This window comes from Rhea pennata, chromosome 1 (genome assembly GCF_028389875.1).
Source record: "Rhea pennata isolate bPtePen1 chromosome 1, bPtePen1.pri, whole genome shotgun sequence".
NCBI classification, from domain to species: domain Eukaryota; kingdom Metazoa; phylum Chordata; class Aves; order Rheiformes; family Rheidae; genus Rhea; species Rhea pennata.
In genome coordinates, this window is record NC_084663.1 from 150,589,549 (window position 1) to 150,661,637 (window position 72,089).

At 39.6% G+C, this 72,089-nt stretch overlaps 1 long non-coding RNA gene across 2 annotated transcripts; it reads right to left on the reverse strand.

Moving 5' to 3' along the window:
* Nucleotides 1-2,032: 2,032 nt before the first annotated feature.
* LOC134154968 (uncharacterized) lies at nt 2,033-21,874 on the reverse strand. 2 transcript variants are annotated; one of them, XR_009961386.1, is made up of 3 exons: nt 21,732-21,874; nt 12,257-12,352; nt 2,033-2,121 (listed from the first exon to the last, which is right to left on the reverse strand). It is a non-coding gene; the product is annotated as an uncharacterized LOC134154968 (long non-coding RNA). The 2 variants fall into 2 exon arrangements; XR_009961387.1 differs by lacking the exon at nt 2,033-2,121 and adding an exon at nt 9,409-9,820.
* Between the last annotated feature and the right edge of the window lie 50,215 nt (nt 21,875-72,089).

Genomic DNA, 72,089 nt, shown 5'->3' on the forward strand with positions numbered 1-72,089 from the left:
CTATTTGGAATTAATCCACAAAATAACAGTAGCTCCTGTATCAGAGTATAAGGGTACTACAACCCTTCAAGAATCAGGGTGATCCAGGGAAATGTTTTGTCATTGCATCAATCATAAAGGGAGAGGGAAGAAAAATCAAATTAAAAATGAAATATTCTTAAATCCACAAAAGCTTTTTTTAGTTAAAGTCAATTGACTGGTAAAATCTCTTTTTCTGTTCCTTTTTTTTTCCCAGTCAAGTTCACAGCAGAATATCAATGAGGTTTGTTGAAATGGAAACTTTTCACTGCGCATAATTAGAGTAAATGAAACGTGCATCCATTCTCAATGTGCTTCTTTTATTTCTGTAAAATTTAATTTCTCAAAGAATGGAGGCTGAAAAAACTGTGGTAAATGTCAACTTACATGAGAAGGGATTGAAAACTTCAAGGCCCACCCAACAGCAAAGATTAGGATTGGAAATCTTCCTCTGTGATGAGGATAAACCCTTCTCCTCAGCCCAATTTGTTTGTCCTAGTTTTGTTTGTGAAAGGGGAGTAACACTAACAAGAATCAAGCACATGGTAATGTAGACCAGCACAGCAGATTTCCCCTCAGTATTCTACTAGAAGAACTTGAGTTGAAAATCTATTGCTAGTCCTGAGCCCTGAGTTTTCTAAGCGTTGAGTACCATTAATACAGTTAGCGCCAAACTGTATGCTGTCATGACCTTTCTGAGAGGAAAGTCTATGAGGGATTAGGCTGAACCTACCCACGTTACTCTGCTTGTGATCCATGTCAGATTTGAAAGAGAATTACACACACTCCAACTCAGTCTGTACCAGAGATGAGGACTTTAAAGTACAGGATTTCAGCAAGTCTGCTGCCGGGAATTGGGAACTGGTCAAGTTAAAGCACTGGGACTATTACTAACAATAACTTATTCTTTCCATTTCACCAGTGATCAGCCAGATCAATGCTTCATTACACTGGGGACTGTGTGTACACAGGGGAGGAGGAAAGTTCCTGCTTTCAAGAGCCTACTAGGCAGAGAAAACAGGAAAGGAATGGAGAAAGAAAATGATGTCATCCTCTTTTACAGATGGGGGAATCAAGCAGATAAATGTTGGCTGAGGACCCTCAGGAAGAATGCACAGAGCTGGGGCCGTGCTCTGAATGTCATCCTGCCGTCTTCGGGCCACTTGCACGAGCAAAAGCAGTCTGTTTACTACTGTTTGGCAGCTGAGCCTTCGTCATCTGCTCTGTGAGCGCTGCTCTCCCACCTCCGCCGCACAGCGAAATGCGTTTGCTTAAACTCCCTTCCGGGTGTTCTCTGTGACCACGTCTCCCTGTGCTCTTGCAACAGGCCGAGCATATGCGTGTGGTTGGTTATCAGAGCACCACTGATACATGGCAACCTCCCTTGGCCACCACCCCTGAGATGGGGTGCCGTGGGGCAGCCGTGTGCCTGGGAGCACAGCCCTTGCCTCAGACCAGCCTTCTTGTGAGTTAAATACCCAGGGGGCTTAGCCATGCAGGAGGGCTCAGCAGAAGCAGCGATTAACTGCAAAGATAAATTCCTGCTGCAAAACTACTCCTGTGGGACTTTTCAGTGCAATTGAGCAGGCTACAGTAGCCCCTTTGATGGGCTCAGACACACTGTGCTATTAGTGTGCTTTCATGGATGCCATCAGGATCAACAGAGAAATAAACAAAACAAAAGTTTGAAAAACTTCACCTTGCCAGATACATCACACCAGGCTTCCAGCCATGAAAGGGTAAATAAAGACACAGAGCACGGCATAATTCACTCAGTGGGGCCAATTTTCCTGGGTTTTATTGTTGGATTTCTAAATTACAGAAGTCAAAACAGAAGACAGTAGAGGATAATCCGTTAGGTTAGCTGTTCACACGCTGTAGTTCTCTGAATGAAGGTGCTTCCTGCTACAAAGCTTGAAGTTTACCAAGCCTGAAGCAACTAGCTGCTGCTGTTATTCACTTATTACTGCAGAACTGCTTAGCAGCCTCACAGAAGATCCAGGGCCCTTTCTGTGTGCTGCTATATAAGCACACTGGAAGAGAGAGAGAGTGCCCCGAGATGAGTCTTTCCCGAAGTGACATACTCAGTATCGTACAGGACACCTGTTGAGGACTGAGCACATCTTTTGAGTGCTTGTTTAACACCTAATCCACAAAAGGACCTTTCTTTTCCAGTTCATGAGGGAAGAATATGTTACAAGTCTTTGCTTTAAAATAGATATGAATGTCCACACCTCACTTTGAGGCGGGGAAGAGAATTGGTACACAGTACCCCTTTTCCTGTTCCCCACATTCCCACTCCCTTATGCAAAACACAACCTTATTTTCTCGAAGCACCATCCTCTTTCAAAGTGTGAGAAATGCTATTCTTGCACCTTTTTTTTGTATTCTATGAATAAAGATACAAATTGATGAAATATATATGGCAGTCAGACCAGGAAATGTGAAACATATTGTTATTAATTTAGGTCCACATTAATCTTTGTTTGTCATGTGAAAAAACAGATCCTCTATTTTTAGAATATGCTCATTCCTTTATTTTGTCTGCCAAGCATTTCTGATTTGAATCGCAGAGAACAAGCAATCTGTTACACTCAGACATTTGTGTGATGAGGGGATCTGTCAGATGCCACCGCAAACAAGTGCATTCTCTAGAGTGTAGTCAAATTCCTCTAGTGCATCTTCTCTTCACTTTCCCTACCCTCAGCATTTACAGGGGTGGTTATGCTGTAAACAAAGAATGAGACAGGAGCTGACTTAGCTGTGCTTGAGGAGAAATTCTGCCCATGTCTTTGTGCATTAATTTTCTTATAATTCCTCTGTCAGCCTTTTTACCCTGCTGACCCTGAGCAAATTTGTCAGAGCAAGATGGTCATCTAGTTTTACAGACTTGGGCAAAATAGGCAACACAAGACCAAAACCAAAAAAGTAGAACATTGGACTATAAATCACAAAGTCCCAGAAGCTAAACTCAAGGACAGGCAGAAGTTCAAACACTAATGCAGTATGAAGAGAGACATGCCATTTAAATCATCATTCTAAAGGGTCATGGGATTTTTTGCCAGCTGCTCTGTTTTTTACCCTGTCATGTCTTACAGGGCTTTATTTCTCTCAAGATGTGGAAATTGCTTTCTTGAGTAATAGGTCCTGAGAAGTTACTCTCCTGAAAGGGTCTTTCAAGTGAAGTTTCTACTACAAAGTAAGCAAATTAAGACACTGAAGTTGTAGTCATGTGGGGTTTATAGGAAGTGTATAGGCAATGTTTTCCTCTATATCCTAATATATTCTTTGTCCAAGGCTCATTTAAAAGCTCACGCTCAGATAGCAACACTGCAAAATTAGCAGCTCTCTAACATCTAACTGAAGTGACAACTATAAACAACAAAAACGTATCCTCAGCTACAGGCTGACACTACTGATAGATCAGTCAGCTCTGAGATGTTGATCACAGAGTCTGCTGATCTGTTGTAATATCCTGTTAGGATCTGATATATTTCTACTAAAACATTCAAATATGTTGCCTTCTCTCTGTTTGTGGTGAATGTCATTAGGCAGCAGCTTCTTTTCTCTAGTCCTCTTCATTCTCAAAAAATATCTGATATGTAGAGTTGCACAAGGCCTGGTTTGGCTGTCACTTTTACTTAACATCTTTGTACTAGGGCCATCATGAGATATTTACTGGGAAGAATAAAAGGTCCTACTCAAACATACTTTGGGCTTTTGCATTATCTAGAATTACTGAGGTAAAAGCACTTTGATAATGCTGTTCCTGAGTTCTCTCCAAGCTCTTTCTGTCTTACTTCAGGTACCACAAGCAGCACTGGTAAGGCATGAAAGGCAGCATCCGTTCCCTTCTCTGAAGAGCTGCAACACTAAACTCATCCCTCCCCATGACAGAAAATGTTAGAGGGAAATCTGATTGTCTAAGGTACGATTCCTCCAGGAGCTCCACTGGAGCTATTGTCACTCTTCAGTACTGTCAATGATAAGAAGTTGCAGAGCAGCTTACCATGTTTAATCTTTAGTGTTTAAGAGTGCTTCCTGCCCTGACAGAGCACATCAGAGAACATGTTTAATACTAATCATAGAAGTATACAGATTTAAAATGAGAGCATTAAAGGACAAAGGGCAGCTTGAGCATCCAAGTCTAGGCAGCACATGTAGCCACATCAATGTCTTTCAGGTTACCTTTGTTAAGTAGTAGTGAAGACATAGCAACAGATAGGAAGCATTGTTTGAAAAGGTCTGTGGGGATTAAGCCATGAACAAGTGAATTCCCTGCATAATTTTTAAATTGTGAATAACATGGAGGAGCAAACTGGGTAGCTTACAAATCCTGCAACTTGTGCAAGCAACACATAAAACTAGAGAAAACATTCTCATTAAAGATAATGTGTTTTCCTATATGTTATACAGAAACCCAACATAACGACTTTGAATTGGATTCAGCATGGCACTGGATAATGAATCCTGATCCTCTGGGTTCATCTTATATTGAAGTTTATTCTTTTCCACACTCCTCCCATTCTGTCCACCTTATCTTTTTTATTTTCATCTCAGTTGTCATCCCTCTTTCATGCTTCAGGGCTTAAAATAATCTCTGTTTGAAAAGGCTTAGGCATAAAATTTCCTGATGGGCTGATTATATCCCTTTTCTTTTTTTAACTAGAGGGTTTTCTTGCACCATCTTCTGAAGCATTTAATACTGGTTTCTATCAGAAATAGGATGGTAGGCATCAAGAGCAGTGGCTCTGATCTGGTTTAACAATTCTCATATCAGTGTTCTTTATGTTGCCCATTCTCTTGAATCCCTGTCTCTTCTGCTCTCATCTGCTCCTCTTTAATTCCTCTTCTCTTTCAATTTCCATCATCTCAGTTCATTTTTCTCCTTTCATTTTCTCTTTCTCTGCCCCCATTTTCACATATGCCCAATACTTATATTTTTGTTGCTATGACCAGTAGCCTAAAGGTCATTAATCTTGCTCCAGAAGAATCTTTGGAGGCAATTCTCTTGTTCACTGGAAACTAATGGACCAATGCACTATGTGTGATCAATACAGTGAAGTGTACTTTGTAAGATATGGACAACTCTTCCTTGTGCTGGATGAGAAAACAAAGGCATTTGATGAGGCAACGAACACTCTACTTACTGAAATATGTAGTAATAAGCTTAGTTTCCCATTTCTGTCTTCATAGCTATTCTCATATTCTTGAAAAAAGTCAATGCACCTAGACTCATAGTCTCTGTATGTGAACATCTGGAGCAGTGCATTTTCCACAGTCAGTGCTTGGCCCAGGAGTATATTTTCTGCACAGAGTCAGTTCCTGACAGAACTCACATTAATCATCTTTCAGAGTATTAGTGTCTCTCCAATCATACAATTGTCTGACATGAGAAATATGGTTTATCTTCCAAGTGTTAACTGCTTATTTTTAGTACATTCAATATTTTTTTATTGCTGATTGCATACCTGTATCCTGAGTTACCTTTACATTCTAGCAGTACTTCAGCGTATCTCCTCAGACTGACGCTGGATGGATTAATCTGACCAAATACAGACACCTACAGTGTAGCTGTTTATGTCTGAGCAAGTTGCTTAAGGTTTCCATTATAAACACTTTCAGTATACAAATCACCTCATCCCAAAGTAGATATCTGAATGGTCAGATATAAAAGTAAATTTCAAGTTAAGATAGAGGTGAGAGGATTTGCACACGCTGAACCAGAGGGGAACAATGAAACTGATGCCCGTCACTTAGTGTAGGCATAAGAAACAGGTACTTTTCACCTCAAATGTAGGCTTTCAATCACTATCAGAAACGAAGGGACAAAGAAGATTCATTGGAGTTGAAGATTACTTTGCTTTTAAAATGAATAAGGGCACACAATTTCTCTTGTATGTCGATCTTTGAAAAGGATCCACAAGTTCTCATGCTTTCTACCACCTTCTGTCCAAACTACGATACAGCTGAACCTGAGGGTCCAGTTTGTTTCAGCATGCCTGGAGGAAAAATGGTACAAAAACAGTGCCAAAAGAAAGCTTTTCAGTGTGTATTTTGCTATTCCCTAGACATTTCCAGTGAACAGTAGTGGTACCGTGGCAGACAGCAAGGGCTCACTCTGGTCGACTGTAAATGATATACTACATAAAAACAGAAAGTAATGTAGAGTATACTTTTATTGGAATTGGTTTGTGGAGCAAGGACATTGAGAAAACCACTTAATACGTATAGGGATTGGACAACCAAGAGAAAGGCATGTCACAGGCCTTGGAGTGATACATATGTCAGGTAGGATATGTATAAATCAGTCAAGGCAGAACACACATGGGAGATTCATGCAAGAGGACATGCCTGAGGAAATGGAGCTGAAAACTATCTATTATTAGACTACAGCTAGCAGTAGTGGGAACATTTTGGGAATGATCTCCACAGCACAGGCAGTGCTGTGTGCAAGCACTGGCACACAAGAGCACAAGCCAAGAAGGATGCTTACCAGGACCCAAATAGTGCTCAAACATCACTGGACCTAGCAGTGGAGAAGTCTTTACATAAGCTCCTACGTGAGGTGACTTCCTAGGCTCTGTATACAATGAATGGGAGAAAACTTCTCCTGCAGAAGGCAATATAGCTTAAAAGGGATACTCTGAACCTTCCCAAGGGCTGTCTAGGAAGAACAGGAGGACTTGCTTCCAAAGGTAGGCATCTGTTTAGTTACAAGTATCTTCAACATACCCTCTTCCTTGCTATTTTCTAGGGGAGCGTATAGGACAACTGCCTGGGCTCTGGATGCCCCACTTTGCTTGCTGCTGCATATTTCAGAAGACATAGTCTTGAAGCTGCACTAGTGCATTCTGCAGGAAGCTAGTTCTGCTCTGCTTTTGTTCCACATTAGACAGGGCTATTTGCTATTTTTTCCCCAGAACTTGGCCCATCTTATGCCATTTCTCTTCGAGTACAAAGAATGATGTTCAGATCCAGACAGTACTTTCTTGTCAGATGGATGTACATAATGGTCTGTCTGCCTTCTACTGGCAAGTTTTACAGGTGTCTTTCAGAAAGTAGAGAGAAAAATATATGTAAGTATAGTACAATAGGATATAACTATGGAAACAGGATGGAAACTTTTCTTCTTACCAAAAAAGAGCAGGTCCCTGTGTTCTTCTAATAAACATGTAAGTGAAAGAAGCTCCAGATGGCTGACGATTAGATTTGGTTGCTAAAAAATGTCTAAGTCTTCAACATCTGAAAACTCACAATTTTCAGGCACAGTTACACTGCCTAAAGACATGTAATAGGTTTATTTGTGGCAACACAGAACAGGAAAGAGATGTATAATAATAGAGAAAAACATTATGAGACTCCACTATCAATTATTTCCTGGTATTCATAGTTTTATGCTTGCTAAATACATAATCATATAACATAAGCATTTTTTGGCTATAGCATTTTTTGGCTATAGCTTTTCAGAAAACTTAACCATATAACATGCCCAGCAGTTAGATTATACAGCATGAGTCTTTCCATTTATCATTAAAATAATCTGTAGTCCTAACATGTAGGAATGCTCTTCATCAGATAAAAACCAAAATGGGGTGACCTTATGATGAGTTTACTTGATAAAAAAAAAAAAAAAAAAAAAAAAAAAAAAAAAAAAGAATTGTCCTTAATATTTCTTACATATTCAGTATTCTAATAGAATAGGACTAAAAATTTTCAATGCTGGTGTGGCATTTCTCTAATTATTTATCATGAAAACCCATCTCTCACACTTCAAGGTCAAGAAAAGTATTTCAGCCAATGACTGAAAAATAATAGTGTAAAAATGCACATTGATTTAGATTTTCAAACTGATTTGCAGCATAAGGCTGTAATAGCAATTTATATGGTGTTTCCAGTTTACTAGATGTTAAAATTGATTAGCACTTTTTGAAAAGTGCCATGCTAATCAAGGTAAATTAAGTCATGAAATGACTTGATTACTAGACAATTTGCCCTTTCAGAGAATCTTTGGATAAAACTAGTTTGGGGAACATTTTCTGACAGGAGATCTGCTAAAACTATTACTTGTACTAGGAGGAAGGTAATCATTTTTTCTAGCATACTCTTCCTTTTGTATTTTCCCGTATCTCTTCAGTAAATAACAATCCTAGCCCATATTGCTCTACTAGATTCTTTTTCTTTTTTGTGTTTTTCATTTCAAGACTTAATTATATTCATTCTGATAAATAATTCTATGCGTTATCACCCTGCCTGCTACCCCTGTATGGTACAGCAGGATAATTTGCAAACTAAATCTGGAAACCTAAGTCTGCCTCTCCAATTAGAACAGTGTTCCAGCAGTACAGATAGTCTAACGAATCTATCTTCAGACACCCATTTGATTGCATATTTTATGTTCTGGAGATACATATATAGTTTTAAGGGCAAGGATTCCTGAACATTATTTTCACTTTACGGTGAAACTCACATGCACATAAAAAATTTATTAAGCTAAACTAAATGGATTTTGCAATTATTCCAGAAGAGATAGTGAAGGCAAAATCCAACCATCTTCACTGTGTGCACGCTTCAACTCTGACAGCTGTGAGATCTACTTAAGCACTGGCCCTGTGGCCCCTCCACAAGCTTTCTCTCTCAACCTCTTCTCAGACAGCCTGTATTCTTGAGTGAGGGGATTATCAAGGGAAAGTGTACAAGTTAAGACACTGTGAGAACACACCACTGCACAAGTTGAGGAATCACCTCTCACGCGTGTGCACATGCACGCGCTCTGAAGACGTGAAGCCAAGCAGAAGGGTTCAGATATCACTGAACATTTGTAGATCTGTGCAAATCTGTCAACATCTGGCTTTGGTCCTGATGATATTGCCAGTTATGCAGATTTCTTGGTTAAAAAAGTTAAAAACTAGTAGCAGTAACTCTCTGTATCCCAGATTCCTACACTTCTAGTTTTCTTTCTTCTCCTCTGTTTGTCAAAAACTGCCTTCCCTATCTTTCTCCAGACCATTTCCATTTTTGGTTAGGAGCTATCTTCTTTAAGAATCTTGCCTCTGTTTTTATAGCCCCTCCACCCACCCCAATATTCAACTGTGTTGATCTGTTTTTGGCAAGATACGTGTATTTTTATACCTTTTCAATCTTGTTTTTTCCAGACTGTCCCTCTTTCCCTTGAGAAGCCTTCCAGCCTAAAAAAATATGTCGTCTTTTTTTAACTTGAGAATTATGGCTCAGGAAAGTGAAAAACATGTGCAGAGTGATAACTAGGCATGGGCAACCACACTGTGTGGTAGAGATTGCAGGCTGAATGTTTTGCTTATGCTCATGTTGATTGTAGCTAGGAAATATCTTTCCAGTTTCTCACAAACAACTCATAAATTATACACTCTTGCATACTGTGCCAGCTGGCATTCAGAATTTGCCCCTTCACCGCTGGAAGAAATAGAAAAATTAATGAAGCAGTAACAACGGGTACTTCCTCTCTTCCTGGGGAGACAGGAGACAGGGACAAAAACCATCCAGTGGGGATAACATATTCAGTTATTAATATAGCCACATCAAATTCCTTATTTTTAGATCTGAAGCAGAGAAAAATATTTCGATGTTCCATTTCCTACTTTTACAATAAGAAGGAAAAAGAAGATGGTGCAGAAGCTAGCCCCCTTCCCAATTCCCGTAGGTGCTGAATGCATCCAGGGGCTTTGCTGCTCTGTATTCTTCACTGCAGTCACCCTCCAGAGCCACATGCTCCCCACTGCTGTAAATACACTGTTTCAAATGTCAGAACTGATTTACTCTGTCCCTTGGAAAGAGAGAAAAACAAGACAGGTTTGGAATCCAGTAATGAAAATAGCACAGATTAGGAATCACTTAGAGAGAATTCTGCATATGTTGTTAAATATTATCCATGCTATTCCTACTAGTTTTTACTTACAACGTAAGCGCTTTTGTTGTCGTCAACAGTACGACTGACTTTTTGAAAAGCAGTTAGATGAGCCAAGCTGTGAAGGACATACTTTCCTTTCCAAACTTAGGCTTTCCAAACTTCCACTATATATGGGTGCTGGGAAATACAATGCACCTCAAGCAAATGTGATAAAAACAAATATTAGTTGCCACCTTTGAGGTCACATTTTCAAGTGGGGCTCGCTTGGACACATTTACCTAACATAATGCAGTGCTAAGTAAAGGTATCCAAGCCAATATGTATCCTGGAAGCAACATGACGTTGTTCAGGACTTCTCTGTCTGGGTGAATGTATCCTCCTAATTTTACTATTCTGCTTCCAGTAACTGAACATTGCACCACATTGGTAAACCCAGAAAGCCATATTTTCAGTTTTACAAGTGCGGATGTAGATGCCATTCACAAGTCTGTGTTTGGATTCCTACTTTTGAAAATCTTTCCCACAATACTTCTTTTATACTAAAAACCCAATCCTAGTCAAATCATCCTTTTTAAAATATACCAAAATTTACTCCTCTAGACATGCAAGACATCATGAAGTGTAATGTTTTAAAAAGATTATGTCCCATTCAGAAGGGGTGATCCTAGCCTAAAAATATGAAGAAATTGTAATAAATTAAAGTGAGGGTGAAATGTTCAGTCTAAATTCTTTTACACAGAGCTACTTCACACTTTGACTTGTTGCATCTTATTCTTCTGTGGTTCAAAGCTTGTATCTTCCCAGTAATGAAAACATCAGCACCGAAACTATAAAATTCATGAAAACAACAAAAAAGGTAACATCTTCTGAGTGCCCTCTTGCCATACACAGGACTGATACATGTTTTCTCACATGGTGTGTATATAATTTTCTACAAACTCTAAACAAGACAGCACAGTTGAAAAACTCATAACTGTTAATTGCCAAATCCTCACTTTCAAGACTGCATAAATCTTCTCGATAAAAGATCACAGCTGATACTGTCAGGTCAAAAATCTCACAGTATTTTTTTTGTGCCAAGTCAAACACAAGTTTCCCTGGGCTAACACTGGTAACACCTTTTTATATTTTTTTTTGTTTGTTCCAGATCTGTGGGATAGCAGCTTCGAATTCATTCTGATGTGTTTGTTGGTGTTTGCTCAAAGTGTGCGGCTGCCAATTTCTGAACTGTTCAGCTTGAGAACTTGTACTGTGAGTAAAGTCCCTGTTCTTGCCTCTGAGGGCTCTGGGGCTGCCCCGTTACCATCCTGACTTCCAAACACTGCACACTAAAAGGTAAACATTGTGGCACTGTGAGAATAGCCATTTATGTTCTGGTTATTCTTTGTAGAACGGTAATTGCTTTAACCTGCTCTTACTGTTTTTTGTATATCTGGTGTTTTTTATGCTCCCTACAGAAACTCTGTTTAGTTTAGTAGGTGAGTTGCCCCTCCGTGCCTAGCCAAAACCATGTTTCTGTAAATCTTGTGTTAAATTGCAGTCTGATCATTATGGGCTTGTATGCCAGGCCAAATCACCTCTCCATATTTTTCCCTGAGGACCTAGAATGCAAACATTATGTGTGTCTTACACACATAACCTTACTAGTAATTTCGTGCTACAGCTCTGGAGGCATATCTACCACGAAAGCAAATACTGCAGCTTTCACCTTCTGTTTAGTGTAAACCTGACTGCAGGAAAAGCAACTCCTTGTTTTGCCCACACTGCCTAGTGCCTTGCAGTGAGGAAGGAGAAGAAAGGAAAAGCAGTCCCCACCTGCTCCTCAAGGTGGTTTTGGCCTCATGGAGCCGTCAGCCAACACTGCTGCTGCTGCTAAAGGGAACCTGTGCATCAAATGGGCCCCCACCACTGCTCACAGGAAATGCATTGCAGTTAAGACCCTCCTTCAGGCAATTGGGGAATTAGGAAAGTCCAAATCAAGGCAAAAAAGCATAATTTGATGTTGCCTTCAGTGTTTCTCTTGCTCAGATAGGTTGCTCACAAGGCCACGGAACTGAAGTCTGCTGTCCATAGCAGCTTCTCCTTTTGACAGAAAACCCTTTAAAGTCACTGAAAAGCTTGTGGTAATATCACTCAGAGCTATGTCAGGTCTCCCTCACCGTAAAGCCTTGGGTCCTGACCCCCTCCTCAGCAAGAGGCTGCCCTTGGCCCTTGCTATGGATGCTGGCACTTGCTCCCAGCCTTGGCAGACTCTGGCTTTAGCAGCCACAGAGGGCCCCATGTATTCAAAATAGTACTGGGGACTTGGCAGCACATTCAACCAATGGTTCAGCTTCATAAAGCTGATCTTACCTTGCCACGTGCCAGTGTGCCAAACGAACAAATGGTGCCAAAAGTACCTCATATTGCTTGGCTGCAGTACTGATATTTTTGCATGCTCCTTTGATCCTTTGAATTAAAAAAAAAATAACCATGAGAGAAGCCTGTGCTTAGTCCAGCATGAAGTCGTTAGTGTTCTTCTTCCAGATGTCCTTTGTAGTATCTCCAGAGACAAAGCCCCACCCTAAGATGCATTTTCACGCAATAGACATTCCCAAATTTCTTATGAGATCTATCAGGATGTTTCAGGGAACCTGGTTGAGATTCTGTCACCAGAGAGATCTGCCAAGGGAAAGAAAAGGACCTAAAGAAGCTGCCACTCCTACTTACTATTCTTTCATTTGAGATGGGGGGGGAAAAATATGTGCTTGGTTCTATACTTCTCTTTATCTCTGTGGAACATCTGTTTCTGTAGATGATCTTGGCTAAGGATTTTTTTTACTGTTACTTTCAAAAGCCTAACAAATAATATAGACTTTGGTTCCTTTCCCTTTGGAAAATTTTACCCTTCATATGAACATGACTCAATTGCCTGTTAGATTTGCCCTCGGAGTTCATAAACATTTTTGGGAGAGTTTTGTTTTATTTTGTTTTGTTATTTTCATTTCATTTCATTTTGTTTCATTTCATTGTTTAATTTCATTTAATTTCAGGATGGGTCAGATTATGCTATCCGTAGGCTTATCATAGGAAGGTTTTCTCACATATATCCGTAAATCTGACACTGGCTTGGTTGCTTGGGCAGACCAGACTGTCTTCCATGCATTGCAGATATATAGTGTTTGGAGATAGTCCCAATATACTAGTTAATGAAAGGGAACAGATAGACTTGAGCAATTGGAATTAACTGTTATGCAAGCTTTTGGTCATTGTTTGAATTGTATGTGCAATTGAAAGGTGTTAGTGCTGCAGGACCATTGATAAAGGTAGCGTGTTTTTTCTCTTAAATTCCCCTTTTAAAATCTTTTATTTTTCTGAGAATGGAAGATTCTGATTTGCTTGCCCATGGATCTGTTCCAGTCTGATCTCTCATGCCATCCTTGCCAAGGTGTTCAGGTAATGATATTTTAGCTGGAACAAGGGAGTGGACAAGGCTTTTGTACCAATGTGCCACTGCAATTCTAGATGGATCCTGCACTAAATCTGAAGAGACTGTTTACTGTAAAAGAATCATTCTGCTGCTGAAGAAGAATTTAAGGTTCCCATACACTGCTATAACCCATGGTCACTTTCTGTCATTTGCTCATTTTTTCCAGTTGGACAATTTTTACCCTGCTATACTTAGAATAAGATGAATATCTTTCTCCAGCACACAACCAAAAAAGCAACCGAAGTTTGAAAATCCAGATGGAAGATTACTGAATCTACATATCTTATATGAGAAGGATGAGAAATGCAGCTTACTTGTCTAAATCACTCAAAAATCCAAATTACATGCCACATGCTACTCCTTAAGCTAGTCACGAGCAGTTTTTCTTTTTACTTATTTAGGCTGAATGCCTTTAATAACTGTAGAGCTGAGAAGAAAGCACACTGTTGTGAGCAGTGTTTTGACTTTGACCATTGCATTACAAGATCAGATCTTACGATACATTATCTGGAAATGTGATGGTCCTTTTCTTTTCTTTTCTTTTCTTTTCTTTTCTTTTCTTTTCTTTTCTTTTCTTTTCTTTTCTTTTCTTCTCTTCTCTTCTCTTCTCTTCTCTTCTCTTCTCTTCTCTTCTCTTCTCTTTTCTTTTCTTTTCTTTTTTCTTTTTCTTTTTCTTTTTCTTTTTCTTTTGAGTGTCACTGTCACTTCACAAGGTTGGCAGAGTTAGCACAATCTGTGATCAGAAGCTAGGCACTCTGGTATGCTCTTGGTTCTCACTTGTTAAAAATGAAAAATGAGAGCTATACTGACACACAGGTGTTGCGTGTTTCGGGGGGAACAGATTTGGAACACAGCTGTACTGTGGGTACTTCCAGACATAGCAATATATATGTTTATGCTGACACTTTCCTGAACCAAAATCCTAACACTGAATATCTTAAGATAAGATTAAATCCAGATTTAAACTTGGCAGAATTAGTCAAGTCTAATAAATAACATACTCATTACTGAAAAGTAGAGTTGCTTACTTAGAAGTCCATGTATAGCTGGGTAGATTAGTTGCATATTAGGAAGAGTAAGCCTTATACCTAATATCTGTATTCACATGGACTGGGAAGTATGTTTTTGTGTCAGTGGTCACAAGTGAAATATATGTGATTTGTGCTTGAAGAAAGAATGAACTCCATTAGCTAAAATGGACACTATCTTTTTAGGCATTGTTCTTTTCTGGAAGCATCCCCAAAATTGAACAGACAGCCAAAGCCTGACGTCTTTTTGGATATTTTATCTGTCACACAATGGAGGTGGTGCAGTACCACCATGGACTGTATATTCTCCCTTCCCTCCATCGCTCCTTGTCTCCATATACCATGCTAGCCAGAGCAAATCACAGTTTTATTTTAATGTACTCCCAACTATAAGCCAAAAGAATCAAATCTTAGGGAGGAAGGACATATGAATGTCTTTATTCTTAGCTTTTTACTTCGCTTTCTATTACAAGCTCCTTCTGGGGGTAGGCCAGGCTAAAAAACATTGCAGCTAGCTGAATAACAGAGATGCTGAGCCCTGACCTCAGACACACATGGCAGCAGGATATTGAGCTTTAAAAATATGCTCAGAGAATTCAAAGGGGATCTGTCGTGAGAGTCAGGCAGTAATTCGCATCTGTATCACTCTCTGTAGTGGCCTGAAAGAAATAATCCCGTGGCTCTTCCCCATGAACAAAGCGGAGTGAATGCTTGCCTGTGTCACATGCCATTCTCATGAAGAAATCAATTTTTAATTTTTAAATATAACATTGCAGCTATTTACAATTTCTAAGGCTATGTACTGCAATTTGCTGGCACAAACAACTGATTCTATAAACTTAACTTCAGCATTGTCAGGTAATGAATATAGGGAGTTCAATCGATAGATAAGCTCTCTCTCCTCCATTGCTGAGTGATTAAACTTTGTTTAATGCTGTGAATATGACAACCATACTGTGTCACTCAAAAGAAAAAGAACCTGGCTTCTGAAAGCATGGGGAGTAGAGAACCCCGCTGCCTATTTTCCTGGAGCACCATCCTGGGTTTGCAGATAAGCGCAGCAAGAGATGCTGCCTCCCAGAGTATAATCTCAGAGAGACTGAACATGGACATTTGGCCTCTGCAAGAGGAAGCAGCTGGGCAGGGGAAAGAGTGAAGAAGAGGATGAGTGCCCTCCTACATCTTCCTTCTCTCTCCTCTCTCCCAGCTGCAGAGCGCAAAAGGAGGATCAAAGCTCAACACACAGGGTTGCAAGATTTCCAACTATGAGAAAGACACTTGAGTGTCTTTCCTGAGCCCAGACTTGCTCAGATAATAAGCTCTAAGGAGTTGATTAAATCTCTAAGAAGAAAGCAGCAGCTTGGAGGAAAAGCTTTTGGTAGTTTTCCTGTTCTGTGCTGAATCTTGTCTTGAGTCACCTTGTTGACCTCTGGTTGAATATAGCTAAAGGACAACAGGGGTTTACTAGATGGGCAGATCTGGCTTTATGTGAAGGTATTTTCCAAAACTCCCAGTTTGAACACAATAAAAGAGATCTTTTTGCATCCAACTGTTCGAGTTTTCTTTTTAAGGCTATATCAAAAATTAGGCTTTTAATTGAGCTAGGGAAGTGGTCAAGTTCATTCTATCTTCCTCAAGAAAAACAACATAAAATATGTTCTTCATAAAATCTTGTGCTACTTTTTGGAGCAGTTTTATTTTTTGCCTCTTCTCTCCCTGTCCTGTGTTGGGCTGCTGTAACTTGTGTCTTTCTCCCAGTAATCTCAATGTAGTGATGAGATAGGCAAGGATGTAGAGCCAGCTGTTCTGTACAGGCTCCCTGCTCCCTGAAACAATTTCTGTCTACCCTGTTCGCTCTCTAAAAATAGGGTTAACTCCCCTGAGGAGGATGAAATTCGTCAAGGATGTATTCGCTTTTGCTTAAGTTGAGAGATGGTTTATTGAATCTTTAAAGAGGATGAAGAACTACCTTTAAATTTTCTTATAATATTTTGACATAAAATATAGGGCTAAATAGGGAGCTAAGAGCAGATAGTTCACCAAAATTTATTCTTGTTTTGCACAGCATGTTTCATCCAAATGTACAGAGACAGACTTGGGACATGCATGCATCAGTGAGATGGGCTGTCGTTGTTTAGATTCTTTTGTGCTGAATTTTACTGAAGGTGCCAACTGTCAGTTATAGAAGTGGCTTTCTGGTCAGAAAGAAAATTCTGCAGGAATATACCTTGTTAGAGCACCTATCAGCTCCCCATGGATTCACCTTACCTAGTTAACTGTCAAAAACAATCATTTACTGTTGTCAGTTATTTGGAGGCAATATAACTGCCAAAGAAAATGTTATTTCTCAGTATCATTGATATAATTGCCACATCCATTCCCAGACGGTCTGATTCCAGAACCAGTATGCTAAGTCTTTTCTTCAAACACCTGGATTTGGATTTTATTACTTATAAAAGGTGTCAAAGTCATAGACAGGAAAACTGAAGCTCTTGGTCACCACAGTAGACGGTTACACCTGGAAGGTGTTTTGAAGCCTGCAAGTGTTTGTACACTCAGTATTGTGGAGGGAAATGCTCCTAGGATCATTAGCACCATTCAGTTGACGAAGCTGGGTATTGAGAATATCAGTCAGTAGTATGTGTGGAAAATTCTTCAGAAGAGCCCCCACAGACTGCAGCCAAGAGCTGTGTAGGTGCTGACTGTGTAGGAAGGTTAGAAGCGACCTCTGGAGATCATCTAGTCCAACCCTCAGCATACCCCATATGGGGATTGAACCCACAACCTTGGCATTAGCAGCACCACGCTCTAACCAACTGAGCTAAACCTGTCCCCTAAGACACAATCTCTGCCCTCAGTATGCAATATAAGCAAAGAAGACAGATGAAGGGTGCACATGTGGAGGAAGAGACAGATATGTTATCTCAGTTTCATAGGTAATAAACAATATTATCTTAGGAGCTGAATGCTAGCAACTGAACATTGGGGTCAGATTCCTGTAAAAGGAATTGTTTACTAATGTTTTCTATTTGCAAGTAGCATCCTGAAAGATATTCAGGAAGAGAAAAGAATAGTGTTGCATCTGAATGAAACTTCTTAAGTCTTATGGCAAGATATTAAAACATATCGCATCTGAGTGTTTGTCAAGTACAATATGCAAGTGGCTAATGCTGCAGTCAAACACATTTTTCCAAGAAATCAGCTGCTTTCTTATTGCATTTATCAAATACATCTCCATGGAATTATATTTTCTAAGACATGAATCAACACAACATATGTTACAGTGCTTCAGCTTTGTTTTCATAATGGAAATAAGATGCTTTGCTAGCATCTGTTATAGTACTGAGCTTCTCAGTGAAAAAGCCTCCAATTTCAAGTCAAAGAAAGAACTTTGATCCAGATTTAAAAGCATGGGAAGGCTATTTGTGATCATACCTTCTATTACCTTGTTATCTGTTCTGTTCTCCTCTCCTTTTCTTAATTGTTTAGCAGAGTTAACACAAAAAATGCGGTTAAGGGAACACTCAGGTTCACTGTACCTTTTCTAGATTCAGATTTTTTTTTTTCAAGTCGATGAATTTTGACTACAAAGTCTTAGAGTTGTATCTTTCCTGTGCTGTAGTTGTCTTCTAAAATGTACCTCTCCCTTTGAGAGAAATGAATCTCTCCCTTTGAGAGAAAAATAAAATGAACACTTGCTGTACTGGGACTTAGTGAGCTGCCTCTAATGTAATTTACATTATGGGGCACCAATTACTGGGGAATTCATATGCTACTAAATGTCAGTTCCACTCTTGTCCTAGCAATGACAGAAACAGTTTGTAAGCGATTCTAATCATGAGAATGCCATGCTGGAAAATATCTTTATTGTTCATTCAGAACTCCCTTGCTAACTGTATGGGTATAACTTTTCAAGGTCCTTCCACCCTTACCACTGCCCTGTAATAGAAGGAGGCAACAGATGTTTGGATTTTGAGCCCTTTCTCCAGGGGAGTTACAAAAAGCTTATAGGAGAAGGTTTGAGTAGGTTTCCCTCCTTTTGACCCGGTTAGGGTATAAGAACTTGCTGAAAAAGGAGCAGTCAGGATCAGAAGATCGCATTAGATTTTTATCCATTCTAAGTGCTCTAGCTTTGGTTAATACTTCCTATTGTCATGCAGCAACATGAAAGAAATGAACATGCGCTATGAGTGGAGACATGATACCTATTCCAAAGAGCTTTAGTCTAAATCAAACCCACAGGAAACTCACAGAATATTGGGAGAGAAGGAAGGTGCCTGAGGACAACACGGAGGGCTTTTACAGTACTAAAACATGAATTGTGCCAGACTCCTGTTTCCTTGCTTTTGTTTTGCAGTTTTCATAAGTGGAACTGTGGTCAAGTTGTGCACACAGAAGCCACTCTCAGCACAGGGAATGCCCTTTGAAAATCCCTGTTTGTTCAGTAGACAAGGATATATGGACCCTTATGCTTTAGTGATGAGTATTGAAAAGCCTGGATTGATACATTTTGCTATATATAAATATAGAGAGAGGAAATAGAAAACTTTGACATATAAAAGCATGATAAACTAGAAATATAATTTAAAAGAACTCTGCCAGTGCTTGAGTGTCTGGCATTTTCTGCTTCATGAATTGCAATCTTTGATGAAGGGGGCAGGGAGGAGAGCTCATTTCAAGCAACAGAGAGAATTTCTGATGAAAATCCAGGTTGGTTTGAAGGCATGTTTAGATCTCTGTGGCTCATACTAGTAAGGTCTGAAGACTTTTTGTATCAGTGACAACTTAAGACCATGCCTCATCTCACCGAGAAATAACTCTGCTGGGGCTTGTGGGGTAGCTGGAGTAAGTCACTACCTGGAAACTCATGCTGACTATGTGCTGACACACAGCTAGATCAGCCCAAACATAGGCAGCATCTCCTGTCCACAGCCTGCCAGGCTATCTACAATACAAACATGTGGGTGCACACTCAACAGTTGTGCAGTCCTGTCTATCAGGTGCATCTGTGCACATGCCCTGTGTAGGAAGAGACAGGGAGTTCCTATCTCATCCCATCTGTGCTGAGGCAGATCCCCAGGGAAGGCAGAGGAGGCAAGTCCCTTGTGCCATGGATGAGGCTCTACAGAGCAGGTAAACACAGATCCTCTTTCCTTGTCACTTTTTCTCATGTGGGGTCGTATCATCCTCACAGCATACAACACTTTCAGTAGGCAGAAGGATCATGGCATCTGGCCCTCAACAAACAGCCTGCAGCATTTTTCTACCTTCCTGACCTGATATTAGGTTGCTTTGACAGTGTCCCGCCAGGCTGATAGTGAACAGACAACAGCAGAATCTCCTTACTAAAATGATCATGGTCAAGGCTGAATTTGATGCTGGGATGTGGCACAGAGCTGAGCTGAACTACTCGTTCTGAATCCCCTTCACACTGGAATTCTTTTCATTACAGTATTTCTGCTCTCTCGCACATCCAGGTAGATGAAATTAAAAACAAAAATAATTCAAGAGTATTCTAGCAACTAGCTTATGTAGAAGTGGGATACAAATACAAAATAAATACATTCTTTGGTTATAATTTTTTTTTTTGTCCTGGTGATTATTCTTCTCCCTGTTGCATCCCAGAACTGTATCTAATGCACCAAGTGTCCCAGGAAATGGTGTGAATTTTATAACAATTTTGTTTGTTATTGATGAAGTAATGTTGTCTCTGAAAACCTGGAACATGTGGCATTTTCCTATTTATAACCCACACTGCATCAAGTTATCACAAGCTCACTTATCAGTACCCTGGTCATCAGCACACTTTAGCATCATTCTCCTATGAATCTAATGTAAAATGACTGTTTTTCTGGAAGCAACACCTATTTTGTGCTTGGCTGCAGATTTGAGCTCTGTTTTAACACTCTCTTATTAAAGTTGTCCCTTAATAAACAATGAAGTCATCTGGAAGGGAGAAAAATCAATACGGTCCCTTTGACCTATGTAAGGAGATGTAGATTTACCCGCACTAACTGGAAAGCAACCATCGCAGACCTATAAACTAATCTTTTGAGCTATCACATTTGCTCAGTGGCAGAGAAAATGATGTCTAGGTACACTAAGCAGCAATTTCAAGTCACTTGTGTATATACTCTAAATATTAGGAGCAACTTTCCTCCTCGTAGTTATAAATACGTCTGTGTCATCTATATGATCCCATGGACAGCTGCAGCCAACAGAAAACTGGTCTGGACTGACAGTAACAGATGACTCACTGATCCCAAGTCCTGCTAGTCAGACAGCCTGCTCTTTTAGATTGGATTTATCCATCAGGGAAGTAGATGTGGATTCAGTTAGGAGACAGTCATTCTGTTAATGCTCTGTAGTCCTAGCCAATAACCACCTGCCCATCCCTGGAGTAATTCATTCATACTTTTCAAATCAAAATGCACCCAGCTCCAGGGTGCTTTGGGATGCTCAGGTAATTGCATCATGGCAGGCTCTCGTTTCAAATACCATTACTCACCTGGGGCAAGGAGAGCTGTGACCTGACCTCTCCAATGGCCTCTATCATTTTCTGTTGAGCCTAATGAGCTTGATTCATAGGATCAAGGTAAAGAAAAAGAGGTGCCTATCTGAGAGGGCTTTTTTTGCTACATATAGTGAAAGGAACTACCTGGAGAGTGCCACTTGTCAGCCGGATGACTAATAAAACATGTGATATAAACACATTTAACAAGCATACGCATTGGTGTCTTGAGCAGTAAATGTGCATCTCCTACCTTTGGGGACTTTTCTGGAGCTTGATAAATCTGTACAATCAACACCAGAAACATGGACAAGAACATGTATGTAAATAAAAAGCATGCAGATCTCCTCTATATCTTCAGCTGTCATCCCTCTTCTGATAAAAGTTCTACATTTCAAAAACTATCAGTCAGCAGGAAGACACAGTTTCTTCTTTCTGAGCCTATTAACGCATTCAACACAATAAAGAGGAAGAGGGAAGCAAGGGAAAAATGATAGGGGAAAACAAAACAAAACAGAAGCACCCTTTTTGCAGTTCTGAGAAGCATCTACCAGTCTCGTCTCCTGTAAAAAAATCCTGCCCGGTTTCAAGCGCTCGTGAATGTGCCTAACAACGCTCTTGAGCACATAAAACATTCCACGTATTTGCCTTCACATCCCAGCAAAGCACAAAAGATCTAACACATTTAGTAAAAAACACCTCAGAAATCTGATCGATCCGAAGCTGCACACGGGCTCTGAGTGCCCCCACGGCTCCTTGCCACCCCCCTCCTGCCTTTTGCTGAGTTAATCTGCAGCTCTGTTGGCAAAGGGGACTTACCAAGGGCTTTGCGATGGGAGAATGCAGTTAGGCGCTCTCGCACGCTGGAATAGCTGCTACCCAGTAATGAAGCAGGAACTGAGAAGTCTCACTCTTTCAATAGCTGTTCAGGTAGTGCTGCCAGCTTTCTCCAGCTCTCTGCATGCACACGCGCTGGGAGAGAGAGGCAGAGAGAGGGAGAGATGCAATAAACTACTCTGACTATAATTAAGAGAGCTCCTTTCTACAAATTGCAGCAGCAAGCGATCCCTTTAACAGCCTTTTTAGTACGATCTCTTCAAAAAGGAGTCTCTTACAAGAAGCACTGCATCCTTCTTACTTTATCTTTTTCTTTCTTTTTTCTTTTTTTCCCCCTTAAAAATAGTTAAATCCGTCTCTTTGGGGGATTTAACCACTGATGTGTCACAGGGATGTTATTTTTGTTTGCAGTTTTGATTTTTTTTTTCTTTTATGGTGAAAGTTTTATTATGAAATTCAGCCTAGTTTGCAGCCAAATAGAACCAGCTCTTCTCTTTATAGGGAGAAGCCTCTCAGGAAAGCAGTTTAGATCAGTAATTTCAGGCATTTAATAATAGTATTTATGGAAGAAAGCATCTGTGCTAATGAATTCATTAATTGGGAAGATAATAGTTTAGTAAATATATATCAGTTCATTTTTGTACGTGCATGCACCATTAAGGAAAAAAAAAAAAAACCCACAGGTACATTTATTGGAAGATTTATAGCGGAGCTCCTGAACCTGGAGATATTTTAAAGAAAACAAATATATAGTGCTCTAACATACAGGTTGCACATGGAATGAGTGTCCGGTGTGTCAGTTAGGGGAGACTGCTACTTGTCCCTAATATATGTTGACAAAACTGTCATAAAATTTCAGAATATTACCGTATTTGACTCAGGGATTTGAAGGATTTAAGAAAGTTAAATCTCCAAGACAGATCCTTTCTTTATTAAAGAATCCTCTTTCTCTGAGGCTTTAAAATTATTTATCCTTTCATTACTTGTGATGACACCTTTGATAAAAATCAGATAAAAAATATCCTCTTCCTAACTAAAAGATGAAAGTGTTCTGAAACATTTCCCTCCATCAGTCTGTCTCTCTGTCTTGCACATAATCACCCATACAGCCACCTACACACATGCACAATGAAACAGCAAACATAACAACTGGGGAAAAAATCATCAATTTCCTTTAATTTACTAATAACATTGTTCCTCAGACAGTAACGGCTTTCTTTAGGTCTTGCTACAATGTAACCACAGGGTCATTTGTGAGGCAGATGGATGAAAAAAGTCAAGCAGGGCATATTAATGGGTCTTTGCTCCCATGAGCAAAGCAACAAGCACTTCACAACAAGTTCTGCAGAAACCCAGTGTGAAGATGACTTTAAGGACTGTTGCTTGGTACCAACATTGCAAGAGCCATGAGGAAACTTTGTAATAAGGACGGAAATGGGGAGAAGAGGAAATAATTAACAAAAACCTATTAAAACAGCAGATAGACAATTCTATCTAAAGCACTTTCAAGCCCTGCAGTGCTCCCTGACACTCTTGTTCAGTCTGCTAATCTTTTTGCGGTGGATGTTTTTTCACACAACTGTTGGGTTATCAGTCTCCAAAGTGTGTATTTCATACTTAATTACTCTTCACCAAAGACAAATAATCTGGGGGCCTCCTTGTCAGTAGGAAGTCATGAAAGGTAAACTGTATAGGCAGAGGATATTTCAGAGGTTTTGACATGTCACAGTGATGGAAGTCAAGGATAGAAAAGAAGGAAATTTCTTTTCTTCAGTGCCCCATCTCCTTCCTGGTGAGAGCAGGTGAGACAGCAGGCAGCATTAACCTCATGTTTAAGCTGCAGACCAGTTCTACCTGGCCACTTTTCCTTCTAAAGGGGTCCCAACGTGGATGGGCTTAGGAGGCAGCTGTAGTCTCTGGAGGGCATTGAAAATACTATGATGACTTCTACATCTTTGCTTTTCCCGGTATAAGAAGGACAGAATATAAGTTGCCTACATTGCCCCTCAAATCCTAGCAGCTCCTTGTTAGTATGATATGCTGTGGAAAATCACTTTAACCAAATATACACTCGGTCTCTCCATTCTTCTTCTGCAAAGGTAAGTTACAAGACCAGTGGACTTCAATGCTTTGCAATGCAGGAGAGCTGCTCCCAAGATCAGAACTACTCTGTCAGGTTTGTCATGACTTTTGTCCATCCCCCAAGCAAAGCTACATCTCTTCCCCTGTTATAAAACCCCCTTCACTGTAGGACCTTGAGGAATGCCCTTCATCGTACTCTTGGGGCCATATGTCTCTGCCACCATGGCAGGGTAGAGCATGGCTTGGTGAAGAGCTGCAGATAACTACCTTAGGAAAGGCAGCCTTGTCTTACAAGCTATACTAACTGAAGTTGTTTTTATAATGCTTGTTCCACTGTTTGTTTCTAAAAATTACAAGCAGGAAATGGATATCTGTTTATATCAGGAGGGCAACCCGAATGGCTGACATTTGACATCTTTTTGCATTGAAAACAAACTTTCCAGCCCTCTAGCTACTTCTCCATTCCAGCTGCTAAAGAAAAGCTTCTCAGAAACACATGAAAACAGAAGGTTCAAAGAAATGCCTATTACCTTTAGAATGGTAGGAAGGCTGTGCTCTTGAGGGATTACTTTAATTCATTCAGATCAATGGGTTGTCACATACGAGAAAATGCAGCTTATACTATAATGAAAAAGATTCCTTTTTGTAGTGCAGGTAAAGGGGCCAGGAGACCTCTCCCATAAATTATTACTCTGCAACTTGGAAAGAACTAACAAATCATCTGTGTCCTGTGAATTTAATTTTATGTTCAAAGAACTTTTCTTCTAGGGCTCTTTTCCTGATACATGTATCTATTTGCCATTCTTCATTGATATAAATGAATTTCTCTGGTTTGCCTGTCAATAACTGTACTTAACTTTTAAGGCACAATAGTAAAGCCATTGACCTCTGGTAGAAGCAGTTTCTTAAAGAAACAGTTCTCACTTTGCCTAGGATGTGCAAAACTTTTATTTTAAGTACACCTCTGAACTGCAATGTGCATATGATATAACGAAGGATGGTAGTGATATATATTTTTTTTTTCTTATTTCTGGTGTGCATGCTACTCTTCATTATCTTTTATGCGGTCTGGAGATAATAAAAAACATCTGATACGGCACGTAATACTTTGGCAGTAAGTATAGGTTGTATACTGATTGGTACTTGCACATCCTAATGATGTCTTTCTCTCTTTCTCTTTATCTTTCTCCTAACATTCTCCATGCATGACTTACTGGCCAGAAAAGTTATGATAACAGAATAATATCAGTGCATAGTTTATAATGATGCCATAGTTATTCCAGTATCAGTCCTGCTAACCCAGGAGATTCAGTATTACGGTTACCATGAAAATAAATATAAATAGTCTGAGATATGGAAATAGGTAACTAGTCCATACAAACAACCATAGCTCTGCCCCACAGATGACACCAAAGACACACTCTTATAAGGAAAGCATTTCACTCTGTGATGATGGTTTAGGTAAAACTAATTTTTCAAGACATATCTATTCCTTTTCTCACATAAGTCTAATCATTTTACAATACAAAGATATGAACACAGTCTGTCCTTCAGATAATAATTTTTATTTTTATGCATGCTAAACTTTGCCAGACTAAGCATGTACCTGTTAATGTTGCAAGTACGAGGTTTTATCCCATTGATTAAAGGCAATTTATGAAAGGAAGGTGGAGGTTTTCTGTAACAGCGTCTACATTCTGTTTGCATTTGCATCCAGGCAAACCAAATTTCAACGAAGTTACTATTGATTTGCACCCAAGCAAACCAAAGCTGGCTCTGGTTTGCAAAAGAAAAAAAAGAAAAAAAAAGAAAAAAAGAAAAAAAAAATAATCAAGTTAGTGCTGTCAAATCTAGAATAGCATGTAAAAAATGCAAATGTTACCTGATACAGACAGCTTCTGTACAGTCACATTGACTTTGTGACTTTCTTAAGTCCATATGCTGTAAGTAGAAACTTCTGCAATGTCATTGCAGAATCTAAAACTCAAGGTCAAGCTGTATCACTATCAAGCTTTCCAGGTCATATACCTTGTGTGATCTTTTGCAGCCCTTTTTCTGAGCAAGCTGTTTTCCATGTATGAAAGAAATTGATGGCAAACAATTTTTGAATTTTACATCACTATTAATGCACTACTAGTGTCAGACAACTGAAAAACCTCCCCCCATCATTCGCAGCAATGTTTATTAAACTAATTAAAATTATACAAGGTTCTGTAATCCCTGAGATTTTCATGCCCTTTGATTCATGTTGGTGAGGTGAACACTCTCTGATTTGTTCTTTTTCACTTTGTATCTTCTGCTTCCTGTCAAAGTGACTGGGTGATGGAGAACCTACCAGGAGATGAAACTATTTCTAGGTGGGGGCAACTCAGCCTGCCCAGAGGAGGAAACATGTTCAGGGGTTACAGGTCAAGGTGGAGCAGTTAGAGGAGAAGGAAGAGCACAGAGCTCTGCAGGAACAGAGCCTGCAGCATGGCAGAGAAACTGCTAGGAGAAGCAGAGAACAGAGACCCTGGTGGTGATGAGCAGGTTGGATTGCTGTGGGCCCAAGGAAACCGTAACAAACTTGCAACTACATCTTAAATTGTTGAGGTGATTGAATCCAGTCTTGAAGCAAAGACCTTTCCTGCAAGGAGGAATTGTTTACGAGCTCTTTGTATTTCTATATCACTTTTTCTATATCACTTACTTTCTGTATCACTTCTATGTCACTTTGTTTTTTCTCTATTTGAAAGCAAACATACGCTTTAGTCTATATCTATTCCAATAAAATCTGCATTTTGAATTAAAAAGACATTCTGGTCTTTCTGAAGTGCTCATGGAAAGGAAGATTCTGGGTAGAACCATTCTGAAGCTCTGGCTGACAGAGCATCCCACTGCAGTTTGTTTATTTCCTTATATTGCCTGAAGCAGTAGATGAAGAGGCAAAGACTGAGACTTGGCAGGCCCTCGGTGCATATAAAGCTGCCTGTGCCTCTATTCCAAAGCTGAGTTAAAGCATGCCAAAGGATATACCTCATCAGAGTGGACCCCAAGCTGAGTTTTCACTTACATAGTTGTATTTGTAAATCTAACAGTTCTTGGGACCTATTTAAATCTGAGGACGCAAAGGAGTTTGTATGGTGATTGTTCATGATAGCAAAACATTTGAGAGGTGCTAAAGAAGGATAGTAAGAAAGGAAGGACTAAACCAACACAAGGAAGATACTTGCCTGGAGAGGCAATAACTAGTGAAAGGGTCTCTGTGCAGTGCAAAGAAGCAGCCACACAAATAAGTCAGGAGAGTGCAGAAGTGGTTGGCTGCTGATTCTAGTGGTCTTTGAGCAAGTCCTCATTTCTCCATGCTTTGGTCATGCAGGGAGCCAGTACACAGCACGGCTTGCTTTAATGCTCCTTGCGTTAAAATAATAATAATTCATAATCCATTATGAATGGATTGAAGCATTCTGCACAAGGGAACGTCCTTACATGGCAAAAGGAGTTGTAAGACTGAAAGAGGGGTCAAAAGTGTTCTCCATTCTGCTCTGGCACCCATTACACCATCCAGAGGGTGAAGGAGAAAAGAAGTCAAAAGGAAGCAGAAAGCCAGTGAGAGAGGGGAGGAATGGCAGAGATACGCTAGGAGAGGAGAAAGCATGCTAGAGTGAGCTGGAAGGAAGGATCTGTTCAGCTCTGACCAGGAGGCAGAAAGGAGAGTGTTCTGCCAAGAAAATGTGGCTCAAGTTTAGAAGCCTGAAAATAGTGTTTTGGTGAATTTCAATCCTATCTGTTGGCACACTTATGCCAGCATGTGGGATAACTGATCTGACAGAAGGGTCTATTTAGATTCTCCTATTTTCCCATCAAATTGATATGTCAGTAATTTCTTAATGATAAAAGACGATTGCTCCCCTCTCCTGATCCCAGTAGCTAACAAGTATATGTGGGTATTGCTGCTGTGCTTGATGGAGAAGAGTCATGGAAGCGTGAAAGGAAAAGAAAACTGCAAACATGGATTTTACTGTTTGCTTTGGAAGTGCTGAAATGTGTAAATTGCACTGATCTCTTCCAGATCTGAGTGCCACGATTGTGGGGCAAATGCTAAAATGTCTGTGATGTGTCTAATAGCATGGTCTCATGACACAACACGAGATAAATCACCAACTTACTTCTACTAAAAGAGGCAGTCCGGTCACCCCCTTCCAAGTCCTCTTTCCCTCTTCCACTTTTTCTGCTTGTCTTAAGCCAGAGCTGGGTCTCATCTGATCGCACAATAACAGATTCATTTCACTAACCAGCAGAAAATTAACCCAGCAGCTAAAAAGGATGATGTCTTTCTGGATTAGTGATTTGAGTGGGTTTACTCTGAGTGCAGCAGAGTGTCCAAGCCAGCAGCTGAGATAACTGAGAAAGGCAGGAGCTGAGGACAGGAAGGGGTGCAAAGGCCCCTCTTCCACCAGCAGGCAATTATTAGCTCAACTCTCTACCACAAAACCATACCTGAGCATATCTTTAAGGTACTGTACTGCATTGCAACTCTCCACAGTTACAAATGTCTTTTAAAAATGCTTTTACTTTAAACATTGCCCTATATAATCAGCAGCAAACAATGAACTATCCCATCAGGAAATGAGGCATCTGTCAAACAAACCAGGTTCAATACATCCCAGGGCTGTTCTCAGAGCTTATCAGAGAGGAAAGTGCTGAGGAAAAAAATCAACAAGCTCCAGGATAAAGGTCTAATTTTTCTATTTCCTAAAGAGAAAGTAAAAAACAAGATTGCACCATTATTCCTTTTTTTGTGAGATACCACTTATCCTGGTTCTTGTCAAATATGGTGGGGCTGACCACAGGATGGAGGGGAAAAGAGCCATGTTACAGAGGTCCTCATTTCAGTCTGAGTCTGAGCCCAAGTTCACGTGAAGAGAGCACAAAAGTATGGATTAAGCACAGAGCAATGCTCACAACATCACCCAAATGAAGGTGAGTAAACTGAGGAAGTCTCTGTTAGAGAAAGGAATGCATGTGCTGTAGGGAGGAGAAGAGTATTTGGCATGTCCGTGCAGTGGTGATGCTTGGAGAAGTTGTCCATCTCTTGGGTAATGTTGCAGCTTCTGTCCACATGCTCAGCCCTTCTTTAAGCAGAAAGTAGAGCTTGGAGGAAGAGGAGTCTCACCCCGATGTGGTGTTGGGATGTGGTCTGGATGTGCACTTGTGAGAAGGAACTGCGATGTGCTCCCAGATAAGAAACACAAACACAGCCAAAACGAACATGACATCACTGAGAAAAGGGTGGATAAAGAATGGAGGCAACACAAGCTAGATGAGGGTGGCATCAAATAACAAGCACTTTTGTTAGGCAAAGTGTAAATCATGTTCCTTCAATTAAGCCTGAGTCCCAGGCTGACCCCTTTGCAGGATATAATTCCAGGCTTGTATCTGCTAATGTCCTATGACTCTGCCCTTTCTTCTCAGGAATTCCAGACCTTGCTGAGCCAGCTGACCCCCAGTGTTGCCTTTGCTTCATAACACTGCAACATCCTACAAGGATTTTATGGAAATGACTACAAGGAGGAGGTGAGGGGTGGTTCAGTCTCTCTCAATACTACTGGAACGGTAGCTGCATTTTACCATGTCTTGGCACATAGTTGCCTTAATAAGAGCTGCCTTTGTCTTTGGTCCATGGCTTGTATTGTCAACCAGAACACAGCCGATGGTGACACAAGCCCATGTGATAAGACCTACAGCAAAGAGGAGAGAATGATTAGTAGCATCAGAAACAGAGTTAATAGGCATCAGAGTTGTAGTCTGACTACCACGGAAGCTGGATTGCCAGATAAAATTGAACACAAGCAGTGGAAGCAAGAACAGGGGGATAAAATGAACACTAGCTACTTTTATTGTCTCCCAGAGGGAAAGGGATGAGGAGAAATAATGCCAAAAGCACAGGAACAGCTGATAAAGGTTTACTGAGCTTAGAAAATCCTACTCTTTAACATTTTTTATTTTACAAAATATAAATTAAGCCATTAGCACTTGAGGGTTTTTGTATTCTGAATAAGCACAAATCTAAGTACATTCTACTTGGCATCTAAAAACATTTCCTAGGTATTTAAAGCTTGAGAAGACTCAGGATTATCCTAAATACACAGACAGGGCATTGTAGGAAATGTCCTCCTTTATTATTTACTCAGTGCTAGGTAAAAGAGTATGGAGTTACTCCTTGCAAGAAGAGAACATGCACAGCAGTTGAAGTATTTGGAGTAGGTCTTTTGCTGGTGAAATTAAGATTGGTCCAGTTTACACCAGTTGAGCATTTATGTATTTGAGAAAATGTAACAGAAACAAAATACTGCTAAATCAGTTTGTTCCTTTTGTTTTTGGTTAATTCCCTCTACACTGCCTGTACATGCTCTAGGTCTTTTTGTAAAGATTAGGTTTAAATTCACCATGCTGCTGTGTGCTTAACTATAGGTTTATATTTCTGCTCAAAGAATTCATGCACAGGGTTATTGTTTCTGTCAGACATGAGTCTGCAGAGGAATAAAAGGCATAGAAAGATCAGATAATAAGAGCATTTAGAAAACAATGGTAAATCCCCAGCAACATAATTAAATATGTAGTAAATTTTAAATATAATTTATGGTTCATTCTTTCTTCCTTCTCTTTATAAAACCACAGTAGTGAAGAAGTAGTAATGCCCTTTGTTACTAACAGGGCATAACAAGAATATGCCTAAAGCTCCTAGGTCCTCATCACCTTCAGGGGTGCAGCAAACCTCCTCCTTAACATTTTGCATGAACAGTGAGCCCACTGAGGAAAGATTTTGCTTCAGGATAAACAGAGGCACATGGAAGGAGAGAAAGCCTGCCAACAGCAGTAGATGCAGTCTGGGTATGCCTATGCTATCTTTTGTGCTGCACAAGAGTGCTCTGGCAAAGACAGCCGTCTCTGTGGTGGAGTACACTTTCTGTTGAAGAGGGCATGACAGAAAAGGCTGGTATCCATAGGGATCTCCCTCAAGGATATTAGCCTAAAGGGGCATGAAATGTGATGATCAGGATAAGCCAACTACATGCGATTTATGAATTCTGGCTGACATGTAGAAGTTGTTGCTTTGAAAAGACTACTGCGGGGAGTTGGACCCCACTGCTTGCTGAGTGACTGAGAATAGAGGGCTACCTTCATAATTTGAGCCAGACAAGCCAGCAGGCTGACTGAAGCCTGAGAAGACTAGTTAGCATTAAGTATCATTACCAGCATCTTTTTTTTTCATCCTATAGGCTGCACATATGTCTGTGTATGTATGTGTGTGTATGGGGGAGTGATATTGACTCCAGATTTCAAATGGCCCTGAATATTTACCCAAGTAACTGAGAGTGCCATGCATTGAAGGTAACACCTGACCTTTAGATGGCAATGGGAAAGGGCCACATTGGCTTGGGGTGGGGGATATGTATGCTCTAGATTCCCATTTTCCTGAAGAAACAACTGGTAACCAGCCTGTGCCCAGGAAATGTGTCAGAAACAAAACAAAACAACACATGGGAAAAGAAAAGCAGGACATAGTAATGGGAAATATAAGAAACTACAGGCTGAGTAGGCTGGGATCCAGCACAGTAGCGTAAGCATCCATACTGGAGCTGACATCTCAAGACTGAAGCATCTCCCTTGTAGATATTAGGAAAAATGACATGAGATCATGCCTGGGTACTAGTGGAGTACTTTAGGATGCCATGCAGTTCAGGCAACATCTGTTGTTATAATATCAGCAGTTTCTGGCTGACTTTTGTGGAGGTCTTCCCGAAATGAAGGGTGGAACAGCGGCTGACCTGGCCCAGGGTGGAGGCATCTTTCAAAAGACAGCCATGGGAGGACATCTAAACTGCATGTATGATTCTGCAGAACATATAGTTCTGTCATTACTCAATCATCTTTTCGTATACATCCTCCTAATAAATGAAGAGTCTGCTATCAAGGGTAATTATGAGGTCTTCTTATTGTTCATTTCTAAGCTCTGGAGAAGGAAAAATGTCATTGGGACCAACCATTCCCACTTTGCAACATGGATCACAATGGGTCAAAACATTTGCTCTGAGAGATCAAGTACAATTTATCAGTTGGTACAAGTCAGCTTCTAACCTCCATTGCTTAAAAAGATCAAAATAGAGTGCTATAGGATGGCTTTATCCAGTAAATCTTACTGTACTTACAGGAGGAATTTTCTCAACATAGACTGCTTCTTATTGACTGAATTTCCTCTTTGTATTTATTGCCCAATGGGATAATTAAAGGTGGTTCAAAAACAAGTGGAAAAAGATATTTTGAAGGAAAAATGTACAAAAAAGTAAGAGCTAGTAGCTATTAATTATTGCTTCTTTATGTATGTTACACACCAGTTTTAGATGCATTTACTTGCAAAGTTATTATACAGTTGTTATGGAAGTGTCAAGCTGTTCACCAAGCCAATGCAAGGCATTTTAAACAATACCAAATGCGAACCTGAATGAATTAATGTGTTTTTCATGGGTTTTTGTTTGTTTGTTTGCTTGTATTTTACTCCCAGGAGAAAATTAAAATGAAAACCAAAGACCTGTTCCTGACAATTTTTGCTCAGCTAAACCATCCCATTGACTTCAGTAGGATAGTGTACGTGTCTAAGAATTACCCACGCGAGTAAAGCTCTGGAATGTCGGCTCCCATGATTGATTATAAAGCTGTCTTCAGTGCAGTGTTGATTGTATAAAGAAAACGTTTTCATTTCAAGACATAAAAAATCAATTTCAGTTTTATTATTATGCCTCCTGTGCCTAAGGCAGATTCGGACAGATTCCTTTTTACCTTGCAGACTATATAATCATTAGCTCTTGATATAACAATTTATACCCAGCTTATATGTGGAGTCAGTGGCCAACCTATGGGACAGATGACCAAGGATCTGGCTTTGGATAGTCCTTCTTGACCATAAAAAATAATATGCAGCTCCATTTTAAGGAACATGATGTTTCTTTCCTTTCTATGAGAGATTGAAACATAATTTGGGAAACAGTGTGAGATTAATTTTTTCACAGAGGCAAATGCTGGTTCCCCTAACAGCAGAATGGTTAGCTTGTTGCCAGTAGTAGCCCAATCAGTTCAAACCCTGCAATGAAACAGAGGCAGAGCCCATGTCTTTCTGTAAGATAGGGTCAATGTACAAAGGTTGGTCCACCAACAACAAGCTGCAAGTGCTTAGTTCTTCAAACACAGCCTTGGAAGGCATCCTTACTGTGCTAGACAAGAGAAAAATGTATTTCCCACTTTTAAAAAAATCCAATTGAAAGTAATAGTGACATTTCTCAGCAAAATCAATAGTTTGTCTTTTTTTTTTCTCTCTCTCTCTAATGGCCTTAAGAGAGGGTTAAAGTCAGATTAGAGAAAGCAGGAGAAGCTGTTTCCACCAATCCTACTGAAGTCAAATAAGGAAAATAGCTTTCCTTTTTGAGAAACTGTTACTAATTCAAAGCCCTGAGACTGTATATCTGGCTATTGCTCCACAAAAAGAGCCAACATACAATTGCTAATAATATTCATCAACATTTACACTACTGACAGATTGCAAATTAATTAGACAACACAGAGATGGAAGGGAAAACAAAAAGCCGGTGGCTAAAGGATGGTGCTTAGTGTAGCTCTGGGGAATTCTTATTGGGAGTTTATCAGTTCCACTTAGCAAACACCTGTTCAATGTCTTCTGTAAGAGGGCCTGAGCCTCTTCGAGGGTGTGTGGTGAAAGAGGATTTGGACCTCTCCTCCTGACTGTGAGTCAGAAGCACGAAGAGGAAGGAGGAAGATGAAGTGCTCACAAATCTTAGAGGAGATCTTAGGTCAATTCTGGACCAGTCTTTGAGGGAAATTCATCCATCAGTATTTGGAGGGAGGTGTGGGGGGAATAGTGTGAGGGAAGTAAAGATGGGAGTAGGGCAAGCTTTTGTCCCAGAGCTCTCTGAGTTGGAGCACTGGGTGCATTTGCAGCTTCCCAGTGGGCGGTGGCAAAGGTTCTTGTTGCTCAGAGCACTTCCACCAAGGGTATGAGGTGTCCCTATGTATCACAGTGTCCCAAAGGTGACCAAAGATTCAAGAACCTACAAATAGTAATATAGATCTATTTTAGGTGCCCTCAGATATCCTGCTTAGCCTTCAGAAGGGTTTTGTGTCCTTGTAGGTCCAAGTACTGGACTGTCATGGCCAGATGTCTCATGTGCTGTAGAGCATCTCAAATGGCAGTAGAAGCCTATATTTAGGGAGTTGAATCTCACCTTCTGTGTTTTAAACTCACATGAGACATCTCCAATAAGGCCAATAACTTCATACAAAGAAATAAATTCAGAGGATAACAGCCATCAAAATTAAAGTGAGGAACAAACCATTGAACAGTTCCTATCCTCAGCCTCATATCAGCTAAGACTACAAGTTACTGTGTCTCTGCTCAGAGACACAATGGGACCAGAGGACTCAGAGTATGAAATTGTTCATGGATGGTGATACCTTGGTGAACACTGTCCTTCAGCAAAACACCAGGAGCAAGGAGAGCGCCCATCTCCTTCATCACCATGATGGCACCATGTATGTACCTGTGTTTTATTCTAAAGTTAATCCCTTTAATTAAAATGTGCTGTCAAAAGCTTTCTTCATAGTATGTGTTACATTCCCCTAGAAACATTCCCATTGATCTTGGATTTTGCCTTTAGCACACTTAACTTCTAGGTCTGTAGCAATTTGACACACTTTCTTTAACCATGAGAAAAATCTGTTTTTTTAGACTATAGCAGCACTGATTGATTCTGTGCTTACAGATGGATTTTTTTTTTATAGGCTCTTATTCAGTGGTGCTTCAGAAACCTATTGGTTGGTTGTATTCCCACAGCTGAAATAAACTGGTGACATGGGAGAAAACTGCCACATTTGCTGAAACACCACAGACAAATTACTATTCCTTTAGCTAACCTTATTTTTTTTTTATTTTCCAAGAAATGTGTTACATTTCTAGGGAGACCAATCTCAAGGAAAGTGAACACTTTGCCTTTATAAAGAAAAATGAGAGAAAGTGGGGGTATGGAGAGAGTGGAAATATTCTTTATAAAAGGCTTTATTCTTCCACTGTAAAATGTTATTAAAAAGTATCCAAAGTTCAGTGCTGTTGGGTTTTTATAAAAGACCTGCAAGCTTAAGTCATTACTCAGGTGAGTGGTCTGGGGAGGTCAGCAAGCCCATTCCAATGAATGATGACATTTAACTAACTCTTGCAGGATGAAAAATTAAAACCTCAGTTCTGCAGGTTGCCTCACACTGGCAGCTGCCCCCATGTCTGGTTTCTCTTTCAAAATAGGCACAGGATTCCATTCAGGTGGTGACATTTTAGATAAATATGTAGTTTTTAAAAATGCCATAGAATAGTGGCTGTGCTCTGAGGTATGTCCATGTGACCAAGGAACAGAACAGTAAAGCATAAGCCCATGAAAGACAGTAGCTGTCTAAATTGAGCCTTGTTCATTTGGGGAAAAGGTCCTTACAATTTTGCTCTTTTCAGTTAAATTGCTTTGCCATTATCTGTATCTAATTTTCTTGCAGGCTTCTCCTGGGAACAGAGAAAGGAATGGACATATTAGAGGAATCAGACAGTTGTGAATGCAGAATCCATTGTGTAGTTAGAGTCAAATTATTATGGGTATGATCCTGGTACATGCCCAGAATCCTCAACCTTTACTAAAGTCAGGATCAGGAGCCTTCTGTATCTCACAGATAGAGGCTGCAGCAAAATAAGGGCTCATCCAGGCTGTTGCTACAAATATTGACAGAATTTTTAGACCTAACTCCACAGGGCACACTGCTTCCCAAACGCAAGGTTACCAAAGCACTTTGCCAGCTGCTGCTTATCCCTGCAAGTATCTATGTTAATTCATGTGCCCACATGTTCACCAGTGCACACATAACTGCCACTGAGCTGTGTGGCGGTGCCCTGGCTTTAAACGAGGCGTTTCCTCAATATAACCCTATCAGGCAAATAGCTCTTCTCACCAGCTGAGGCTCTCACAAAACAGCAGGGATGAGTCTTGGTGTGAATGAATCTGAAAGCCATTTTTGCGCATAGAAGCCACAGAACTTGTAAGTAGTTTGCTAAGTGACCTAAATTTGAGCAGCATTCAGATCTGTGGATCTGGTTCAGTCTCAGTTCAGGTGATGAAGATCTGTTCACGTTCTTCGATTAAAGTTCATGATGCCCTCATTGGAAGAGCAAAGCTAATTACAAATCGAAAATCTTCAGAGGCTTATTGCTTTACTGCATCTGGTTACACTGTTGGTGAGTTGTGGAGAGTAAGAGTAATGTTTATAATAACATTTATATTATTTATAATTTATAATAATATAATAATAAAATGGCTGTTATATTAACACAGTTGGTTATTCTAGGTACAGGTAAATTGTTTTCTACTGCAGATCTCCTGTGCTCATTTTAAAATTGATGGACCAGCATATTATGTTGCCAAATTCATCAGTAGATGTCAGATACTCAGCATGGTAAGTGAATGATTACACAGTGTGAAGTAAACAAGAACTTATACCAGCAATAATAAAAAGATATTTTCTGGAATGGCAAGAAAATCAAACCAACAAAAAAAGGAAAATAAAAGCTCTAGTCCCAACTGTACATACATATATGTAAAGCCCTAGCTTCATTTTCAGAGCTGCACACATGCAAAAACTGCTCTAAACATGGAAAATAACAGTGTGTATTAAAGATCTATGTTTTAAGGTCAGCCATGCAAAAATGCTACCAGAGGTTGGAGATGGAATTGATATTAAGGAGTCTGTATGTCTGAGGTGCTATCTTATCAGTGGAGGGGCAACAAAAAAATGTTGAGTTTTAAGTGTAGCACTGTCTTCAGGTACAAATGAGGAATTTGTCTTAACCTAAATTACAAGGAGTAGTAAATTATATGTGGTCAGTGTGGACATCATCTGAAGCTGAGGCTGACCTTTTCTCCTAGTAGAAATCTCTCTCTTATTTCTGAATGAAGATACTAATACCGGAGATTTTCTTGTTCTTTCCTCTTTCTTCCTCCCAGCAGTGTGAGGTGATGGCTGTAAATAATTATTCCTCCTCCTTCTTTTCCTTGTGAGCCATCTACTTTTTTACTCTTTTGTCTGGATTTCATAGTTAACGATTGAAATAAACTAATATCTAATAATTTTTGCAAGATAAATTCAGCCAAAGTAGCTCTATAATTAAGATATCTCAGGAGTTTAAACCGCAACATTTTCATTTTTTATTTGCTTTGTTTGTTCTGATTCCTAGTTTGCACCTCTCATTCTATCTCAGTCTATGGCTTCCATTTTCCTTTCTCACCTTTTTGATGTGTTGTTGATCTCTTCCCTTTCTTTGTAGTACAGGCCTTACTCCAATTCCCATATTCTAAACCCTCGTCTCCTCATTCCCACCTCACTCCCTCTTTCTCTCTTTCCCTCCCACTTTTTCCAATTTATTTTTTCTCTCAGTTCCCTAAATCCTCTTTCCCCAGGCTTTGTCTGTCTACCACAGTGTCAAGGGGCACTGGTTCTTCACCTGCTGCACTTCTGGCCTCATACCCTCATGGGGTATGACTCTTCAGGACCACCAGAATATTTTGCTGATGCTGCAAACCATGAGACACATCCCACCTACGCAGTGCATCAATTGCTCTACTGAGAAAAGTACTCTGTGGGAACTGCAGCCTGAGAACCATCCTGCCGGCATTTGGCTAACAGTAACGAATAATAATCAGTTTTAGTTCTAGAGTGAAAGATGTTTCAATGGATACATTTTCATTTACCATCTTTTTTTCTAGAAGTGCTTTCTTCACAGAGTCCTGGTGATATAGACTGGTGTAATAGCCAATAATTGAGCTATTTAAACTGTGAAGATCGATCTCCTGCCATCGTCATTAAAAAAATACCACGTTAAGTTCTTTTCTGATTGATTTTTTACTAAATATGTTAATTTACCTCACTAAGTTTTAAGATGGCATAGAATTGAACGAGCAAACAGATGAACAAATATTAGTGAAGGCATAATTAACATACACCCACCCCAAACACACACTTTTTGAGGTCAACTTAAAATACCTCACTGACAGTAGTTCATTTTAGCTGAAAACTAAACACTACCTTAGGGAGGATGCCCTCTTATCCCACCTAAAGAGAGGTGCATGTTTTTAATTCAATGCATTTCATAGTAGACCCATTGTGATTGCTGAATACAGACTTATACCAAAGTAGACCATTTCCTAGTCGAATTTACAAAAATGTGACAGCAATTGCACTCTATCACTTAATTAGATTCTATCTGTGAAACCTTTATGAATGCAGTTGCCTTCTAACAATACAGTCTTGTTTTCCACCCTCACTCCCATCTTAATTTTATGTATCAGTTTGCTTGTAGATACAAAGATTAAGGTCTTGCCCCCACTTGAAATTAAATACATTGATTTATTCCTGACTTTTGTAATTATGCCACGGTAATCGCTTTGCCCCGCCAATGACCTCCACCTTGGTTCCCAGGCTGGAGCTGCAATTTGGATTCTCTGCCAGCTGAGATCCTCATTCATCTCATCAGGTTGCTCTAAGCACTGTCTTCAGGGGAACTGTTGTACTGTTTTCAACTGCAGCTTGGACTGAAGCAGCAGCAATCCATAATATTTACCAAGGGCATTATTAAAGATCAAACTCAGTGTTCACCTGAAGGGGAAGACAATCCTCCCTCAAATTCCCACTTTTCACTGCAAAATATCATGCCAATTACAGTGAAGGGAGTGGTTATGGAATGACAGTTAAATTTATCAGGAATATGTGGAATAGAACATTAAACAGTGCAATTAATTGTGAATAATAAACTTTCTAGGAAATGGATTTGTTGATAGTTTAATATTGGCACAGAGTTTGTATATACACCTATGTACCTATGTCTTAAGTGAAAGCTCAGGGAAAAAAAAAAAAAAACACATTTTATTTCCCAAGACAACACCTATTTGGTAAAAAGAAAAAATATTTAAGTGTATAGCACTTTCCCTAAATGAGGATGCTGTGAGCACATAAAGATTTGCCATTGGCTCCTCTGTGTTTGTTTTTAGTAACTCACCTTGAGTTGCTTCTTTCTTTTTTTTTTTTTTTTGTTTCTGTAATGTTTTCATGTTTTCCCCAGTTACCTCAGTTTGAAATGTTTTCAGTAGTCACTCACAATATCATTTCTACAATATCTATTATTTATTTAGATGCTGCTAATAGTACAGTATTTCAGCTGTCAAGAAATCTGATGTCTGCACTTTCTCCCACTTCCTTTGGTTTGAATGACAAATAAGTTGCACCCTCTGGATGTATTTCTTAATGCTAAATAGTAACTAGCTTACTAACATTGCAGACCTAACACAGAGAAAGAACTATGTTTAGCTAAGGAAAAAAACCTCTTTCCATCAGCTATACAAAGGGTGTCATGCAGGTATTTTCTCAGGTCCTCATTTTGAATATTTTGTGTTGCAAAACAAGAGGAGTACATGGAGTTCTTCTTAACTGGTTGCAATCACAAATTCTGAGAGTCCCAAACTTGAAATAACTAAGAAGCACCTGCGTTTCATCATCTCCCAATTCTTTTTGTTCTTCAGAGCGGTGAACTTCAAGAGTGATTCTGATCCCAGTGAAGTCAGGATTAAAGCTCCCACAAACTTCTGTAGTGTGAAGTCTCAGCTGAGGTTATAAATGAAGTGATCAAATAATAATATGGCAAAATCAGCTCAACATTCACAGAAGAAATTTTTGTAGGTCAAGTCTGTTCCTTTGCAGTCAACCATTGTTACAGCAGACCTCAACATATTCAAGTAACAGAAGCAATAGTACTGCTCAAGGGTGCTCAAGTAATACCCTATAAGTAGCATCTGCCTTCCCTATGAGGCGCTGTTATTTTTTGTTTTAATTCTTAAAATGAAAATAATCTCAAGGAGTCTCACTGGCAATCTACCTTTTGCTGATCATCGTCTATAGACCACTGTATTCTGGCTTCCCATTTCAAGCGAAGTCCACAAGCAACCTGGAGAAACAGCAGTATAGTACTGAACCAATGCTCTTACTTTTACTGCATTTCAAAATGGTCTTATCTGATTCTTGTTCTGAAAAATCTGCAAATTTGTTATAGGACAGTCTGCTAACACATCACATCACTTCTCCCAGGTTTCAAAAACATTTGGCTTCTCAGGTATGTAATAAAAGTATCGTCTGCTGCCTCAGGATCCAAAGCAACTCATCTAATCAAGAGGCCATGAAACCCTCCAAATAAACAAATCAGAGAATACACACTTCAATGGTTCTTAATTTATTGTACAATACAGAAAATTTAGACAACAGGACAGAATGGAATGAGAGGCCATTGTGAATGTTGCCTTTGCAGGAGTTTAATGATTCTCCTCGGAACTTTGCTTTAGCTTCTATAGACATTAACATCCTAGCCCAGGATGATTTCCTTGATATGGAAATACCAGAGAACTTCAGTGCAAAGCTTCTCTGCTGACACACTAAAAGACCATAAAATCATTGCACTGTACGACAGCTCACCCTGATTAAATCGATTCAAATTGTTAGAGTTCTGATGGACTGTGCCAGCTCTACTTCCTTGTTATCAGTTAAGTTTAGCTACTCAGTAAATATATCTTCCTTCATCAGAAATAGCATCAGCTTTACTTTACTTTGTTACTTTGTTTAAAATGGCCACTTTATCTCTCAAAATTTCTACTTGAGGTGGAAAGCTAAATTATAGATACATATTTTAAGCCCTGTGTCTTATGGCAAGCCTTAGTAATTACACTTTCATTCAACTGAAATACTGTTTTAGAAACAAATACTTTTAGGTTTAGATCACAAAGAATTCGTCAAAAAAAATCTGTCTTGTTATGATCTTGCATCTGATCTGTAATCATATGATGATGATATACATACATACATATGCAGAGAAAGAGATAATTTAAGATTTGAAGACAAGTCTGTGTGTATATATATATATGTATATGTGCATTAGTATATACATATGCATAACAGAGATGAGATTCTAATGACTAGAAATTGAAATAGAAAATAAGATACATGAATATTTCATTTTTTACTAGATATGCTTCTTCTAGATTGCTTTATTTGTTATGCATGTCAAATATTCCAAAGAAAAGATTATGCAAAAAAAAAAAAAAAAAAAAAAAAAAAAAAAAACAGAAACAGCTTGGGTAGGAAATAGTGTTGGACAGAGGATAAAGTTTAGACACACACATTCTTTGTTTGTTATAACTGCATTAATGTACATGAGTCCAGAAAATTTTGTCAATTACATCTTGTTCAGAACATATGATGGTGTAAGCAGTGTTTCTTGGAGGTTTACAATGCCATCTTTGAGAATTTGCATGAACAAAATAAATTAGATATTTTATAGAAATGCTAGGAATGTTTTCCATGAGGAAATACACCACAGCTGAAATGTATCAGTTTTTTGCTTGTCTTCAGTAATAAGATCAGGATCAAGTAAAATGCGTTTCTTACCGTAAAGCTTCACATATATTCAGTTAAATATTGGGAAGCTTCTTTATTTAACAGTTGAATGATCTTATCACAATCATTTGTCGGTCTAATAATATTATTAAGATTAGTAAAATGTTCATATCTTTTTTTGTACATAGTTCCTTTCTTGAATGTATTTGTTACCATTTTGGTGTCAGGGCAAAACAGGACACAGATGCTGTGGGTGACATAATTACCTAAAACAGATGATTCTGGCCACGTAAATGTGAAAGAATTCTGTGTATTGCAACAAGTATCAAATCAAGGAAGAAGCAGTAGCAGCCATGAAAAAGCTGTACGGATGTTCTGCAAATTATCCTTGGGTAGAAGAATATGCCCACCCTAAAATCTACCATGTAGTCAGACAGTCCTCTTGGCCACATTCAGGGACTGTGACTTGAGTTGCAGGGTGGTGAGAGAACTGACAATATTTATTTCTCTGAGTCACCACTTTGATTCATGTATTTCTTCAATACAGTTATCTTTTCACTAGCCTCTTTCCCCAAAGGTCTTAATTGCAGCAAAGACACCTCTTCATCCCATTTTCTTAGCTCTTACTACTGAAGGATATATGACATTCTATCTTTCCTGACTGGATTTGTTTCTATACTTTCAATAGATCCTTTTCCTCCAAAAGATTTTTGAAGCTGCCTTAAAATCCAATAAGATGAACCACTGCTTACTGATTAGAACTTAAAAGCAATGTCTGACTACTTGCTGTTCTTAGGGGACCTAATTAAGAAAATGTAAATTTCATTCTTCAAGCCCCAATTTCAAAGTGATGATAAATAAAATCATTGCTGCCAATCCCAGACTGTTGGGCTGTGAAACAGTTGTGTTTTGAGTAGTGCTGTGTATGTGTACACACTTGTGTATGCACAGCTCTATTTACTGCTAAATTTGGAATCTACACAGACACAAATAATCTTTCTAGGTAGAGCTGAGAAAGCTCAGTCATTCTTGTGGGACTAATTTTGGGTTAAATATTAAAAATATAAAATATTCTGTTACATTTCCTTCTGCTGTCCCACACCAATTCCCACTACGTATTTAAAAATAGCTTTCCAAGTCATCACAGAAACAAAGCACAAATCAAACCATATATTTACAGCTAATAATGAAGAATCACTTTCCTACCATTTATTGTCACAGTCCTCCTACCTTTCCACATTAAACTACCTTGGTACACACTCAAGAGACATTGCAGAATAGTGCCACTCTGACATAGTCTACACTGAGCCTCTCCTTACTGCAACTGTCAATATGTGAACACATTAAGACTACTCTCCTTTTGATACGTGAATGTTTCCTTGGGATATGCTAATCAAACAATTTTCCTTCTGTAGATCTTAGTTCTATCTTCTGCCTTGTCCTGGATTTCAGGAGAAGTTAAAGGTTTGTCCTATTGCCTCTTAAACCCAGTTTTCTGGGACCTGTGAAGTGTTGTTTATCAATAGGGAAATACAACAAATCTATAGAATTACTGTTTTAAATATCCCTCCTGGTTTTCAAGGACCTCCAAGGTCCTCTCAAGGACAGCCTCTCATCATATGAAATGTACCTGCTGTTTGCAAGCTCATTTTCTGTGCTCTTCTGATGCCTATTTTTCTGTTGTTTTCCTATTCGACCATGAAATAACATTTTACCACTGACAAAAGACTGTGAAAATGAGCATAACACTTGAGCATACAAGTGTTACATGCTTCCAGATAGCTAAGATTTTATGGTAATGCAAGACATCAGAACAAGGTAATAGTAAAGGTAAGGAGAAGGTAGAAGTTCACAGCTGAAGTCCTGAATGACTCTTCCACAACAGCCTGAATAAATCCACTTCCACTAGGGTCTCTGGGTAGCAAGTTGTGCTATGACAATGTGTAGCCAGATCCTGTAACCCATGCCAGCTACTGTGAGAGGGAACCCATAGCTCAGTATGGGAGAGATGCTTGTGTATTCTTCTATAGTTATCCCCCCAAAATTGTCATGACCAGTCATCTGGCATCTCTGGAGCTGTAAGTCTCTACTAAGTATTTCTCCTTGTCAAGTTATGAACTCTTTACATTGATGTTTAAATTGTACTCAAAGAACAGTTTCACCTAACTCCAGTTCAAATAGGATTTTGAAGAGATGTCTGTTGGACAGGGACTTTAAACATCAGACTCATTCTGTCAGAAATAACTTCTGACAAAACAGAGAGAAATGGGTTCCAAACCTGCAGAGGGGAAGCTGTGGGCCAGGAGGTTGCAGGGGACCACAGAGACCCCTAAAGTAAGAGCACTACCTCAGAGCAAGCCCTGCCTGGAGGCAATTGTGCTTCCCCCAGAGTAGGAACCTCTCAAATAGAAGCAGATGTAAATATAGCAGGTAGCAAATATCATCAGGAGCCCAAAAGGATGCTTCAGGGAGAAAAAAAAAAAAAAAGAGAATTGGTGTACTACATTCACTAGTTAGTGCAAGTATTTTATCTCTTGTTCCACAGTTTTATTAGTTAACCAATTTACTGGAAAAAAAGTTGAGTGACTGCAAGGTCTAGTCAGCAGAGTCTCATTGTTTTGTTATAATTCAGACTTTGAAAGAACAAAATAATGTAAAGAACTATTGATCTTTCTTGTTGTTTGAACAATTTTTCTTCAGTCTGTGTATTTTGCAGCCATGGAGAGGGAAAAAGGCAAAACCTATGTTTCTGAACTCACTGGAACTGTATAGTAAAAGTACCTCATATATTTACTATCTGAGAAAATATGCTGCTGTTCTTCATGGAAGGAATGAAGATTTATGTCTTGTCTTTGTGCTGTGCACATCAATTCTAGCTCATAGTTTCAATAGCTACATCAGTTAGGACCCTTTGAAATGGTCAGCTGGAGGCAAAAGATATTCCCAAGTTCAATCAGAAAATAGCCAATCAGAGGTATTTTTGGCTCTCCAAAGTCAGTATGTTTTCTTGGGCCTATGCTGTGCTGCTAAGCCAATTCATTTCTGAATTGGGCAGAGCTGATCCTCTGCAGGTACACACTAGGTATGCTTTCATTCTATTTAGGAATCAGGTACCTTACATGAAACTATAATCTGATTTGGAGATATGCATCATCTATGGTGTGATATAAGTGCTGCCAGCTGATTCTGGTCAAACAGTGCCATTTGAAAGGAGAACAGTAACAATTTAGCTATCAAAAATCAAGTTCTTAACAGAAGACTCCATTATCTATATTTCCATTTTTATGCCAATAATTTGATAATGGAGCTTTTTATTCTAAAAGACTTTCTCATGCAAAAATGGACAATCAATCATTTTTGTTCACATTCCACACTGACATTTATTGGCACCTATAATATGCAATTTCCACGAATAATGTTATAGATAGATGAAGGGAATAGCTGACTTGAACTTCTAGGTCACTAATTCTTCACAGATTAGCACTGTCAGCACCTGATGGATGAAGGGGGAGATCTATCAGAATGAATATGAAGGGTTGCACTCCTGCTTTGTAAATCATGCAGGAAATCCTAGCGTAAACTAAGCCTCTGCCAGTCACAAAAGTTAAAACATCACAAGCAGAGCAGTAACCCTCCAGTTACACTGTTCTTTTGTTCTTCTTGATCAAATTTCTTATGATCCTTCGCATTTGTTTGGTCTAATGCTTGCACTGGTGATGACAGGTCTTGGGATTTATTAAAAGCACTTAAAAGCAAAACAGAACAAAACAAAACAAAAGAGCCCAAGAAGCTTATGCTCAGGGAAAAGTATGAAATGCCTTTCTGCATAATCTTTCTGATGCTCACAGTTCCCACAGAGGTCGCGTGAGTCCAGAGTTGTGTGATACTCTCCAGGAGCCACCTTGTTTGTGCACGAGACACCAACAAACTAAGCAGTGGTATAAAGCACTTCGGAGTTTTCTTCCTGGGGAAAAATATACCCATGAATTTGCAAACAATATGTCTGAGTTTCCCATCTATATTTCCCCAAAGAATCCTTTCCTTCCTCATGAAAAGAAAAGGAAATAAAGGTCTAGTTTCATGTCTTTGGCGCAGGAATAATAAACTTACAATATGAAGTAAAGTAGTAGAGGCTTGTGACAAGAAAGTACCTTTTTTTTTCCTTTTGAATTAAGTGAGACCTCTTAACTTCCATGGTTGCAGACCTACCTCCTACAGGATTTTCCCCTCAGAGTCCCTTCAGAGTGGGCCCCTTACCTCTGGCGGTGACACAGCTCCATTCTTTAAGTGAGAGCTGCTGGTTTGGCTACTTTCACCATACCGGATAGCCTCACCTTCCGAGAGGCTTTCTTGTTCTCATTTCTGAGACAGTAACAAATTTATATGCACTGAAGCACCTAAGCCAGGCTGAACACTGGTAACAAATTAGTCTTCTAAAAATGTATAAACTTAAGGCAAAATATCAATCAGTTCTGTTCAGCTATTCATCCATTACAGTTAGAGGAGATCAAAGTGAATCTGGCCTCTCACCCAGTAAGTCCCTGGTACTGCCAGAACAGTCCAAATTTTGCTTTAAAGAAGCCATCAAGTGTTGATTGCTGATTGCTTTGTTAGTACTTATGCCTTGTAGTTTCAATAATTTCTGGTGAGATTGATAAAAGAAGAAAATGAAGAGGTGTTAGAAAGATCTTGATTATTTAAGCATGCCAGTGGAAGGCCTGGAAGACAGATAATTTCTTTCTGTGGAAAAGATCTGAGTAAATAAGGGAATATATATCACAGAATAAGCTTTCCCTTGGGAGGAAGAAAAGTTGTTTAAGCAAAGGGAGATTAGACAATCATTTCTCATTTAGCACTTTTATGACAGAATAACTGGTAGTAAAGTATAATCGTGGTAAATCTAAAATGTTTTCATGGTAAAATGAGACAGGAGTTGGGCTGCATCTTCTCTTACCATTTAGCTATTACCATAGTTAATTTTGAGCTAGAGAGACACTCCTGATTTTGATGGAATCCCTCCTTGTCTGAGGATGTACGAATGAAAAAAAAAAAAAAAAAAAAAAAAAAAAAGTGATACTAAGGGTTAGTAAGGCCTTACAGTTATCTTACAGAATTCTGGGGAGGAGACAGGGGAAAAGCAAGGGCTAGGTTCCTTCATTTTTAACAGTTAAGTCCTTTTATAACTTTACCAAATGACTTTCCCTAGCACTTCTGGCTCAGGCTCCTCATTGCCCCTTGGAAGTTTGAAGGGACATAGTTGAATCAATTTTCAAAAATAAATGGTCCTATATTATGTACTTGTAGCTCAAGCTGCAAGGAAAGAATGAAATTTTAGAGTGTTTTTCGACTCTGTGCTCTGTTAAGTCTTGTCTTAATGATCCATTGATACGGTTTGCTGCTGGTTGAATGGTTTATTAGATGCCTTTCAGTCTGCGTTGCATCGGCACATCACTCACTACAGACATTTCAGAAGCCATCAGACCTGCAAACAGGCCTGGGTAATGAAGACCCTTCTATTTCTGGTGTGAATACAGAGAAAGTGATATCATCATTCAGGCTCTTGTTCCAGTAAGAGTGTGGCACTTGAATTGCTTGTAATCATCATTACTGAGAGCCATTAGATGAGATTCTTGTAATCTGACATTGCCTTACAACATGGATTTCAATGGCTGCAGCTATGCTTTGGGACAAAAAATCTGTGAGCAGAGAGCAATCTGTCCTAATCCCCCTGTCATCATCTGATGAAGAGCGTTTTAGTGGAGAACATCATGATTCTCTCCCTGTCTGCAGGCCCAGTTTTCTTCCCAAAGGACAAGACATGATGCATACCAAAGTCCCCTCAAGTTGATGTCAGCCTTGACCCACAGGCCAAAGCTATAATATAGTTTCTCTGCAGTGTAGGCCCAATTAGTATCACCATGGAGATCTCATGGTTTTTTCCATGACATTTATCGGTATTTTCAATTCTTCTTGAGTGGTGAACAAGAATCAAAAAGACAGATATTACACTTTATGGGAAATAAAAAAGAAAACATTCAGGATTCTTTAAATGTGCTGTTTCAGTGACTATTTTAAAATCTATGCATTATCCGTGTTATAGACTTTCTTCAGCAGTAAATCTCATATGTAATATATTTTCACATTATTTACAGTCTTGTGAGGTATATAAAATCTCATGACTTTAACAAGTAGCAATGATTAGCAACAGTTTTCTTCAGGCTTTAGTTGGATGCTAACTACAGGAAATTCTGCCTAAATATAAGAGGTCAAACACTGAAACAGATTTCACAGACAGCTGTGGAGTCTCCATCCCTGTATATAGTTGACCCTACTTGAGCAGGTTGGTTGGACCAGACAATTTCCAAAGGTGCTCCAGAATCCTCAGCGGTTCTGTGGTCCTGTGATATCAAAGCAGATATACACAACTATACACCAGGTGCTAACCTATAGAGTAGCAGGATTTCTTTCTACTGATGTGAGTGGGAATTGAATCATACCATGGGTGGTGTGCAGCCTTGTGAGAAAATCTACAGCAGGCTTTGTTAGAAGTAAAGGGTTCATAAAAGCACCCTTTATGCAAGATCTGTTTTTATTTTCGATAATTAAGGGGTATTTCCAGCTCTGTCTATTGGACAGAACACATTTTTTCTTGTGTCAGTCCTCTATATTTTTCTGTAATATCAATGTATTGTTCTTCTAGGCACACCGCAGAGAATAGTAACTTACTAAGGAGAAACAACTGCTTTTATTACTCAGAAGAGGAGCAAGAGGGAGTGGAACATCATGCACAATATGCTCACTGTATAAAATAATTAATAGAAGACTCAGGATATATATCTATGGCAATGTATTAGAGCTTCAGATTTTTCCAGTCTTTTTTATTCTCCATGGGTCTTATATTACACAAGCAAATAAAATAAAAGCTGATAAATAGCTGATAATTATATAAATAGCTGATGAAAAATTAGCAGTCTTAAAAGAAATGTTTTTTTTTTTTTTTGCCAGAATGCTGAATGTAGAACATTTCTTGTTCTATTCTCTACTACCTAATAATAAAAACTTTTTCACTGTTTACTAGTCTGATCCTAGAAATGGAATACAAAAATGTGTTTCATAAATATATTTGATAAATAATGGTAGCTTCTAGGGGACAAAATTAGATTTGGGGCAGTGACAGTTTTTAAATCATAGTATATTAGAGTAAGGCTGAGATAATTGCTCCGTCAGGCTGCTTTTCTTCTATTTTGGAGCTCTCTCAGTGTATTTTAGCTTCTCTTAAATTGTTCCTTTTAGAATCCGTAGCAAATTGCAAATATACTTGACCAAACCCAAATCATGACTATTCACCCTGTTTCACACCAGTGAGGCATCATAATAAGAGACATTCAGTGGCTCTTACGCAGGTGGAGCATCAATTTGAATAATAGCAAAACTCCTATGATTCTCTCTTGAACTTCTGGTCTCAGTAGGCTGTCCAAGGTCAAAGAATAAGCAAAAAGTTTTGAATGCATTATTAGTTCTTATACTAACAACTAGGATGGTAAAAATCAACATCAGTAGAATGTTTTCATATGGATTGTTTTAGAGCAACAATTGCGAGTACTGAGTTGTTCTGAGCAGGAAAAGTGGAAGAAGATCCTGTACATGACTTGGCATTTCTTTGTATTGTTTCCAGATTTAAAAATAATTCCAAGTTTATGTGCACTGGTACAAAACCACACTATATCGCAATCTTTAGTATTTCATGCTGCTTTACTCCAGCCAAGCATACAATGGATGTCACCATGGCAACAGTAAGTCAAATTAGAGATACTTTACTTATGACTTGGTGTAGGTTTTGTTAGCACTGTGTGAATGTCTTGACTTTTTCTAGTTTTACACCATGGCAAATTCATTTTCTTCACCATGTATTTCACACCGTTAAGGGCAGAGTTAGATCCTGTGTTCTTAAGTTCCAGAAGAGGGTTTTCAAGAAATGATGTCTGAAGCTCAAAAGACTTGATAGGCTGGTAAGGTTTAAGTAAACATTCTAATGCTCTTAACGAACCATCTGAATCTCTCAGACCTTCAAAACTGCACTGGAAAGTCTTCTGAGTATAACTTGATTTGTAAGTTTTGTGTCTTTTCTGCTTCTTCTTACACATTCTGCTCACGTTTCCTCACCTGTAAAATATCCTTCTGAGTCACTGGAGTGGTAAAGGTATAAGCAAGGAATTAATTTGAGGTGCAGACTTGATCTGTAACTAGAAGTTATAACAAATGATATTCAAATTTTTTAAACATTTTAAAAGTTTCTGGTGGACTCTGTTCTAGGGTGTGCAGTGCTAGGCTCTTCTCCTCTAAGACTATCAGAGATTAGATAGCAATGGAGTACAGTGTGGCAAGGTAGCTAAAAAAAATGACTGTATGTAGGATTGGAGGATGTCAGTATGTTTATTTCTACCTCATGACTAGAATTAGCCAAAGCCAAATCTAGCTCCAGGACAAAGATAGAGGGACTCTTGTTCTCATTCCTCCCCACCCCTACTTATCGCTCAGAGAATCAAAATAAAGCCTTGTGCTTCACAGGTTTGTTACTTTTGAAATTGTGTGCACCAGCATCTAGGTGATGATTTGCTGGAACTCTATATTTTGTGCATGTGCAGATATTCTCCCTTGCAGAGAACAGCAAAGGCCAGTCATGTACAGCATTTCTGTTCCCTCAGTACTTTCAGGTCACAAACACAGAACAGAGCTGTGTTTTACCCAGACAAATCCCAGATCAGCACTATCCAGGAGAAAATCTGCTCATTACAATTCACAAACTGTTTATAAAATATGTAGTGTTTTTCACGCATTCTGTGTCAAATGCTTCCAGTGATTTCCCTGTACAAAACTGCAGCATCACTGCCTTTCCGAAACTGTGGACTGCAGTCAAGATAAGCTAAAAAGATGTCTGTGATGTGGTTCCCCAAGGAAAAGAAAAAGACGCCAAAGCATTAACATTAGAGGTCACATAGGAATACAAAAGCTTGAAGAACAAAATAGTACTTTAAGAGGTGATCAGTACAGGATATGTCCAAGGGTCTAATAAGCTGGGCAAAGACTTTAACTTCCATTCTAATTATTTCTTCAGTGAGATGTTTAACCACAAGTCAATATCTTCCAGTTTGTTTTTTTGGTAAATAAAGCAACTGCTAAACTACTCAGCTGCAACCTGTATTCAAAAAGGTAAGTAAATTTCACACTTATTACACGAAGCTCTGAAACTCCAGTAAAAATTTATTTGTAAAACCCGGATGACATCACCAAACGTTTTTCATAGAAATGAAGTGTTTACAGTTCCCTGTGCATTCTGTGCATGCAGAGACTGATACTATGCATCAATTTCATCTCTTTTAAGATAAAAGCCTATTACCTCTTATTGTGGCAATTATTAATACATTACAAAAATAGTAGCAGCTTAGGTGTTGCAGGCATTTAAAAAACATCTACTAGAAGAGCAGAATAAAGCTACAACAAATATTTTATGAAATGCTTGGCAAGTACTTGCAAGGTTCTGATAAAGTGTTACTAAATATGTAAAATTAAAGAACTGAAAGCAAGAAATACAGACTTCTGCGTCACAGGTTCATCTCTCTGAGTGATTATCTGGTGATTTCATTGTTAGTTTTATGAACTGAAACAGCCACACAGGGCTCACTGAATACTGACTCCCTGCAAATTATCCTGTTCCACGGCAGGTGACAGGGGATATAGAGCTACAGTTCCCGTAGTTTGATGCTCAGTTGCTACCCCAATCAAATCATTCACTTTTTCTTCTATAATCACTATGAAGTGCCAATAAGAGAATATTCTGATGTCAGCAAATGATTCCTAAATAGGGATCTGAAAAGTGCTCTATTTGTATTCGATCTGTACATAAATGATGCTGTTTTTCAAGTACTGTACAGTGCACTCTATTTAATTGGGATGTGCTTAATCAGAAAAATCATCTAATGGGACATTGTTCAGGGATCCATTTTAAACCTAGCGATAATTAACAGCAATGAGTGTTGATTAATGGTAACAGTAATTCTGCATACTGGGATGCTTTCAAATTACTTTGTGATGCTGACATCATTTGTGTCTCCGTCTCCTGGTGATTTGTTCTATTTGCTTCTCTAAGAACAGTTTTCAGTCTCTTCCTAACTGTGCTCTATTGGCTGCTTATATGTAATGTCTGTTTTAGATTCCTCTCTTCTGAGGAAGGTAGCATGAATAAGACTAGCTCTGAAGTCATTTAAAAAAGCATTCTTGCTATTAAGACTATCCTTGCTATTACCTGGGAATTTAAGGTTTCTAAAAGCACTATGTATTTAGTTATTGTTGCTGACTGGTGTTGGTGGTCTAAAATCATAAGTGGGAAAAGGTTTACAGGGAAACGGATTATTTCCACGAGAAATGAACATCTACCAAAGCATATGTTGGTCTAATGAAAAGGTAGCATCCCTCTCTACAAATCCTGCCTTGCTTTGCATTTAGTGATGATCTGTGGGAAAAGAACAAGCAGTACAGAGCCACTAGACAGCTGAGCGGAGCCTTTCTTTGTTCTGTGATAGCCTAGTCATCACTGATGATGACTATAGCATTTCCCAACTTAGCAAAGCTGGAGGCTGCCCAGACAGCCCAAAAGGCTACCTGAAAAGTGCAGCATGTGCAAAGCAGAATACAGACATGCAACAGAGGCAGTCACATTGGCACGACACTATATATTTTATTGGAGCTGTTTGGTTTTCTTCCACAGCCAACCATTCGCAAGATTTTTTTATAAAACAGTTCTGACACAACATGGGCTGTGATTTCTATATACATTTCTATCTGAAAGGAACAAAATTCACTTATTTTAAAGTATCGTACTTAGAATCATAGAATCGATAAGGTTGGAAGGGACCTCCAGAGATCACCTAGTTCAACCTCCCTGCTCAAGCACAGTCACCTAGAGCATGTTAGACAGGGTTGCATCCAGGCGGGCTTCGAATATCTCCAGAGAAGGAGACTCCACGACCTCTCTGGGCAACCTGTGCCAGTGCTCCGTCACTCTCACAGGGAAGAAATTCCCCCTCACGGCCAGGTGGAACTCCCTGTGCTTCAGTTTCTGCCCGTTGCTTACTTATTAGGCAACTCTAGGCACAGTATTAGAAACACTTCTCTTCAAACTTCACACTACTATTACTTTCTTCAGCTCATCTGCAGAGTTCACGTCTGATCTTTTGCACCCCCTGAGCAGTTTCACAGTCTCACAGCACATAGAAATAACTGTGCCTATCCATCAACCAATTAACCACAAGATGCTATTAAAAAGTGGGCTATTTAAAAGTGTATAAAAGAATACATAGATTTTAAGTATGTCCTGCACAAGAGAAAAATGGGTTTGATTCATTTGATTAAATAAAGATTCCTACAGTGTAGACAGCTACATCTGAACTAATCACTGTAAGCAACTTTTAAAGCCAGTGGAGAGAAAGAGAGCGTGCCATATATGAATAATTAAGAAGAGAAAATAGGACTAATTTGCTTTTTAATCCTGTTATTTCAGTGCTATATTCAGCATGAAAACTAATCTGAGAAAAGAGGTTTCTGTGTAGCATCTACACACAATGAAAGAAGAAACTGTATTTACTGTGTTTCAATTATACTGACTTGCATATGGCAATAGAATTTGAGGTCCACCCTAAAAAGATCCTTGCTCATTTTTTCAGCTCCTATAGCAGAAGTTTCCATACCACAGAAACATCTGATCAGCCCCTCAGTTGATCACGTCTACTAGGAGATGCCCATACCAGCTGACTTTAAGAAAAAGCCCCAAGCTAATGAAAGGGAAATCAAGGAACCTGTTAAAAAATAAGTTTGTGTAACATTAGGAGTGCCCATCCTAATGGTGACTCTGCACTGCCAAATAGCCTTGTTTCTCTGTTTACTTCTCAGTCTTGGTTTTCTGATTGTTCACGCTGCATGGAAGTTAGCTCATTTCCAGGCTCTTTTTTGTATCTTTGTCCAAAACAAACTCTGATATAGTTCTGTGAATAGTTCAGTTCAGGAACTCCTTCCAGCAGGCATTATTGCTGAGACTGCTCTGGGTTTGGTTCCCTGTGCCATGTCTGGGTATGCAGTTCAGCTTCGTGCCAAAAAATACTTCTCTGCTGAACTGCAAAGCATTCCTGACTTTATTAGTTGAAAGAGCCCCTCAGAGCAATTATTATATCCCAGTGCAACAGGGGTCCTGCAGGATGTGTAGGACTGAATGTGATGTTGTGAGGCAGTCAAATGAGGCCAGCCTGCTCCGGAGAGGCAAGGACTCAGGTCACTCTGCGCTTCTTGGTCAGCTCCAGGGACCACTTCACAGAAGAGCTGATTTGAGCACTCTGTGGCAATGCTTTCTTCAAACATCTAAAGAGCCTCCAGTAGTCTACACAGGCCATCTGGACTTAGGTGTTGGTGGAGCTACTAGAATTATATTTTTAGTTTTGCAGATTTTTTCTTCCCCAAGACAGCTGGTGTGATCCTGCATTCCCTATTTTGGTGATTCTTTACACTTGGTGTCATAAGGTTATCAGGTTTCAAAAAGTATTACCTGAAGAGCTCCAAAATGCAGATTCCTCAGAAGGAGGGTTTGGTCATAATGAGAATACTTGTGTTGGTCCTGGAAAAGGATTTAGAGAAAATAAAAAAGTATTTTTCTTTCAGTTAAGGTGAGCAGTAGGAATAATCAGTCATGAAGAGTTTATTAATGGCGATTTATTAACTCTGGCTAAAGTATTGGCTTTAGCAGAGTCAATGAAAGTTTTGTCATTGGCTTCAAGGGAGGCAGGATTTCATCCTTTCTATACCTGAGCTGTATACAAGATTTAAAGGATGAGAGTCATCTCAACTAATTGATGTCTGCGTTTGAGCTAAATTCTCTCTGCTATTTAGGCACAGAAATAAGCATTTCCAGGATAAAATTCATCTGACCTATTTTAGATGTCTATCATTAAAAAGGATGAATTGCATCCTAGATATGCCTACTTCTTTCCATTTACAATAAAGGGAATATAAACTTCTAGCAAAGATATAGACATCTACATTTAGTCAGATGAATCTTACCCCAGTGTGTCTGTCTGAACAGATTTCCAGTTTCCTTCCTCGGAGCGTGCAGTAAAGGAAATTCTGATTAAATTTTTTTGTTTGGCTACACACTTCTTTTGGTGTGACATTCTCTTTCTGTCTGATTAGTCATAAACAAAATGTGAACAATATTTGTAATGTGATTTATTAATAATGCATATAAATTATATATTTAATAAATGAATACACTAATACAAAATGCTTCTTAAAATTGTGGGAATATATGTAAACACTAAAATATAAATATTAATATGTTTACTGGTGTCAAGAGATGCATCCATATTTATTACATTCTGCTTACAATCACTTGAATGCCTGTGCACTACAGACCCGGTTCACTTACTGTTTATGCTGTCAGAAGCAGAAGATACTCTGTGAAATATTTTATTTGGGGTAAATGGCTTTAAAGTTCTGCTAAATGTATATTTAATAAAGTCTGTATAGATGAACAAAGGCAGAAAGTTTAGCTTTGCTTTATGATGGATATTAAGTCATATTAGATGTGGTTGACTAGCTGAATGACATTTCTATTTTCACAGTTTTGGCTGAAATGTTCCATGCTTGCAGGAAGGGAAGGAAAGAAGGAACTGACTTACTGCTCTGAGGGGCATATTTTCCTTACCTGGCCATAAGACAGGCTTTCAGTTCAGTATATTGCAAATTGCTATTGTAACATTTGCATCACTCCGTGTAATTCAGTATACTGCCTGTTTTGGCCTCCTCTTATATACACAGTGTTTACCTTGGTGTATTCCTAATGAAGTGATGGAGTTAGTTCTAATTTCATTTGTCTCCAAATAAAAGACAATCAGGAAATTTGTTCTTGCTTTCAAGCTAGAGTTTCAGTCAAATTCTCAACAGCAAAACTCCATTTTAGAAAATGTCCAGTTACATTGTCAGCAGTTTCTTTCAGCAGCGCCTACCAGTTGTATTCTCTTCTATAAAAAACAAAAAATTTATGGTTAGAAGGAAGAGTAGAGCAAATTATTTCCTCTTTAACATGTTTACATTCAGAATTTCACTGTTCTTCAAGCTATTCATTTGTTTGATTCAGTTTCACAAGGCTTCACAGCAAGATCTTCCATACAAAAAATTACCAGTTTGGAAGGAATGATTTTAAAGTCTCCAGTATTTTATGCGACAAACTCTAAATGCAGTGTAAATTCAAATGACTGACAAAGAGAAAAGGCAACTGAGAGAAGCACTGCTGTTTTACAGTGCTGCCAAAGCCTCTCTTAAACACAAAGGCAAAAGTGTTTTTGAAAAAATCTTTAAAATTCTCTTGGTAGGATCTTTTGTTTCTGAATGCTGCCAGGATTGCTAAAAAGATATTTCTGGAGCGAAAAAAAAAAAAAAAAAAAAAAAAAAAAAAGGTTTGTTTTTTTTTAAGTTTGAGCTTTGTAAATTTTTAAAAAATGAGACCAGAAAAATTTCCATTTCAAGTGCTATTTCATTTTAACCATAGTCCTTATCCACAATCCACACAAAGTAGCTGCAGAAAATTGCCTTGCCCATAGTCTGGCCTTATTCCACAGAGGAGGAGGGGTGGTTAGAGAAAAGGTGGCTGCAGGATGGGAAATACATAAGACCAGGAGACCATGGCCATGCTGACTTCTGAGAGGACCCTGAAGACCCAGCCACGCAAACAGGGGGTCTGCAAGTAATTAACATCGCAGAAGTGCTCCATCAGCTGAGCTGGCAATGCGGTGCACTGTCGCAGGGAGTCTGCAGGCAGCCTTAATGCCACCTATGGCCGATCATTTGCTGAGACTACGGCCCTCTGGAGAATCTCTTTCACAGGAATATAGATATAAACCATGAGTTTCTCATGCAGATAGGTGCTCAATAAAGTAACAAGAGAATTTGGTGTACTTCCCTCACCAGTAAACAACAATCTTTGCTGTTTGGGTCTTGCAAAACTGAAGCATGCCACCTCTTACATACTGGCAAAGGGAACCTTCTTTCAAATCAGCTCGAGCCTCTTGGTTGGTTGCAGGCAACACATGAAATGGTGGCAGCACCAAGGCCACTTCCTGCCCTATGCATTGGTCTGCATCAGTGTGGTGGTGGCAGGAGCAGAAGCAGAAATAAAACTTTAATCAGTCCAGCAGAAGGGATGGCCAGATGCCCAGAGAGGGAGAGAGAAAAAAAAAAAAAAAAAAAAAAAGGCATGATGACAGAGTTTATGCAGTGACTGAAGCATGCAACAGTGCATCAAAGCTTTATTGACTATATTAAAAATAGCAGGCAGGAGTTGATGGATTTTATAATAAGCCACCACGTGGTTGCCAGCAGAGTATAATTCCCAGAGGTTCAAATACATGATTTTTTTCATATGGAATTAACCCTTCTCTCAGTTGCTAACCTTGCAAATGACTTTGAAATGTTTGCATATTCAGAAGTTCAGTAGGAAAGTCACACCTTGACTATCAAAACTCATCTTATAAAGCTTATAATACAGGGGTAAGACAAAACAAAAGGACAAAAATATAACACAAGAAGGTGGTATTTTTAGTCTGCAGATGTCATTTATCTTCCAGTTCAAGCGAAGTGCAAAAATCTGATTTTTTGGTAGCAAGACTTAGATCTGTAATGGAACCTTCCACAGAGGGAGAGAAAAGTCATGCTATTGTCCAAGCACTTAGCTTCTTGAACATCATTATTGAGGCTCTGTGTATTGTCCCAAGTTATCGGTCTGAATAAGAAGAAGAAGGTGCCCTTCCTCTGCTTGATACTCTGCCTTGCGTTTCTTCTTGTCTCCTCTATGAGGCTAATAGTGTTATGGGTCTAGTCTCCAAAGCAGTCAAACAGCTGGTAAGCCACTGGCCTGCTGTGCTCAGGGAAGATGGTCTCAGGACAGAGCTGGATGCATCCAGTACAGCCTGCTCTTCCCTGTGGGCAGCAGCAGAGGCAAATAGCTAAGAGCCAGGGCCATGCAGAATTTCTTGACTGGAAGGTCTTTATAGTAATGAAGCTCATCAAAACCTGAGCAAATAGTTTACTTCTTTCCCTTTGGAGACATGGAATGTGTTAGGGTGGCAATTTGCCTGCTCCTGTATCTAAACTGTTCCATAAAAATATTGAATTTATTCTCTTTGAGCCTACTTTAATATATGGCACTCAGCAGAGCTCACATCTCCCTGGAAACAGTCTGGATTTTCCTGGCCCACAGCCAAGAACAGTGTGTGAGGGGAGACAAATTATTAGAAGATATTGAATAAAACTTCAGAATTACCTGTGTCTGTTTGGAAACTTGACAGATATTCCTCCTTCCATAGCCAAGGAGCAGGAGTAGAGTTCAGGAGCAGAGATAAGCAGCAGGAGGGGAAAAGTTACTAGAAAACGTCAAGTGAGTGTCCCTGTTCTTCAGAAGCCTTTTGGATTGTCCCCATGAGATTTAACTGTAGGCTTTTATGATGTTGTTTGTCCTTGCAGACAGTGCCTTATTTTCCATAATCTGAAAAGTGAAAGTTGTCTGAGGTCCCCAGAAAAGCTCAAGCCCCATTTCTCAACTCAGTGAGGCCAGTGAAAGCTGGGTAGGAGTAGGTTTTTGCATTTCAAATTGTGGCACATTTTTCTACAGCTCATCAAACCTGCAAGGGGCAGAGGATCATATTATTCACATTCACAAAATGGCCTTCTAGGTACAGCTGATGTCAGTGTCAGGAACATGTTTATTTTTCCCTCCCCTTTCCTTCACCTGTCAAGAAGGAATGGGAGAGAAAAATAGCTGGGTAGAGTGCAGAGCAGCCTTTTCTGAAAGGAAAAGTCATGCCCTTGCTCAGCCTATAACACAGCCCAGCCCCATGGAGAGGTAATTAAGTTTTGGGAGCTCAGCAGACTGTGTATAATTATATTCTGAGGAGGATTATAGTCTTGTATGAATAATAGCATGATGCAATGGTAAGTGTAAAGTAAATGCCTCAAACCTACAATCCACACTGGATAACAGATCCCTATTGAGACCACCCTGCCTGCTACACAGATTAGCTGTCCCCGTGGGAAGAATACTCTGCATGAATCAGCTTCCCATAGAGACTACACTTGCTACCAGAGCTCAAAGATAAGTAACAAATATAGTTTTACTCCATCCAGGAGATGATGAAATGAAGACTTGTTAGTCCAAGAAATAAGCTTTTGAATGTAAGATAAAGAAACACACTGTTCATGCTGCCTGCAACTTGTAAGCAGCCACCTCTTCCAGTTTCTCTGTTCCCAACTCTTTCTCAGCCAAGTGGCCTGCACAATGGTAGGGACTCAGAACAGCTTTCCACTGCAGCTCCGGCTCACCAAACAGGCAGCAGAATATTGCTCAGCCTGTGTCCGTGGGCTTAATGCACAAAGCAGCATCTCTAGGCATGCTTCATATGGCAGATACGTACGAAACAGTTCAGGGCTTCGCTGAAGATTTCCATTCCCTTCCCCTTTCACAATAAATTTCAGTGAAACTCCTTGCACTACCTGCCCACCTGCCAAGGAGCACAGAGAAAGCCCTCTGAAAGGAAATAATGCTGTGGAAATGCACTGTTGGTAGAAATGACACCATATTGCAGGAGACCCCTTTGACTAAATTAAACAGACAGTAAGATATTCATGGGCTTGTTCATCCTTTTCAGCAACTGACTTACTTCCAGTGGTGACTCTAGTGGTTAACCCCTCTCACATGGCCAGGTTTCTCTGGGCTCTGGCTGACAAGCGGGGGGGGGGGGGGGGGACTGAGGTTAGAGCAACTGCTGATGTCACCAACCTCCAGATGTCTGTCCTGCTTCTTCTGCTTCTCAGTCAGCTTTTGAACCCTGAAACTTATAGTCCAAAGAGACACTGATTGACAAGTAGCCCTGACATCTGTGACATGATGGAGGGCAGCCAGCCATGAGGACACAACCCATCCTGGTCTCAGGTATCCCGGGGACCCACTGTTTCTTGGGCCCCAGAATATTTTTTCTTGTATCATTATACCTGCATATTGCATACAAAGTCTTTGCAACATCACAGAAGCCTGATGGCACTTGAGGTTAGAGCAGATATGAGATATAAGCATAGAGTTGTGGGAGGGGACTCAGAATAGTATTTCCTCTCTCTTTTAGAGGAGATGTCAGAAACAGCTTCTTGTTTCAATGCTCTCGATAGGAGAAATTAATATGATGAGTTTTGATAGTGGAAGTACTGTGTTTCTTTTCCCTCCTGAAATATAACCCTTGATTAATTGCTGTTTATGGTTATATGTGCAAGCAACAATTCCAGCTTCATCTTTTGCCTCCCACTAGTTTTTTTCAGTGGCTCCTTATCTCCCTCAGCAGACTTGAATGAAGATGACTCCAAAGAGGAAAGAGTTATATAAAGAAAAATTTTGCCTTCCCTCAGGAAACAAACAAGCAAACTAACAAACAAAATTGAAAACCTCAACATGTCATGAAGACTGGATGTGTAATGTGTGATCATTTGCTTGTGCTCTGGCAAGTTGTTTAAAACTAGGAGGTGGAGTTGAGAAAGGCAGGAATATTACAAGTGATGTGTCTAAACCAAGGGGAAGAGATGGGGCAGGTGGAAAGGCCAGGCCTTTTTCCTTCAGTGACAACTTTTGCCGTGGGAGAAAAGACTTTAGAGGGATTAGAGAGCAGGAAAAAAGGAAGCCTGGAAGACGCCAGCTAGAAGTGGACACAGAGGTGATGGAGCTACAAGACTAGCGTGAACAAGAAGGAAGAGAGGACAAGAAAAATGACTCCTCTGACCTAGGAGTATGGAAAATTTTGAGCAAGTGGAGGAAGTAGCCCCTTCCACTGGTGGGGCTGGATATGAGAAAATGAATGTCATTTCTTGACAACCTTACTAAAGCTAGCTAAATCAATATAAATTCGTTGAAGGATATCTGTTTAAATATATTGGCTTTGTTTGTGCATGTAAAGAGGCTTTTAGAATTACTTTGGCTAGACTGGAATTTCAAAGAAAGAAAAGAGCAGATATGTGCCTAAAATGTTACTTTTAAGTGGGTTCTGAGTGTTCAGCTCTATGGCAGCTTTGAAAACCCTTATGTCAATGCAGTTGACCATGGTCACCTGGCTAATCTGCTGCTCCAGTCCATGGGCAGGAGTGTTAAAGAAAGCTTTAGTATAAAATATTGGTTTAATTGTCAATGCCTATGCTTTCAGGGGAAAGCTGTGGGCAAGTTTATGACTTAAAAAATAGAAAGGGCAGCCCTTTGACAAATGATTTGGGTAATTAAAAATGGCAGGGGCCAACATAGAAAGGTGGGGCTAAGTGCCAAAAAGTAAATAGAAACCTGAATGACAATGTATAGGTGACGTATGTGCTTTAATGAATATTGTGTTGAGTAAAGCTTCTAATTAGACACCAAGGAAAAACACTCTGCTTAGCCAGCACATAAAACATGTTCTATAGTGGTCTTAAGTATCACAGACCAATGATAGAAAAAAGAAAAAAGCCCCAAAACCAAAAAGCACAATGCAGTCAATTATTCAGGTTTATCTTAATAAACATGATAAAAGATTTATCTTGCATAGAAACATTTTGCTTCTGAAAAGAAAAAGAGGAACCATCAGAGTCCTTGGCAAATTGCAGCAAAGTGATTAGAGCAATAGGTATTAATCCATACAAACATAGAACACTGTGTTTTAGACATTTGCTGCAACTGTATTTCAGGATACAGTGGGTCATTATTGTTCAGGAGCTACTTGGGAAGCACAAATTTAGATCGCTTGTGCCTACAAACATTTTAAAACCTAATAATTTGTGTATACTGTGATGATAGACTGTAGCAACTGCCAGACAAGTATTGGAAAGTTTTTGACTATGAATAATACACTGTGAAAAGGTTCAGAAAGGAGCCATTAGTGAAAAGGGAAAGTGAGCAGAAATTTTAAGCACCAGATACACACGCATTGCAGTTAGTTATTAATGGCAGAATAAGTCCCTGCAGTGACTAAAGTGGATTTAAGCATCATGATATGTTATGGTGGTGAATTGCAATGATTTCTCTGATGCATTTGAATTAATAAGTCATAAGAAATTACTATGTACTCCAATCTCTTAAAAGATGAAAAACTAGTCGAGTTTATCTTGGCATTTGCATGAGAGCAGCTGAAACATAAAAATAGATCTGTACAAATGTGTATTGGAATTAGTGGTTCTGTAAGTAATAAGTAAGTGACAGTTCCAAAGTATTCAAAATAACAGAAACACAAGAAAAGAGATTAAATGAATTATCACTTCATGCTATACTGATAATAAAACTATTGATCCATGGAATCAATCAGTACCTCTCAAAGAGGCATTGAAGAAGTTCCTTTAAATATGAGGTGAGTTTCCCATTCTTTAGTTCAGATAAATCATGCACAGGAGTTTTGTCAATTACATTTTCAAAGAACCAAAATTAAATGTAAACTGGAAATTTAGAGAATGTCTCCGAACCACAGTTTTTTGAAGACTGAAAAGTGTGTTGGAGCAAAATGGGACATTTCCTCAAATGGCTCTTTTAGAAATAAAGACTAGACCCTGGAAGTTACTGATAGCTCTTCCTGCTTTAACGGGTTTCACCGATACTTAGTACCTTTGAGGCTCGGGCCAAAAGAGTGGCTAGTCTCTTAGCTTACGTTCATGGACTCAGGGAGGAAGCTTTCAATGTTTGGTGTATACTTGACTTTGAATGTTCACACAATCCGTGCACCTGCACGTTATGTGCAGTAAGACTTACGAACCTCTCAAGGCAGATGCTCTAAGCAGAAGGGAGAGTTAAGAGGGAAGTGGAAATTAGATTAAGAGAGAAATGTTTTGTTAGTTTGCATGCAAGGGTGGCTTCAGTGAGCCCTACACCCTCAGCCAGTGTAAATCACTGTCACTCCAGAAGTGATTGCACAGAAGCTGTCAAGTGACCACAGCTGAGAATCCAGTCTTCTTCTTTTTGTAGCATCTTTGCTCCCTTAAAATAGTGATAGTGAACAAGAGAGCTGCAGGATGACCTGGGTGGGCTGGTACGGTATGCCGGCTTTGTGCTATATCCCAGTCAGATTTCCCTTACAAAATCAGTTTATTTGGCCCAGAAAGATCACCATAATGTAAGAGAGAAACTGTGGCAGTTTAACAGTGTTGGAAGCTCCTGTGTTACTGCTCTTCTGCTTGCCACTGGCATGTGGAGTGTGAAATGGCCAAAAAGAGAGGGCAGTGCTTGTACTGGGCATATGCTGCAGTAATCACCAGCCTATGTTTCCATCCCCCTAAGGCAACCAGCCATTAAATAAAGCCAAAACAACTCCATTTATCACAGAATCCTGCCTTCCAAAGGTGCTCCTCATGCTTGGAGGATTTCTAAAGGAGAACTTCATGCCTATTCCCATATCCCTAATATACCCTGTGCTATAAATGTATAAGGATTTCTCTCAAGAGATTCATATGCAGGCAAAAGCAGTGTTTTACCAATTAGCATTATAGTACTGGGTTTAAATAGCTTCTGTTGTTTACAGATGGACTGTCAAGACTTTTCCTGGTCTATGTCTATTTTTAATAGCAGCATAATCAATTAAATTGACTACATGTGTTCAAAACTGCTACGAGAAGCCTATTACACAAATACAGTTCATTTTAAAAAGCCGTTAATGGGAGTTACTCATTGAGAACCGAAATAAAATGCAGAGTACCATGGGCCATGAAGACATTATTCATTCATGACAACATGACTTTGTCTTTGATGAACTCTATACTGTACAAAGAAAGCCACTGAAAAGTTACATGTGGCGACACAGCAGGGACTGGTGCTGACAGTGAAAATATAGTAACCACTAAAAAAGTATCTCAACTGTAACTGCACCTGTCACACACAGCTTTGGTGGGATTGGCGGAAACTCTAGTAGAAAGAAAATACTTTGGCTTTACTAGACCATCTGTGAGAGCCATGTGTTTTGCAATAGCTGGTTTTTAGTCAGAACTAGAAATCTATGTCAAGTACAAATGCTAAAGCAGCCAACAGGGAGACAAGGCAGCAGCTTTGGGATTCGGAGTGGCATGGTGCAGCTGGAGTACACTCTGCTGAGATTCCTAATGCCCAAACATATGAAATGTTATCAGATAGAATTAGGGTTCCTTTCTTCCCCACCATTCTCAGACATTCAAGAATGAATTTAGATTTTGCTGGCCTTCTTTCTCCAAACAAATGGATTTATTAGGTTGGTTGGTTAACTAAAAGGAGTCATAAATATGAATACATTAGAGAAAGAGAGAGAGAGCGATTGTAATTGCATGCATTGTAAAACTTCAATTTAAACTCTGATTAACCAAAACTCATGGGTTGTCTCACTCACTGTAGGACAGGAACAGACCAGTTTGCTGACTGAAACATCTCTATTCTAATATCCACTTCCAGTGGAAAGCAAAGCATTGGAAAGAGGGACAGAGAAGGAGGAATAGCACACATAGGGGAGCTGGTCCTGTCATGCAACCAGGCCATATTACTAGTTGCAGAGCTAGGAGCTGGAAAGCACTCCTTGGTCCCACAGTTTATCGATATCTAGAGCCAAGTAAAAGGTTGACTATTTTCCACTCCTCATGTCTCCCTGAGCTGGATTCCTATGCAGCTGAGCAGTTGCAAGAGCTTATTTAGGAACTGGATAGGTGAAAAACAGGAGAGTCCTCCCAGCACCCAGCTCTCTGCACTCCTAACCGGGGAGACCATTTTTCTACATGCCTGACTCTCTCTGGCGGAGGAGAGCAAAGAGTTTGTAACTGACATGATTTGTCACATGTTGCCACTGCCTCTCCAGGTTGGAGAATGCTGAAAGACCACACTGTGATTTTCATCAGTATGTTGTCATTCAAAGCTAAGTAATTCTGAGTGAGAATTCTGTTTCTGTTGCTGATTTATGAGTACTTCATGGTGAATATTCTCAACCCACCTCATTTTGATTTTATATATGTGTCTCTCTGTGGCTTGATATTTTCTAGCTCTTGTTTAAATAAGCATGGCTCTTAGAAGCACTTCAGCTCTGCCAGACCTTATTAATACAAATTAGAAACTCTTTTTTCCGTTATTAGGCTGCAGTGTTCACTTAGAATGTGATGTTTCTGTGCTCACTCCTATCACTAATTAAACTCATTGGAATATTTGAGAGACATACAAACACTTACAGTCTGCAGAAACAAGGAAAGTGAATATGCCTTGAAAGCTAGGCAGGTCTTCACAGAAACTCTGTCTCAAGTTACCCCTCAGATGTGGCCACAAACGTGCCCTCTAAGGTTCAGCATTCTCCAGAGTATCACATCAATCATGTGCCTGATCTGCTATAAAATTAGCCACGCTGCAAGGCTGCAAGTGCAGATTTAGAGATTAGTCAGCAGAGAGGTCCCAGATCCTGTGTTTAGTAAGGGAGACAAAAATGGATCTTGTATCATGTGCTAAAAATGGCCAAATCTCTACCTTCAGGAAATCAAGGTAAGGGAAAGCCTTAATAAAGTTTATTGGTTCTGTCATATATGTCATATATGCACCTGCCAGTAATCACCACCTCTGTTTTACCTGGATGTAGTCCAAGACATCTAGCTTTCATCCAGGATAGAAGGGTAATGGAATGGAAATTAAGAAAGCTTGCTTGATACAGATTAGAGCAATTTTTATAATATGCTCCTTTGCACCTAATGTAGGGAGATATAAAATGCCAGAATAATTGTTTAATTGTAAAAAGGGAGTCCAGACTTCATTCCAGACAGGATAATAACTAAATCTTGTAGACACATGTGAATGCAGAAAGGAGATTATATCAGTTATGTATATGAGTAATTTAATATGGAGCAAAATATGTGAGCAAGCAATTGTGGGGAAGATGAAAAGTCACATTGCATAAAAGTGCCCAGCATTACTTTGTGAATTAGCAATGCTGTATGTCATTCAACTGTCAGAAAGAATCAAGAATGTCACCGTGACAAATTCTTCATAGGCATTACAGAAGGTTCTGCTGTGCTTGAGATTAATTCAGCTGGCTTCTAGTGAGCCTTAGTAAAGCAGCAAGAGGTTTGCAGAGAAAAATCCTTTCGGAAATTTACCTTTAGTATATAATCCAATTCCAATGCTAAATCCTGGACATATACCAAACTTATGTCAGCAAACCTGGATTTGATGGCAAACAATTAACTTGAGCAAAATATATACATTTAAATTATGTTGCCTTTTGGTTTCAGTAAGCATTATTCAATGGTACAAGACAAAAATACCCCAGCACTTCCCACTGCTCACTAGCAGGAGAGAATCAAATGTACTTTCTGAGGTTATGAAAGGCGTACAAGTGGGTGCATATATGAAAATGCTAAATTATTCTTCTGAAAGTTTCCTTTCATATCACAAAGAGAATGAAAACCAAAAGAATTGCTACAATACCACAACAGGGAATATTATTAGAATTAAAAATATGCTGTCCAAAATTTACAAATATGAAAAATCTCAATTAAACTCAATCGTTAACCAAAAATAGATAAAAAAGATTCAAAGTTTTCTTTGCATTTTCCAGTAGTTTCTGTTTAAGTGTTTTCAGTCATGAATGAGAATGGGAGCACACAGAAGTCCTATAAAAATTATTAGGAAAATTCAGTGCTAAGTGGAGCAGATCTGCTGAAAATGGAAAGAGCCACATTTTATTCTCAGCTTCATCCTTGCAATTGCAGGGTAATATTGTTGAACACAGTGGTATTTTTCTGGATTTATATTAGTGGATATGTGCCAGTAGAGCATACCTGACCCAGGAGATTTGAATATCTATATATTCAGGAAATCAAGATATTGGAAACATCAGCTACTAGTTAGTTTACTAACAATGAAGATCATGAACATATGGTGCATTCGGTCAGGTTGTGTGTGGAAACCGTGTTAATTCCAGAAAATCAGTGTTATCTTCCTGACCACTGTAACTAGCTGATATATGTTACAAAAGCCAAAATATGGATAAATTTACAGCTAGCTGGAGGTGGCAGCTTCTGGGCTGATGAATAACAAATACACCTTGTCTTATTTCAGTAAGGGGAAGGTACACAGTTCTCTTGTCAATCAAAAGTGAAATCAGAGTGTTTCTGGCCACCTGAAAGTCTAAATCACAAGCCAAGCAGAATTATGCAATTATTACTATTAATTAATATTAATAATTGGTATTATTAGGTTTTGATATTCATTGGGAGTGGTCATAACTGCTAAAGTCTCCCAGTTAATGGTTATGAAGACCAGTTTTACATGGTTGGATTGGGTTTTACTAAGAAATTATCCCTTCTTAGAGTTGCAGCAGGGAGGCAACAACCTTATTCTACTAATGACATGAGGGTGCTACCGGGCAAGCACATGAGCATGTAACGCCCATTTCGTCAACAGGTATGCTGTACATACTGTGCCAGAAATGGCATAGGACTAAGCTTTGTGGAACTTCTGTGCATAAAAGAAGCTCCTGAAAATGAAGCTTTTGACCCTTGTGAGCCCCTTGGATCTCTCTGAAAGGAAGGAACAGAGCTGACTTCTTGCAGCTCCATTTTGATCCTTCCCGTGCTGCTAACCTGAGCCAATACCTGGGGTATACAGTCAACTCTGCTGAATATTTAGAGGATGCATTTGCATCAGAATGAATCTCTTGTCCATAAATAGGAGAATATTTCCTGGCAGTGCTGTTAGCTACATTATTCTAAGTTACATTCATGTATACTAAGTACATTCATGTCTGGAGGCTGACTTAATGGGGCCAGAGACAGACACAAAAGCTAGCTGATGTTGGGATTCATTTTCTACTATTTTCCTGATCACATTGCCAAACAGAGAGTGTAGAAATTGAGAGGAAAAGAGAAGGAGAGTTTGAAGGAACCATATGGCTCAGAGCCCTGGCCTCTAAAGTCTTTCTATAGAAGATATTTAATTCAAAAGTGCTTGCAATTACTCTGTATTCTCCTACTTCTTGCAATTTATTTTAATTTTCCTTTTATAGTTTCTTTTGTACTTTCAGTTTCTGTGCATTCTAACTATAAAAATATAATTCAGTTTCTAATCCATCCCTTTTCTGTATTTTTGCAGGGGGATTGTAGTCCTTCTTTACCATTTTGCCTCTTAATTAGTAAAAACTCCAAGTACTGCACTTCAATCCTAAAGCAGTTTCATCCCCTTCCCACCAGAAATCTTACAAACTACTTTCCTGTTTTTCTAAGCTTACATTAGAAAACCATACTTTGTCCTGCTGTTGTCCAAATCTTTTCAATCTTTCAGTTAAAAAATAAAAATCTCTCACTTTTGACACCCCATTTTTTTTTCTCAGCATTTCTTCTATGATTTCCTTGCTGCTCATGAAATCTAAATCTAAAATAGCATCATTGTTTCACTGGCTATTTTTTAAAGAAATTTGATAAATACAAATTACCATCAATATCTGGGCCTTATCATCCACAGTGCTGTGTAAGGGTTTGGGGATTTTTTCCACGCAGCATGTATTTGTGAAACTGACATTTCTTTTAATGATAAAATTCCTTTGTATGTATTTATCTCAAAGTATTAGCTAGGTCCATATCCAGCTCAGAAAAGTATGTAATATCGTTTATAGTAACCTTTTTAAGGCTAATCTTTATCCAAAAAGATTCAATTTTATCCTTGCTACCACAACACAATTCACTCCATTAGTGACTTAAACAATCCTCAGTGCAACCACCTCTTATTTTTCTTTACTGTCAATATATCAATGCTTTCGTTCCAATCAGAGTTACTGTTCCACCATTTTCCCATTTTTTCTGCATTATCTTCTTTCATGATTTTTACTAGGAATCATACAGCTCATTTTAGCACCTTCCACCTACCCATATCTAACCCATTATATATAACCCATATACCCATTCCAGCTCCCAGCTGGAATATGTATGTTCTTGTGTGTTCTTTCACTCGCTCCTGAATCTTAGTATATAATCTTTCAATAATAGAATATAGATTGTTTCAGCCTCTCGCAAAATGTGTACATGGTATAGAGATTATCTGAGTCTCTCTCGACTTTCTCCTCTTATTACCTTATTAAAGGTTTATATCCTCTTGGAAAAATCATGTTCAATTCAATCTCAGGAAACTATTTGTCAGCCATTCAAAGGGAGGCTGTCCCTTGAGAAAAGCCCCTACCCGTGAAAGTTTCCTAGTAGTTGAACATACCAAATCACCAGGAAATTACCTACTAGTTTTCAAAATCTTGAACCAGTTTGCCCTTCTCTTGGGATAGGAATGATCCCTGAGCCCTCCTTTCTTTGACCACATTTTCCAAGCAGATTATATTGTTCATTGTCTATAGCAAGAACGTTGCCATTTGCTGCTTGATGTGAAGAACAGCGTGGCCTCTTTCCCTCTTTATGTCTGCTTCCTCTCCAGCTCTGAGCCTACCTAACGCGCCAGCAGGCAGCACCTTTTTGATTCTCTTTTGTAACAGGCCTGCTTTTTCTCTTAGTAATGAGGTTCTAGTGATATGCTGATGCTAACAAGAGACAAGTCTATTACTCATTGGTATTCTTTCTCCTGTTCGTTTCTCTTTCTGCGCTTCACCTGCCTCACAAGCATTCTTCTATCTTTCCTGGATGCTGTCTCTGAAGAATGCCAGTCTCATTGTCTGTTCATTTTTGTCTAGTTATTCTTTTCTTCTGTATTGGTATCCCACTATATTGTGCTGCTGTTTTCACTTTTTTTTTTTTTTAAGAGACTGAGCTTACTCCAATGTTAGCATTCCCTTTCACATAGCCAGTCTTTCTTCTCAGTCGCATACTTCCAGTGTTCCCCTTTCTTCTATGGAGATTTTTCTTTGGGGGCCTCTTGTATGCCAGGTAGCTGCACATCATCTCAGCCTTTCTTTCTATCATATCCTTAGAGCTCTGTTTGAAGTCTATCATTGTCTTCATTTGCATTTCTAGGACCTGAAACTTCTCCTCCAGGACCTGTTTCAGGAAATATCTTGTATGACAAACAAGCTCTAAAATAATGTTGATCCCACAACTCCTACAGAGTATGTCAGATGCAGTGAGGAAGGCTAAGGCCCAGTTGGAATTGAGTCTGGAAAGGGATGTCAAGGACAACAGGAAGGACTTCTTCAAATACATCAGCAGCAAGAGGAGGACTAGGGAAAATGTGGGCCCACTAATGAATGAGGCAGGGGGCCCTGGTGACAAGGGATGCAGAGAAGGCAGAATTACTGAATGCCTTCTTTGCTTCAGTCTTCACTGCTAAGGGCAGCCCCCAGGAATCCTGCAGCCTGGATGTGAGGGATAAAGTCCAGAGAGGGAAGACTTTCCTTTGGTTGAGGAGGATAGGATTAGAGACCTTCTGGGCAGGCTAGACATTCACAAATCCATTGGCCCGGATGGGAGGCACCCATGGGTACTGAGGGAGCTGGTAGATGTTGTTGCCAAGCTGCTCTCCACCATCTTTGAAAGGTCCTGGAGAACTGGAAAGGTGCCTGAGGACGGAGAGAAAGTCAATGTCACTGCAGTCTTCAAGAAGGGCAAGAAGGAGGACCCAGGCAACTCTAGGCTTGTCAGCCTCACCTCCATCCCTGGAAAGGGGATGGAACAGCTCATTCTGGATGCCATCTCCAGACATATGGAGGATAAGAAGGTGATCAGGAGTAGTCATCATGGATTCACAAAAGCGAAATCCTGCTTAACCAATCTGATAGCCTTCTGTGATGTAGTGACTGGCTGGGTAGATGATGGCAGAGCAGTGGACGTTGTGTACCTTGACTTCAGCAAGGCTTTTGACACTGTCTCCCAAAACATCCTCCTAGAGAAGCTCAGGAAGTGTGGGTCAGATGAGTGGATAGTGAGGTGGATTGAGAACTGGCTGAGAGGCAGAGCTCAGAGGGTCATCATCAATGGCATGGAGTCTAGTTGGAGGCCTGTGGCTACTGGTGTCCCCCAAGGCTCAGTCCTGGGTCCCATCCTGTTCAACTTTTTCATCAATGACCTGGACGAAGGGACAGAGTGCCTCCTCAGCAAGTTTGCTGATGATATCAAACTGGGAGGAGTGGCTAAAACACCTGAGGGATGTGTTGCCATTCAGAGAGACCTGGACAGACTGGAGAGTTGGGTACAGAGGAACCTCCTGAAGTTCAACAAGGGCAAGTGCAGAGTCCTGCACCTAGGGAGAAAGTCCAAGTCCAAGCTGGGAGCTGACCTGCTGGAGAGCAGCTCTGCTGAGAAAGAACTGGGAGTGCTGTTGGATGACAGGTTAACCATGAGCCAGCAATGTGCCCTTGTGGCCAAGAAGACCAATGGTCTCCTGGGGTGCATGAGGAAGAGTGTTGCCAGCAGGTGGAGGGAGGTGATCCTGCCCCTCCACTCAGCCCTGGGGAGGCCTCATCTCAAGTCCTGTGTCCGGTTTTGGGCTCCCCAGGACAAGAGAGACATGGAGCTACTGGAGAGAGTCCAGCGTAGGGCTACAAAGATGATCAGAGGCCTGGAGCATCTGTCCTATGAGGAAAGGCTGAGAGAGCTGGGCCTGTTTAATCTGGGTAAGGGAAGACTGAGGGGGGATCTTATCAATGTGTATAAATACCTGAAGGAGGGTGTCAAGGTGACAGGGCCAAGCTCTTTTCAGTTACCCCCTGTGACAGGACAAGAGGCAATGGGCAGAAATTGAAGCACAGGAAGTTCCGCCTGAAGGTGAGAGGGATTTCTTCCCTGTGAGAGTGACGGAGCACTGGACCAGGTTGCCCAGAGAGATTGTGGAGTCTCCTTCTGTGGAGATCTTCAAGGCCCGCCTGGATGCAACCCCGTCTAATACGCTCTAGGCGACCCTGGTGAGCAGGGAGGTTGGACTAGATGATCTCCAGAGGTCCCTTCCAACCTTACCCATTCTATGATTCTGTGATCTCCATGGCCTGTGCCATATTTGGAGTTTCCTTTGTTGCTGCAGTAGCTGCCATCTCCGTATACCTTCAGATTTCCTAATATGAGAAATTCCACGTGTTCACTCTGACTCTCCTAATGGACAAGCAAATTCTCGTCTGCTGCCCTCTTGACAGATTACTCTGCATTCCTGTTTTTTAAAACTCTCTGCTGAAGGTGGTGCTGCCCTCAATTTGGCTGACATAGGGACCAGCTTCTTATTCCTTCTGTCTTTGCTAACTCAAAAAAATCATATTCTATCATGATCATCACCAAATTTCTCTGCAAAATAGAAGCTGCTTTTAAAGAAAATGGCTAATTAATTGACTACTTCAGTAAACAAAATTTTCTTTAACATAAGCTGTGACTTAGCTGACAAAATTTGTGGCATCTAGCCATGATTTGATAGAATTAGCTAAACTACATATTCCAGGTTTAAAAGAAAGTATACAGCAGATTAGCTGTGTTTACAATATGATAAAGTGACAAAAAGGAACATGACCTGAGGTTCAGCTCATAAGCTTTACCTTATGGAACATAGGTGAAATTTTTATCCTCCAGGGGTGCTAGTGCAATATCTTGCTTAGTTTTGAGAACCTCCTTGCTAGACAGATATTCGTGGTAGGAAGACTTTTTTAAGTAGCAGAAGAAAACCAACAAAAATTAGAGGAATTCTTGCAATGGAAGAGATTTTCTAACACTTAAATTTTTATTTCCCTTCCAAATGATGACCCATGAGGGTTGCAGGAT